Source organism: Dasypus novemcinctus, chromosome 12, assembly GCF_030445035.2.
Source record: "Dasypus novemcinctus isolate mDasNov1 chromosome 12, mDasNov1.1.hap2, whole genome shotgun sequence".
In the NCBI taxonomy this organism is placed as follows: Eukaryota; Metazoa; Chordata; class Mammalia; order Cingulata; family Dasypodidae; genus Dasypus; species Dasypus novemcinctus.
In genome coordinates this window covers 19,761,653-19,833,741 of record NC_080684.1, presented here as the reverse complement: position 1 = coordinate 19,833,741, position 72,089 = coordinate 19,761,653, and the positions used below count along the sequence as shown (strand labels likewise).

The window sequence follows — 72,089 nt, the reverse complement described above, 5'->3', positions numbered from 1 at the left end:
ATATTCATCAGCTGGAGAAAAATAATTTTTAATATAGTCATAAAATTTCATGTTATGCAACCAAAAATATTATGGACAAAACATAAATGACTCTTAGAGATATTATAGGATTGAAGCCAGACTACATAGTACTTGATTTTATTTATATAAATTTCAAACAAGATAAGTGATAATTGATGAGCCAAGTAGGGATATAAATTACCTATGTAGAATGGATTAACTGGGGAACAGTGAGAGGAAGATTTATAAGCTTGTGAAATTTTTATACTCTTGACTTGTGTTGCAGTTACACAGGTGTACAAACATGCATAAATTCATAGAGCTGTACCATTAAGATGAGTGCACTTTCCTCACTTTATTATATATTTTATAAATCAATAAAAAGAAAACAAAGCTAAATGAAAAAGATCCTTTCTCAAGCATATTCTCTCAATTCTTGCTGGTATATATACTCCATGCCTGCAGGTGCTTTGGTAAATAATTGCTTCCTCCCATAGCAGGGCAGTACTTTCCAAGCTTCTGGTCTAGAAGCCATAGGGAGAGATGAGAGAGGGTAGGTAATGTCTTACAAGGTAGATGCCTCAGGTAAAGCTTCTGAAAGTTCTCCAAGCAAAGAAATGAGCCTACTGTCTAGTAAGGGGTTAGTGAGTGTGGCAGTTTAAGTTTATTTTATGAATCCCAAAAAGAGAAAGATTATGTTTATAAATTAATCTGTTCCTCCGGGTGTGATACCTTCTGATTGCATTAAACTCAGGTGAAGGGGCTTGATTAGATTACTTGATAAGATCGATTTAGGGCTTATTATTGGACTACCCAGTGAGGCACAACTCAGATTGAGGCCCCAACTCCTTGGGACTGATATAAAGGGACTCACATAGACAGATAGAAGGAAATAAAGGAAGCTGACGTATTTTTGAGTCTGCACTGTGAGAGAAGGGATTCCTTAAGCACTAAGTCCCCCAGAGGCTGAGCCCACAGAGCATCTCGAGAGGAGACCAGCCCTGCTATATGTCTGATAGCTCACAGCTAGACTTGGGAAGAGAGCAGAAAAAACAACTGATAAAGGAGGCCCAGAAAGAGACAAGCCCTATGCCAGCTTGCACTTGAAATCAGCAACAGTTGAGTCTTGGAGAGAATGCCGGACAGGAAGGCAAGGACCAAGCAGAGATCATCCATCCTTTTGCTTCGACATTGGAAGCTGACTTTGGTAAGAAAGCACCTTTTATGGCCTTGAAACTGTAAGCTTTTATCCCAAATGTATACTCTATAAAAGCCAACACATTTCTCTACTTCGCATCAACAGCCCTTTGGCAAACTGAAATAATAAGGCACTTCTGTACACCCTATGATTCAAGAGATTCATGAACCTCAAGCACATGCATCCCGATGTGGATGTCTCACAGCCCCACTCCTTTCCTCTTAGGACCCTGACTTTAGCAGAGGAATATTCTGATCTGTGAATTCAACCCTCTTTAAACTTCAGCTACTCTCGTAATCAAGTATTGGACCTTATTTTCAGATTTTCAGCACAGCTACCCTTTAGCTACAGGAAACTGTGTTTTTCTAAACTAACATAAAGGCTTTCAGGCTTTCACAACATGTCCTAGGTTGGTAGTGGTAACCCAGGCTTGTCATTTTACAACAAGAAGTAACTGCACAATACTCTTTATTTTTGTCTCCATATCTTGCAAGAGCTAAAGATATCCTATGCTCAATGCATCACTTTCTACCTGTATCCAATCCCAATTCCTTACAGGTAAGAGTTGTGTAGTTTGATTCTGCAGCAACATTAGTTACCATACAGCACAAGGTCCTCAGAAAAAGAAGTTCAGAGACTGACAGAAACTGCATGAGCCTGCATTGAAGTGATAAATATGTGAGCACGTTATAGAGGTAGCAACAGCATCTGCTACATTATGAAAAGAAATGTGAAAATAATAAATGCATAGGAATTCCAGAGACCATTCAGTTCAGTATTTAGCACTAAACAAATATTATGATTAAAAAGTGGATAAACCTGGTGATAAGGCAAAGGCATGAGTTTTCCATGTCAGGAAAAATAAAGACAATTAAAATATAGAGGAAAAAATAATGACATCTATGCACGAAAATGATAGCTAAACATGAAGCATGCTAAAACATAGCAAGATTATGAGAAATTGATGGAGTGTAAAAAATTGTTTTACATGGGATGCTTTAAGTATTTTCCCACAAAATTAGTGATGCTAACAGATTGAATAATACTACTGTTCCACAGTGACTACTGCATCAGTTAATTATTGCTTTTATTAGTTTTCCGTATAAATCCATAAACGTAAAAGATACAATTACAGTTTTAAAAAACTTAGTACATGTATTAAAATCCTGAACAAAACAAAACAATGATAAAGCAGAAAAGTGTTCAGAGATGAGAGAGACAGGAGGAGAAAAATAGTGTAGTGGAAATAATTTCCTCACCTTTCATTGTAAAGAGTAAAAGTACCCCTGTCTAAAATCGACAGAACAAGAAACACAGTTGTGCCTGGAGACTACATTTGCCAAACTCTTTCGTCTACTTCATTTCAGTTTTTTTTAAAATTTACTAAAATATATCACTCATACATAAATATACATAAACAATAACATCATACAGGGGTCCCATACATCAGCCTCCACCAACATCTTGCATTTCAGTTTAGATTTTGCCAACAAGAGGAACTCACAAAAGACCAAGTAGAAATTGATGTCATCTTTGTCTCTCAGACATTGATGAGCAGATACCTGAACAAAAGTAATTGAAGACTAAGAAATATGGGGTTCCAGATTATGGTAAGTACTTTTAAAAATTCCCCCAAAAGTATGGTGCTAGTATTATACACCAGAAATGGCAATATGCATTAAATCAATAAATGTATGTAGGACGCAAACTCCTGAGTTTTCCTTGACCTTAGAATGGCCTGGGAGAACTTCAGATTTCAAAGTTTTATGCTAGTGGCACAAAGATGCTAGCTGGAATGAATTCTGCTGTGTTGGATTGGAATTAGAGGTATGGTATGAACTCATGGTTTTATATCTATCTACACATGTATGTGCATTTGCATGCACAGATACACACACACACACACACACACATTCCCTAGTTCTGTCCTCTGAGAGGACTTAAGACAAGAGACCCTCTGTTAGCAAAGAGCCCATCGAGGTCCCAGATCTTGATTTCTATGTACCATTCTTCACTTAAAAGAATAATGGGTCTCTGAAGAAAAAGCTCTTTCTAAAACTGGGACAGGTAAACTAGAAAATGAGCATAGAACATCTTTTGTACCTCATCTTGCATATATATAGGGGTATGGAGTAAAAATGAATGTACATGGCAAGAGTGTGCATTTGGCAGGAGTTGAGGCTGGGAAATTGATTTGGAAACAGACTGTAATTGTCTTATTAATTGGTTCTTGAGCATTCCAAATGCATTTATTTAATAAGTTATTGTTGTGTACTACTAAGCACTTTTTATTGCTTAGAATTGGATTTACATGAAGGAAATTATCACCGACATCTAAAACAGAGGATCTCAGCCTTTTCATTTAATTCATTTAGGAATTAAATGTGAGAAGGTTATTTTGGGGAGAAGCAGAAGAAAATTTCTTATAGATAAAATAATCCCTGGTGGAGAGAGGGGGAACCATACAGAAATTTTTTAAAAATTTTTATTTATTTTATTTTATTTTTTATTTTTTTAATTGATTTTGTAAAAATATTACATTAAAAAAATATATATGAGGACCCCTTCAACCCCACCACCCCCACCCCACCACTCCCCCCCCAGCAACACTCATTCCCATCATCGTGACACATCCATTGCATTTGGTAAGTACATCTTTGGGCACCTCTGCACCTCATGGTCAATGGTCCACATCATGGCCCATACTCTCCCCCATTCCATCCAGTGGGCCCTGTGAGGATTTACAATGTCCGGTGATTGCCCCTGAAGCACCATCCAGGGCAGCTCCAAGTCCCTAAGACGTCTCCACATCTCGTCTCTTCCTGCCATTCCCCATACCCATTAGCCACCATGTCCACTTTTCCCACTCCAATGCCACCTTTTCTCTGTGGACATTGGATTGGTTGTGTCCATTGCACCTCTATGTCAAGAGGAGGCTCAGATTCCTCATGGATACTGGATGCAATCCTCTCGCTTTCAGTTGTAGGCACTCTAGGCTCCATGTTGTGGTGGTTGTCCTTCTTCAACTCCATTTTAGCTGAGTGAGGTGAGTCCAATAAATCAGATTGTAGGTGCTGGAGTCTGTTGAGGCTCAGGGCCTGGCTATCACATTGTCAGTCCAGAGATTCAGACAGAAATTACAGAGCAGAGGGGGCAGAGATAAACAGAGCTGTCAGGCGGGAGACAGGATCCACTCTGAATTACCATAGAACCCTCAGGCGAAAGGGCAAGATTGCTGGATTGGGGAAGACATAGAAGATCAATGAGCAGTTCATACTCAGGGTTTTCCAGGTGGTACCACAGAAGCTAGCCATGAAGGGCCTTCATGTTGTGGGCCACCTCATATGTGGAGAAGACTTTGACCTCATGGGATGCAAAGAAGCAGTTGAGGAGGGTGAAGATCAAAATGGATTTCATTTCTGCAGCTAGTGGAGTTTATAATTTTTCGAAGCAGTTTCACTGTTTTACATTCCCATCAGGAATGTATGAGATTTCTAATTCCTCCACATTCTTTCCAGTACTTAGTATAGTCAGTCTTTTTTAATTTTAGCCATTCTAAACATTCCAATAGTTGTATGGTGGTATCTCATTTTGGTTTTATTTTGCATTTCTCTAATGACTGATGATGTTGAGCATCTTTCATCTTTCATGGCTTATCTGTCATGATTTACTCTGTCTCATTTTTATGTCAGGGAAATAATCTCAACCCCCTCCCAAGCCCAAGGCAATTCCATAAAGCACAGATACTGCTTACATAAACACTGCAGACGCTATTTGGTGAAGTGTTTGTTCAAATATTTTGTTCATTTTTATTGGAGTGAATGTTTTGTTATTGTTGAGTGTTGAGTGTTGAGAGTTCTTTATATGTTCTGAAAACAAACACTTTATCAGATATGTGCTTTGCAAAAATTTTCTCCCTGTATGTGGTTGGTCTTTTCATTCCCTCAGTGATGTTTTATGAAGAGCTTAAGCTTTTATATTTTGATGAAGTCCAATTTATCAATTTTGTCTTCTGAGGAATGTGATTTTATTGTTCAATCTAATAAATCTTTATCTAATTCAAGGTCACAGAGAGTATTCCTAGAACTTTTATAATTTTAAATTTTATATGAATGATTCCTTATGGATTAATTTTTGCACGTGGGTATCCCATTGTTTTAGCACAATTTGCAATGAAGGCTATTCTTTCTCCACTGCACTCCCTTTGTGTCCCTGTCTGAAGTAAGTTTACATATATATAAACTTATTTTATTACTGGATTCTCTATTGTGTTCCATTGATCTATTTGTCTATCTTTTTACCAATATCACATTGTTTTGATTCCTGTGATTTTATAGTAATTCTTTTTTGCATATGTAAAACCGTTTTTCTTTGAAGCTGAACAAATGAAAGTTAATACTACAAAATGTTAATATCAGACAAAAACTGAAAACATTATACTAAGTGAAGAGACCAGACACAGAGTACTAAATATTGTATGATCCCATTTATATGAAATGTAAATATAAATCAATTTATGAAAAAAGAAATGAGATTAATGGTTATGTAGATCTGAGAAAGGAATGCTAAGGGGTGTAGAGTCTTTCTTTTTGGAGGAATGAAAATGTTCTAAAATATTTGAGATGATGAAAGTGCAACATTGTGATTATACTAAAAACCATTGATTATACACTTTGAATGAATAGCCAGAAATACCAGCTATGGACAGTGGAGTAAGCATACAGAGATTAAGAGGTGAGGAATTTTCTTGTTTGTTTGTCTGGTTTTTGTTTATTATTCAAATAATCAAAATGATCTAATAATGATTGAAGCAATAAATACAAAATTGTGATTATACCAAATACCATTGATTGTACACTTTGGATGAATTGTATGCTTTCTTAATAGGTATTTAATAAAATTGATTTGTTTAAAAAATACACTCAAAATTTTCTTTTTAAGTCTTTTGCCCATTTTTAAATCAGTTTGTCTTTTTATTGTTGAGTTGTATGATCTCTTTGCATAACATGAATATTACAGCCTTTCAAATATGTGACTGCCAAATAATTTCTCCCATTGAGTTGTCTGCCTCTTCACCATTTTTCCAAAATCCTTTGAGGTGCAAAAGTGTTTAATTTTGAGGAGGTCCCATTTATCTATTTTTTTTCTTTTGTTGCTCATACTTTGGGTGTAAGTTTTAAGAAACTATCACCTAGCACAAGATCTTGAATATATTTTCCTATATGTTCCTCTAGGAGTTTTATGGTTGTTGTTTATATATTTAGGTCCTTGATCCATTTTGAGTTAATTTTTGTATAAGGTGAAACCCATGAAAAAAATGTGCAACATCCCCAGAGTTTAGGGAAACACAAATCAAAATTACAATGAAATATCATTTCACAACTCTTAAACTGGCTTCTATTAGAAGTCAGAAAACTAAACGTTGGAGGGGATATGGAAAGATATGAATGCTTATTCACTGTTGGTGGGAATGTGGAATGTTACAGCCACTGTGGAGGACTGTTCCTAAGGAAGTTGAATATAGACTTGCCACATGACCCAGTAATATCATTACTAGGTATATACCCAGAAGAACTGAGAGCAGAGACACGAACAGACATCTGCAGTCCAGTGTTCATAAGGGCATTATCTATGATTGCCAAATTTGGAAACAACCCAGTTGTCCATCAACTGATGAATGGATACACAAATTGTGGTGTATACACATGGTGGAATATTATGTTGTGGTAAGAAGAAATGAAGTCATGAAAGAAAGGACAACATGGATGAACCCAGAGGGCATTACGTTGAGTAAAACAAGGTAAGCACAAAAAGACAAATTAAGGATGAATGTGCTATTATGAACTAAATACATTGTTTCAAATCATGGAGTTAATAATTAGAATAAAGGTCATCAGAACATTGAATGAGGGTAGAGAGTGGAAATTGAGGGTTAATCTGTGCAGAATTGGTAAAAATATTTGTTTGTAAATTTTTGGGGTGAATAGAAATGGTGAAAGAACATCATAGTGTTTGTAACTTAGAAGAGATATTACATGGGTATGACTATGGTTGAAAGGGAAAGTCTCAAGTTATGCATATTCTGAAAATGAAAGCTAATACCTGTAAAATGGGACTGTATAAAATTATAGGACCAATGTATAATATAAGTATGGGTGATAATGCACATGTCTGTTTTTTCAAAATATAAATACAAATATACTAGAGAGAAGGAAAAAGAATAGCAACTATGAATGGCAGGATAAGCATAGAGAGATTGAAAAGTGATGAGTTTTGTTTGTTTATTATTATTATTATTATTGGAAAAATGAAAGTGCTTTGAGAAGGACTGAAGTGATAAATGTACATCTAAGTATTTACACCATTGATTATACACTTTGAATGGATTTACCATTGATTGTACACTTTGAATTGATTTATACTTTATTTATATTTCAATAAAATCAATTTGATTGTACACTTTGAATGGATTTACACTTTATTTTGGTATCAATAAAATCAATTTTTTAAATACAAAAATAAAATGAATTTTATTTTATTGATTGTACACTTTGAATGGATTTAAACTTTATTTATGTTTCAATAATCAATTTTTAAAAAATACAAAAATAAAATGAATTTTTAAAAATGTGAATCCATTTTTTTCAGTTATAGATGTTTGTTAAATATTTACTATTATTTTGCAAAATTCAAGAGGGCTAGTGACCCAGTTCTTTGTATCCTGTCTTTGGCTTCTCCTGGTGGACTCTTGGTAGGAGTCTGTGAATGAAAGTTACACAAGATGGTCTCTTCTCCCCAGATTAAGCCTGAGTTTTCTCCATAGACTTCTTACCCAATAGGATAGTGACCAACTGGAATTGAATAGTTGATATTGTTGGGGTATTTCCTGTTTGTGGTCAGTGGCTTCATGTATTTACTGCACTTTTCTGGGTTTAGTGAGCTGAAGTCCAGTTCTGCTCTAAATCCTCTCCCCCTCCTTTGCAGACCAGTGGTAGTTCTTTGGCAGAAGGTGATGCTCTACTAATTCCCAGGTGTTTACATAATGTCTCTCACCTTTGGTGTCTCTCCCCTCTGGCAAAAGTACTCTTTCCTGAGATATAAGAATACTTGAACATTTTCTCTTTGTAGGTCTAAATGGAGAGTCATCCAAACTCATTCTCCTGGATTCCTGCTGCTTCTCACTGTGTACCTGACTAGGGGTCAGAGATTTTAAGTCACTCTTTTACCCAGGGGAGAACATCAGCTTCTCACTGGGGGACTCCACTCTGGTGTCACTGTTTGAGATCTGGAGGTTACAGGATTTAGGTCTGTAGTTCACAATGGTGGTGGCACCAGTACTAGGTGACGATTTGGAAATGTGAGGAGTTTTGGTTGTCACACTGACTGGAGGGAGCTACTAGTACTTAGAGAATGGGGTTCAGCTATCCTGCAATGTGCAGGACAGTCCTGTTATTCTGAAGACCTTTCCTGGCAGACATTAATGTAGGTATAAAGATTGCTATGAATTAAAGAGTCCAAAACCCGACTGCATTTCATACCAAACACAAAAATTTTATCATGGAGGTAATATACAGTGAAATTTTTAGGAATGCACTATTGTGTAAACCAAGGGGTTTTGTTTGAATCTTTAAGATGATTTTCACCATTTCAGGAAATTCCACCACTGATGGCCATGCTGCTCATGGTGCCTGATCTGTCAGCAGGGCACATCTGTGTCCATATGTGTTTGTATCTGCTGTGCTAAACCAGGTTTTGTGTTAGGGTCCAGCATGTGACTCCTTTATTATGTCTTCTGGTATAAGTGTATCCAGGCATTTCTATTAAAATAATTATGTTATAATGAGTTATTTTCCTTTTATATATCTTTTTATTTTTTTATTTTTTAAGATTTATTTATTTATTTAATTTCCCCCCCTCCCCTGGTTGTCTGTTCTTGGTGTCTATTTGCTGCGTCTTGTTTCTTTGTCTGCTTCTGTTGTCGTCAGCGGCACGGGAAGTGTGGGAAGCGCCATTCCTCGGCAGGCTGCTCCCTCCTTCGCGCTGGGCGGCTCTCCTTATGGGTGCACTCCTTGCGCGTGGGGCTCCCCTACGCGGGGGACACCCTTGCATGGCACGGCACTCCTTGCGCGCATCAGCACTGCGCATGGGCCAGCTCCACACGAGTCAAGGAGGCCCGGGGTTTGAACCGCGGACCTCCCATGTTAGACAGACGCCCTAACCACTGGGCCAAAGTCCGTTTCCCGATTTTCCTTTTATATATCTTTTGTTGACTGTTGATTTGAGTCTTTTATCCAACCCCCCAAAAATTATATTCTTAAATAGAACCTCCTGTGAACCTTTGGTTAGATTAGATCAGTTGGGGGTCATTTGATTAGATTGCTCCAGTAGGGTATAGCTCAGGGCGGTCTTAATCCTCTTATTGGAGTCCTTTATAAATTAAGTAATAAAAGCCTCAGGCAAACAGAAAGAAGGACTCAGAGGTAGAGAGAAACCTCTAGAAGTTGCAATCAATGTAACTGGGAGTGAAAAATCCAACAGACAGAGCAACCTGAAGCTGAAGCAACAAGGCCCAGAGGAGAGGGGAGAGAAAAGCTGACCCTGACACGTGCCTGATCACCCACAGCTGAGCTCGGGAGAAAGTGAGCCTGGAGGAAAAGGCAGAGACCAGGGGAGCCACCACTGTACCTTGCCACGTGGCAGGAGTCCAGGATCACCAGAAGCTGAAGTTCAGTGAGGTGAGATCTCTGATGATGTCTTGATTTGGACATTTTCACAGTCTCAGAACTGTAGCTTTTAACCTAATAAATTCTCTTTATAAAAACCAACCCATTTCTGTTATATTGCTCCCAGCAGCTAGTAGCAAGCTATGATGTTGACATTTAGCATATTATATTGATTTTTGTGAAATTATGTGTGAAGCTTTGTGATATTATCTGTGAATTTCATTTAAAAATAATAAAGGGGACATTACAGCATATTTGAATTTAAAATTGCCTTAGGTCTCATTAGTGAGACTACCTACTCTGGGGGTTTCTATTTCAGTTACTACAGGCTAGAGGACAACCGTGGAGAGCTCAGACACTGGTGCCAGACTGCTGAGTCTAAATCCCAGATCTGCCTCTCACTAACTCTGAGACCTGGAGCAAATTACTCTATCTCTTTATGCCTTGTGTTTTTATTATTATTATTTATAAAATGTGTATTATAATACCTACATCATATGGTTTTTTGAGGATTAAATGGGTTACTATAAAGCACTGGGAACAGTTCAAGTATTCAACTATTACATTAAAAGTTTCACTGTGATCAGATCAGACTGACCTATCTTAATTCTCCCTACTTCATAATTTAGAGTCCAGAAGAAAATAAACTTCTTGCAGTGCTGCAATACAGTATAACTGATGTGATCTTGTTTACATTACATCAAAAGGATGTGAGGTGGATATGAGCATCATAAGGAACAAAACTCAAGCACACATAGATTACACCTGACTGAATTTGACTTAGTCTTCAAGTCTCTCATATACTTCTGGTAATGAACATTTTAATGAGGCCAAATTCAAGGTAAACTCAGTCAAGTGAGACCTAAACTCAATCACTAGAAAAATGCTAAGTTCATTCATGATTCTTCCTTTCCCCTTCCTCTTCTCTTCTCTCTACTGATATTCCAAGTGTGAGAATTGAGGGCTATAGAACACCCAGGCATTGGTAGGGAGGGCCTGTCTAGCTCATGGTCATTGGAATTGGACTATTGCTGCTCCCATGGAGATGGCTGTACTCATTGGTCACTGGCACACATTTCTGAATTTGTATTGCCAGGACCCCAAGCACGTCCTGGCTTCTTGTCAGCATTCAGAACTCTGCAAAGCTTTGCCTCATCTATATACCTCTTCAGATCTGTTTGTTCACTTTGAGCCTCTTCCATATATTCCTTGGGACTCAGGATCTCTCAGAGGTGGGACACATTGAGGCCACAAACATCTTCTTAGACTACCGTACTTGAATATTCTACTCTATCACTCAGGAGGTTGGTGGGACCCAAGCTAATATCGGTGCCTTCCTGAAGCTACCAGTCTCTGAGAAACATCGTTGGGAGCCAGACCAAGTCCTCAGGTGTTGAGAGTTGCAAAACTTGTCTATTTCTATTAATCTTTCCACCATTCTAGTCCCCAGAACTCAGATCCTAGAGCAAGTGTTCTTAGCTTGAATTGAAATAACTTGCACTTGAATCGAAATAAAAGAAATCATTATTGTAGTGGGTATGTGTTGGTACAGGTGTGATATATTTATTAAATAATACACAGTATAGTGTGGACTTAGTAAGGGGTCCATGGTTTTCACCTAACAAAGGGTCCGTGGAACAAAAAATTGTTATTAAGAACCCCTGTCAGAGAGAATCTGTGACATACCTCCCCAAGCCCTTTCTAGCCCCCAGGCTAGCCAGACTATTATCTCCTTTCCTCATTATAAGAACACAAGCTTCCATGCACGTTTCCCATATCCATTAGCAGGGAGCTCAGGCTTTAGGGCCTGAGAATTTTAGGCTCTTGCATTTTAGAATTGAAAAAAAAAATCAAGATTTCTAACAGCAGTTTATTCTGAAGAAATAAATGGGGATTCAGTAATAAAAATCACTTTAAAAAGAACAAAGCACTGTACATACATAGCATACCTATTGTCAGAAAGAAGACACTAAGTAAAGTCTGGAAGCTTGAAGAAATTGGACAAGGTTTGGAAAATGATTCTTGGAAATACTAAAGTCAACTGGAACTGGATAAGAGCTACAGGCACGCAGAGTGGCCTGGGAAGAGAGGTCAATAACCCCAAGGGGAGTGTTCTCCTTTCCCCTTTTGTAGCATCCTGCCTATACCTTGTACTCCACCCAGGCACCTAACATTGCCTCACCCTGACCCTAAATCATCCTTTCCAAAACCAGCCTGTCCAACAGCCAATTTAGATATGTAAAACTATTTCCCTAAAGGGAATTATTCCAATTTCATTATTGATACATTTACCTAAGTTTGAGTTTATAAAATACAATCTTCAAAATAAGGAGAGATAGGTTTTTCATACTTGAAATACATACTTTTTAAATACATACTCTTGAATGTATTTAAAGACTATGTGGAAAGCATATAGTATTACAAAGAAGAAACAAACCATTAACCAAAAACAATTATAGGGAAGCAGATGTAGCTCAAGTGATAGAGCTTCTGCCTACCATATGGGAGGACCTGGGTTTGATCCCTGGGGCCTCCTGGTGAAAAAGAAGAAGAAAGCATGCCCATGCAGCAAGCCAGTGCCTGCACGAGTGCCCACGTGGTGAGTTAGTGCCCCATGCTAGTGAGTCGTGCAGCAAGATGATGCCACATCAAAAGAAAGACAAGGGGAGAGTCAAGGTGAAGCAGAGCAGGAAGCAGGAACTGAGGTGGTGCCATTGACAGGGAACCTCTCTCCCCATCAGAGGTCTCCAGGATCAAATCCCAGTGAATCCTAGAGGAAAGAATATGAGAAAAGAAAACCAACACAAACAGCAAAAACAGCAGGGCAGGAGGAGGGGAAGGGGGAAAATAAATAAACATATCTTTAAAAGAAAAAAAACCAATTATGGCTATCATTTTGGTGAATTGTTTGCATCATTTGTCTACATATTGAGTTTTATATCTAAGTTTAATTTAGATACTTCTTATCAAACTCTATCTGCAATTTAGTAGGCCTTAATTTTTCCTTAGCATATTGTTTTAATTCTTAAAATTTTATTTATCAAACCAACCTTTTCCATAGTTGTAATTTCTAAGATTAAAATTCATCTATTGAGCAAAACAGTAACAGCTAATAGAGGAAAAATTATTACTACAAATGATGAGTGATATCATGCACTGATTTACTGGTATTGGTACTGATGTAAGCATTTGCTGATATACACCAAATTCATCCCTAGACTGCACTGTAATTTTTATCGTATGTCTTGTGAGCCCATGTCACAATCTGTTATGCATTGATACTTATGAAACTGAAGAATGTCTGCCCATGGGCTCCTGGGGTTTGCTGACTAGGGCCAATGCTTTAATATTCTTCATATATTCACATTCCCATTTATAAGCACAGGAGTAATTTAGTCAATACCTGAGGTTTAACAAATTCATGCATAACACTTCATCATATATAAACTTAATAAATATCCAATTTTCTTTTTTCTTCACTTTTCTTTTTATAAAAGGAACTCTTTATATGTAATTTATTTAGGTCTGTGGACATGTCCAATCAAGATATCTGACACTGTCAACTTCTTCTTCTAGGTAAAAATTTCCCACACATTATTCACTGTTCTTCTAAACACACAAGGCAAGTGTTTGAACAGCAATGGCCAATGATCAGAAAGGGCCTATATTATGGGCTACTCAGCAGCCTATGGTGTAGTCTGGTTCAAATTTGTCAAAATATTATTGTCTTGTCCAATTAGGGTCTCTTCATGTAGAATAAACTGGCCTGAAATAATGATTTAATTGGAAACAAGTGAGTCACTGTCATGACAGAATACTTAGAATGAAGAGGATGTGGTCTAGTTCAACTAAAAGTACTGTTCTGTATCAAGAGGGGGCTTAGATTCCACATGGATGCTGGATGCAATAAGGTCCACAGGATGGAGGAATACAGTATGGATTAGAGTGGACTTACTTATATTCTATTCATTAACTATTGTGTTTAGTAATCGAAGAAAATGTGGCATTGGTGTGGAGAAAGTGGCCATGGTGGCTGCTGGGGGTAGGGAGTAGGAGGAAGAGATGTGATGTGGGGGCATTTTTGTGGGTTGGAGTTGTCCTGGGTGGTGCTGCAGGGACAGTTACCAGACATTGTATGTCTTCCTATGGCCCACTGGGTGGGCTGTGGGAGAGTGAGGGCTATGATGTGGACCATTGACCATGAGGTGCAGCGGTGCTCAGAGATGTTTTCACCAAGTGCAATGAATGTCTCATGATGATGGAGGAGGTTGTTGTTATGGGGGAAGGAGTGGGGTAAGGGGGGTGGGGGTTATATGGGGACCTCATATTTTTTAAATGTAACATTAAAAAAAAGACAAAAAATTATAAAAAAATAAAATAAAAGTATACTGTTCTGCCTGTGTCCTGGCTTCATAGTAGCCCCTGCTCTTCCAGGGAATGGGTGTTACTCCTTTCCTTGGACTCCATTCAACAGCACTACTGCGATAAACTTCCCATGACTTGAGCTATGGTTGTCTCTTGCATCCCAAAGAGCCTGGCTAGAATGTTTCCACATTATTTGCTTATGCATTAGAGTGGGAGACCCTCAGGATATGTGTTAATCACTCTTCTTTTGCATTTTGTTTTCTACCCTCATTTTTTCACAATGGCACAAAAAAGTTTTATTTCTGTAGTTACAAGAGAATGTTCTGTAGATATCCTTGACTTCAGATTTTTAGCTTACCATTTTCTATTAGCATGAGCTTAAGGGAGGTGTGCCATTATAGGAGTAGAATTTTAAATCCTGAAAATCCTCAAAAATAGAAAAAAACACCATCTAGCATTGGTTAAGTCCCCAGAGGGACAGAACCACCCCTCTCATATCTGAAATCTAAATTTGGTGCTAGAAATTTTGGGCAAATGCCCATTCATACAAATTGGTTCTTTAGTGATTTGTCTTGAGGAGAAATGGTTTTGGCCAGTTTACCTAGGACAATCTATTCCCATGTCTGATATATTCTCATCCATAAATGTGTAAAACTAGTGTCAGTGTTAGTAGTGGTCAGTGGAAGCCAAATTCAAGGTTGTCAATTAAGTAGGAAGATAGAAAACATTTAATTCAGATCACACTGTGAAGGAGTTTAGCATTAATGAGCATTGAAGAGGAAAGTAACAAGAACTGGTATCAAGGGTGAAGAATTCTTTTTTTTATGTAAGAAAAAATTTTCACCATATTAATAATGCATGGGAAAAGCAGTAGAGAGGGAGAAATTGAAGATAGATTATGAAGAACTTTAAATAGAAAAACTGCCAATGAGGGACATTAGATTAGCCTGATTAAGTCAAATGTCTACTATGGCCAGGAAACCTGGATGGTTTACTTGTCTGTACTTGGGCCATGAGTCCATCAATGAATGGAGAGTGGGCTACTGTGATTAGGATGGAGTTTGGTCCAGGGGTTGTGAGATCATCCCTAGAACATGCCCTCATTCACCATCATGGTTTTATCTACAACTGTCCACTTCTTGTCTCCCATTTGTACTGTACTTTGGATGTCAGCTTACAGTCTTTCTGTCTTCTCATTTTCTGATATCATAATAGGGAGTTTCAGCATTTATTATTCTGAATCATCCAATAACCTGATCTCAAATTTTGTAGTGTCTGACTCCATCCTCTGTTGCTCAAAATGATTTCAGCCTTGTACCTATTTGATGACCCTCAATATCTGATCATCCATCTAATTGAATGGTCCCAAATCTGTAAACTTTAATCTCAGATTGTAAACTTCTATCCTGCAAGATGCTAGATGTCTTACTTACACTATGCCTCTCTGAAACTCAAAAGTCTTCAGTTCTTCCTTGTATCACTCTATAGCGGGTTACTAGTGATCTCCAGAAACATACGCCCAACTCCGAACCCTGGAACCTGTGAATGACATTATTTGGAAAATGGGTTGTTGCAGATGTATTAATAAGATTTCCAAAATGAGATCATCCTGGATTTAGTGTAGACACTAAAGCCAATAGCAGTGTCCTTATAAAAGAGAAACAGAGGGAGAAGAGAGACACAAACAGAGAAGTGATTGGAAGATGGAAGTGGAAATCGAAGTTGTACAAACCTCCCAGACAGATGCCTGGAGCCACAAGAACTGGAAGAGGCAAGGAAGAAATCCCCCCCAGACCCCTCAGAGGAAGTCTAATCCAGCTGACTCCTTGATGTCAGTCTTCTGGTCTCCAGAACTGAGAGAATAAAACGAGCCTCCATTAAAGTAATTAGTTACAGCAGTCTTAAGAAACTAATACACTCTCTATCACTTCAATGAAGATTCAGTTTTCCCTCTTTCTCTCCTGAACCCATGATGCATAATTTTAGAACACTCATGGCCCTGCATTCCTGTCTTTTTCTTTCCTTACATTCACAAGCTCTACTTTCCTTCTCCATATCTATATCTAGGATATTAAACGATGTGTGATTTATTTTATGCTTCAAACCTAGACTGACCCACCAACAAACCTATTATCTTTCTTTCTCCTTAAACTTAACAAGAAACACCCACGACATTATCTTGTTTTACACTTAGCAGGGAATATCTTAATCATTTTCCTTCATACCCCAAATTCTATCTACATCTGCATGTAAATTTACCACCTTTTTTTTCAGTGTCACAGAAAAACTAACTCTAAAGAATAAACTTCCCTAACTGGTGTATGAGGGAGAATTTTTTACGTTTCCTCCTGGGACTTGCTGTATCAGTCTTTCCCATTTGTCCTATGGTTTTGACCTACCTTGCGCTACTATTTCCTTTTCTATAGGTATAAAATGCCCTGTTTTTTCCCATCTTCAAAAATAAAATACAAAACTAATCATCCCTCAACTCGGTAATCCTGTTCCTTATCTCTCTCCTTCCCTTTAAAGTCATGCTTATCCTTTGATAAAATATTTATTCACCACCCAGGCACTGACATGGTAAAAGATGAAAAAGTCAGAGCCTCTACCTCCAAGTAGTCTGTCTAGTGGGAATGACAGATATACTAGCAGGTAACTGTATTACAATGGCCTAACGTAAACGGCATACCACATACCCAGTATTGCAAGAACTCAATGGATGGATAATTAGCATAATCTGCATGGGGAATATCAGAAGAAATTTATCTGAAACAAAGAATTATCTGAAAGAACAATCCTTGAACTGGTATCTTCATTTCCTTTGGACCCTACCTTCTTTGATTACTGCAACATGACTCCATTGATGATTATTTTATGTACATTAAAAATCTGCTTTTTAGGTCTCTTTGATGTTACTCCTGGATCTAAAACAACTCTACTTTGGTCTAAACTACCATTTCCACTTCCTCAACAATCTCTTTAAATGACACTCTTCTCCAGATTTGTGTCCTGAAATCTTCTATTTCTATTGTACATATCTCTCCTGGCATTATTTATTTAACTCCATGACATCAATGACCATCCATATGTTTATGTCTCCCTCATGACCATAGAACCATGCATCCTACGGGATGCTGTAAATACATCTCAAATGCAAAGTATACAACACTGAGCACATTTACTCATGTTTTCATTCAATGAATATTTTTTGAAATACCTACAGTGAACCAAGGACTTCATAAAATCTATTCTCCATTATATCATCCCATGCAATTTTTTTTCAATTTTCAGCCTTTGAGTTCCTTTTCTAAAAATATATATTTGTATTTAAAAAGTTGTAAACTTATAAAGCATTTGTGCACATGTATAGAATTCCCACAGAAAAACCTTTCACAAACACATCACACCATTGTGGATCATTTGTTACAGATTATGACATAATATCATCAAGTGTACATTTGGCATAGTTTTCCATACCTCTTTATTATTAACACAGGACATCTTGGGTATTGATGAAAAAATATTACAGTATTGCTGTTAACTATAGTCCATAGGTTACATAAATTGTATTTTTCTTATGCTTCTCCACATTTCCACCACACTACAATAGTAATGTACATTCATTCTAGATCACAGAAGGACATTCTTGCATTTGGACTAACAACAATTGTCATCACCCTCAGTTCACTATGTTATTCAGTTCCTAAATTATTCTCTAGCTTTCTTTCAAATGACATTTACATCACTAGAATATCCTTTTCAGCTACAATCCCATTTATAAACCAGCTTCTACTTATTATGTCTTACCATCAAATCTATCCATTTCTACACATGTACAATTAGGTCAATTAAAGCTTAAACATCAGTACACTTTCACAACCCTCCACTTATCTACTAATAACCTATACTCCAGGAATTAACTCCATGCATTTATTCTTTGTATTTAGCTCATAAATTTAGTGGGGAGTGGGGTATATGGAAACTTCTTATATTTTTTATTGTAACATTTTGTGTGACCTATATATCTTTAAAAAAAATTGTGGCGATGAATGCACAATATTGTGATTGTACTAAAACATTGATTGTACACTTTGGATATATTGTACCTATCCAAAATCAATAAAACTGCTTTGAAAAAAAGAAACCACCACCTACCATCAGGTCTTGAAGAGGCTTTCCTATATTTTCTTCTAGGAGCTTTTTGGTTCTAGCTCTTATATTTAGGTATTTGATCCATTTTGAGTTAATTTTTGCATAATGTTTGAGATAGGGGTCTCCTGTCTTTCTTTTGGATATGGATATCCAATTCTCCCAGCACCATTTTTTGTTGGACTGTTCTTTCCCAGCTTTGGGGGTTTGATAAGCTCATCAAAAATCATTGACCATAGATGTGACAGTCTGTTTCTGAACCATCATCAATATGGTTCCATTGGTCTATGTGTCTATCTTTATGCCAGCACCATGTGTTTTTACCACTGTAGTTAGGTAACATGATATAAGTCCAGAAGTGACTGTTATTCCTTTTTAAGATGTTTCTGGCTATTCAGAACCTGTTACATTTCCAAATAAATTTGATAATTGTGCTTTCCACTTGCTTAAAAAATGCTGGTGGAATTTTTATCAGGATTGCATTTAATCCCTATATCAATGTGTGGAGAACTGACATCTTAATGATAGTTTTCCAATCCATGAGCATGGAATATTCTTCAAATTGTTTAGGTGTATTTTATTTATCAATGCGACGCATTGTAGTTTTCTGAATACAAATGCTTCACATACTTCGCTAAGTTTATTCCTAAATATTTGAATTTTTATTGGCTAATGTAAATGAAAGTTTTTCCTGACTCCCTCCTCAGATTGCACATTATAAGTGTATAGAAACACCACAGATTTTGTGTATTAATCTTGCATCCTGACACTGTACTAAAATTGTTTATTAGTTCTAGCAGTTTATTAGTTCTAGTAGTTTTCTTGCAGATATTTTGGAACTTTCTAGATACAGGATCATATCATCTGAAAATAGCAAGTTTTACTTCTTCCTTTCCAATGTGGATGCCTTTTTTTTTTTCTTGCCTGATTTCTTGAGCTAGAACCTGTAGCACTACATTGAACAACAGTGTGACAGGGACACCCATGTTTTTTCCTGATCTCAGTGGGAAAGTTTTCAGTCTTTTACTATTGAGTACAATGTTACCTGTGGGGTTTTCACACATGGCCTTTATCTTGTTGAGAAAATTTCCTTCAATTCCTAACTTTTGTATTATTTTGATCAAGAAAGGATGCTGTATTTTGTCAAATGCCTTTCCTACCTCAGTGAATAGGATCATGTGATATTCTTTGATTTATTAGTGTGGTGTATTATGCGATCGATTTTCTTGTGTTGAACCACCCCTGTATGCCTGGTATAAAACCCACTTTATCATGGTGAATAAAATTTTTAAATGGCTATGATGTGGACCACTGACCACGAGGTGCAGCGGTGCTCAGAGATGTGTTCACCAAATGCAGTGAATGTCTCGTAATGATGGAGGAGGTTGTTGCTGTGGGGGGATGAGTGGGGTGAGGGGGGTGGGGGGTTTATGGGGACCTCATTTTTTTAAATATAATGTTGGAAAAATAAATAAAGACAAAAAATGTGCTGTTGTGTCCAATTTGATGTACTTTGTTGAGGATGTTTGCATCTGAATTCATTAGAGAAATGGGTCTGTAATTTTCTGTTTGTGTAATATCTCTGTCTGGCTTTGTTTTTAGGGTGATATTGGCTTCATATAATGAGTTTAATAGTGTTCCTTCTTGTTCAGTTTTTTGGAAGAGTTTGAGTAAGATTTGTATTAAATATTATTTGAATGCTTGGCAAAACTCACCTGTGAAACCAACTAGTCTTGGGCTTTTCTTTTTGAGGAGTTGTTTGATGACAATTTCAGTCAATTTACTTGTGTTTGCTTTTTGAGGTCTTCTATATCTTTTAGGGTCATTGTATGTTGTTCATATGTTCCTAAGAACTTTTCCAAATCATCAACATTGTCTAGTTTGTTGGCTTACAGTTGTTCATAGTAACTTCTTAAGATCTTTATTTCTGTGGAGTCAGTAGTAATGTGTTTGTTTTCATTTTTTATTTCATCTATTTTCATCATCTCTCTTTTTCTTTGTCAGTCTAGCTAAGGGTTTTCAATTTTGTTAATCTCAAAAAACCAACTTTTGGTTTTGTTAATTCTATTTTTTTGTTGGCTAGATTTCATTTATTTCTGCTCTGATCTTTGTTATTTCATTGCTTCTACTTGCTTTGGGAATAATTTGCTCTCCTTTTCTTCCCCCCAGCTGTGTAGTTAAGCCACTGATTTTAGCTCTTCTTTTAATTGTAAGCTTTGAGAGCTATAAATTTACTCCTCAGCACTGCCTTTACTGCATCCCATAGGTTCTGAAATGTTGTGTTCTTGCTTTCATTCATCTTGAGATATTGATTGATTTCTCTTGCAATTTCTTCTTTGATGCACTGATTGTTTAAGAGTGTGTTGCTTATACTCCATATTTTTGTGACTTTTCCATTTTTTTGCATCTTGTTCATTTCCAACTTTATCCCATTATCAGAGAAAGTGTTTTGTTTATTTTCATCTTGCTGGCTTTATTGTGATTGGCTTAGTGACCCAAAATATGGTCTCTCCTGGAGAATGACCCATGAGCATTTGAGAAGAATGCATATCTTGCTGTTTTGGGGTGCAATGTTCTGTATATGTCTATTAGGTTTAGCCCACTTGTCCTATTATTCAATCTTTAATGATCCTCTGCCCAGATGTTCTTTCTGATGCTGAGAGTGGTGTATTGAAATCTCCAACTATTATTGTAGATATATCTATTTCTCCCTTCAGTTTTGCCAGTGTTTGCCTCATGTAATTTGGGTCATCCTGGTTAAGTGCATGTACATTTATGATTGTAATTTCTTCCAGCAAATTGTCTGGCTTACTTATGTATAATGTCCTTTCTTGGCCCTAATAACAGTTTTGCTTTTAAAGTGTATTTAATTTGATATAAGTATAGCTCTCCCAGCTTTCTTTTTTTTTTTTAGTTTTTGTAACTGCATGCATGGAATATCTTTTATTAGCTTTTCACTTTTAATCTATCAGTATCCTTGGATCTAAGGTGTGTCTCTTATATCTGATAGATAGCATATAAATGGCTCATATTCTCTTATCCATTCCATCAGTCTGTGTCTTTTTATTGGGGAGTTTAACCGTTAACATTCAAAGTTATTACTGTAATGGCAATTCTTATATCACCCGTTTAAGCTTCATGCTTTATCTGTCTTATTTTATTTTCACCAATCTTTTGACACTTTTAGTTACTTTTACTGATTTAATCTTCATTTCTAGACTCTCTTCCAAGCCTTTCTCTCCTTTCTTTCCTTTTCAGGCTGCAGTACTCACTTTAGTCTTTCCTGCAAAGTCAGTCTCTTAGTTACAAACTTTCTCAGTTTCTGTTTATCTATAAACATTATAAAATCATCTTCATTTTGGAAAGACAGTCTTGTCAGATATAAGATCCTGACTGACAATTTTTCTTTTGCAGTATCTTAAATAAATCTTATCAATGCTTTCCTGTCTCCATGGTTTCTGAAGATAAATTTGCACTTAATCATATGGGATATTCCTGGTATATTATGTGCTTCTTTTCTCTTGCTGCTATCAGAATTATCTTTGTCTTTGCTACTTGACATTCTAATTAGTATGTGTCTTGGAGTTGGTATTCAGATTTATTGGGATGGGTGTACACTGAGATTCTTGTATGTGGATATGTATGTTCTTCAATATGGTTGGGAAATTTTCTACCATTTTTTCTTCATATATTCCTTCTGATATTTTCCCCTTCTCTTCTGCTTTCTGGAACATCCATGACCTGAATGTTTGCATGTCTCTTGCTGGCTATTAGCTCCCTGAGATCTTGTTCAATTTTTTTCCATTCTTTTGCTCATCTGTTCTTTTGTATGTTGGCTTTCAGAGGCCATGTCTTCAAGCTCACCAATTTTTTCTTCTGCCTCCTCAAATCGGCTAATATGCCTCCAGTATATATATTTTTAGTTAACTTATTGAAGTATATCACTCATACATAAACATACATAAACAATAAGTGTATAATAATAGTTGCGAACTTACAAAACAAACATGTAAAACATCATACAGGACTCTCTTAACTCACCCTACCACCAATAACTTGCACTGTTGTTAAATTTTTTAAATTAATGATTAAATGATTAAAGAGCATGTCACAATATTACTACTAACCAAAGTATTTTTCCCCCAACCAACCCTATTATTATCTTTATATCATTTATATATGAACATACATAAATAATTAAGTGTATAGTAAAAGTTGTGAACTTACAAAGCAAATATGCATAACATCATACAGGGGTCCCATACATCAACCCTCCACCAACAGCTTGCATTGTTGTGAGACGTTTGTTAGAAATTATGAAAGATTATTGTCAAAATCTTACTACTAATCATAGTCTTTATCAAATATTTCATGTGTTTTTCCCCAACCCACCCTATTTTTATTTTTTAAATATATTTTTATGACAGAAGTTGTAAACTTATAAAACAACCATGCACATATGCAGAGTTCCCAAACAACACCCTTCCATCAGCACACCACACTGTGGTGGTAAGTTTGCTACAGATAAGATAATATTATCTGATTATTACTATGACCATAGTGAACATTTGGCTCACATGTCCATAATGCCTTTTTACCAACACAGTTCATCTTTCACATAGATATAAGAATATTATTACTACTAACCACAGTCCATGGGTCACTCCAGCTGTATTTTCCCATGCTTCTCCACATTCCCAACATCCTGCAGTAGTGATATACATTTTCTCTAGCTCACAAAGGACACTCTTGCATTTGTATTATCAACCACAATTCTCATCCACCTCTTGGTTTATTGTGCTATTCAGTTCCTAGGTTATTCTCTAGCATTCTGTCAATTGGCATTTACATACCTAGATAACCATCTTCAGTCACATCCCCATTTATAAACCAGTTGTTATTCACTGCATGTTGCCATCCACTCTATACATTTCCTCACTTTTACAGTAAAGCTAATTGAAAATTCTACATATCTTAAACATCAGTAGTCCACTCAGTCTTTCTCCTATCTCCTTTATGAATCTACCACCTGCAACCAGATCTTGAATGTATTTTCCTACACTTCTAGAAGTTTTATGGTTCTTGATTTTATTTCCAGGTTTTTTTATCTATTTTGGGTTAATTTTTGGATAAGGTGTGAGATAGGGGTCCTCCTTCCTTCTTTTGGCTATGGATATCCAATAATTTCTGCACCATTTTTTGAATGGATTGTTCTGCCTGAGCTGTGTGATTTGACAGGCTAATCAAAAATCACATGACCATACATGTGAGGGTCTGTTTCTGAACCATCAAATTGATTCCATTGGTCTATTGTCTGTCTTTAGGACAGTATCATGCTGTTTTTTTTTTTTTTTACCACTATAGCTAGGTAATAAGATTTAAAGTCTCGAGATGAGAGTTCACTTTTCCTTTTTATGATGTTCCTGGCTTTTCAGGACACTTTACCCTTCCAAATACATTTGATGATCATGCTTTCAGTTTTTTTCTTTAATTCTGGTGGAATTTTTATCTGGATTGCATTGAATCTTTATCAATTTGAGAGGAATTGACATCTTAATGATATTTAGTCTTCCAACCCATGAGAATGGAATGTTCCTCCAGTTATTTAGACCTTTTTTGATTTTCCATTAACACTAAGTTGCAGTTTTTGAATACAAGTGCGTTACATTGTTGGTTAAATTTATTCCTGACTATTGAGTTTTATCTGTCATATTTTAATTTCAGCACTTTTGACACTTTTGGTTACTTTTATTGATATAATCTCCATTTCTAGACTCTCTTGCAGGCATTTCTCTCCTGTCTTTTCTGTTCAAACTCTAGTACACCCTTTTGTATTTCCTGAAATTCTGGTCTCTTGCTTAGAAATTCCCTCAGTTTCTGTTTATCTGTGAATATTTTAATCTCACCCTCATTTTTGAAAGAGTCTTTCTGGATATAAGACTCTTGGCTGGAAGTTTTTCTCCTGTGTATCTTAAATGTATCAAATCACTGTCTTCTTGCCTCCATGGTTTCTGGTGAGAAATCAGCACTTAATCTTATTGGATATCCCTTATATGTTATGCATTGCTTTTCTCTTGCTGTTCTCAGAATTCTCTCTTTGTCTTTGGCATTTGACATTCTGATGAGTATGTGTCTTGGAGTTGGTCTACTCAGATATTTTCAGATGGGAGTACTTTGTGCCTCTTGGACATGGATATCTATGTCCTTAATAGGGTTGGGAAATTTTCTATCATTATTTCTTCAAATATTCCCTCTGCCCCCTTTCCCTTCTCTTCTCTTTCTGGGACACCCATGACATGTATGTTTGCATGCCTTTTGCTGTCATTTAGTTCCCTGAGACCTTGTTGAATTTTTTCGGTTCTTTTCTTCCTCTCTTCTTTTGTATGTTCACTTTCAGAGCCCATTTCTTCAAGTTCACCAATCCTTTCTTCTGCTTTCTCAAATCTACTATTACATGATTCCAATGTTTTTTAAAATTTCATTTATTGCACCTTTAATTCCCATAAGATCTGCTTTTTTTCTATGTATGCTTCAAATTCTTTTTTTGTGCTCATCCAGTATCTTCTTAATATCCTTAATCTCTTTAGCCACTTCATTGAATTTATTAAGGAGATTTGTTTGAACATCTATGATTAGTTATCTCAACTCCTTTATGTCATCTGGAGGCTCATCTTGTTCCTTTAATGGGGCCACAGCTTCCTGTTTTTTGGTATGTATTGTAATTTTTTGTTGTTGTCTTGGCATCTGGTTTACTAGAGATTTATTCTGGGTTCAGTTTTTCTCTTTAGTTTAAGGCTTCTTGCCCTTTCTCCCTTGCTGGTTGTGCAATAGCAGCCATGCATGTAGTTGGTGTTGTAAATTGTGAAAGCTCAAGCTGCCCTCATTGTGCCTGGGAACAATGAAGCTTCTACCAACTTTCTCCTTTTCCAAGGGTAGGGACAGAGTCACAGCTGTGTGGAATAATCCAAGTCATGCAGGCCTAGACTGTAGTTGCCCAGACAGACTGATAAAGTTTCTTTTCTCCCCTGCCTAGGGTGGGGATGGAGCTGCAGGTGTGGGCAACAATCTATGCAGTGTATGTCTAACATGACCACAGTTGTCCTGGTAGACTTCTGATTTTCAATCTCTGCTGGCTAAAGTTAACTGCAGTTACCTGAATAGGCTGGTGCAGGTCCCACCAGCCTCCTCCCTGCCAGAGGTGGAGCAGAAGCCTAGGCTAGGCTGCATGCATGTTGAGCTGGGTGAAAGAAACTGGTTCTTACCTTCATGAGATTTTCGGTCAGCCCGGCTTCCCCTCAGGCTGGGGGCAGTCAAAATGGTGACCACTGGCCTCTTTAGGACTTGGGCTGATTCACACCCCATCTGTTCCTGGGGTTTTATCTTAGACAGCAAAGTCTACCAATCAGTAACTGAAATCAACGACCAACCACCTCTTCCTCTTCTGTTTCTGGGAAATGGAGCTTCCAATTCCATCCACAGAATAGTTTCTGGTGCGGTTTGTGCTGTCAGAGTGGGATAATCACTAGTCTTTGCGGCTTGGCCAGTAATTTCCCAGAGAGGCTGGCACAGGTCCCCACATCTTCTTCCCTGTCAGAGGTGGCATTTGGGCCTAGGTTGGAGCTGCAATCTGACCTGGATGGAAAGAAACCTGTCCCCACACACCAGCACTGGGATTTTCAGTCTCCATTGCTTCCCCTCGTGCCTGGCACAGAATTAAGATGGCAGCTCCCCAGCTTCTTTCTGACTTGGACAGGCTCAAACTTCAGCTGTTCTCAGGATTATACTTTAGCCTGCTGAATTTACTTAACAGTAGCTGAAATTGGTGCCCAATTGCCTCTTCCTCCCCTGTTTTGGGGAAGTGAAGCTTTCAATTCCAGCCATGGAACAGTTCCTAAGGTGGCTTGTGTCTCCAGTGGTGGATGTGCACTGGACTCCATGGCATGGAGAGCTCTACTTACCAGTCTTCTCTGCAGGTGGGCAGTCTCCTCCTTCCATTCCTTCAAGTATGTTGCGGGATGCACTTCTAGTCTCCTGGAGCCTCCAAACAGGTGCTTCAGCTAACTCCAGAGAGCTTTGGGTATTTACTAACTGCCCTGTAGCAGCAGCTGACTCTAGTAGCTCCTTACCCCACCACCGTCTTGCTGGTTCTCCTGCCTCCAGTATATTTTTTATTTCATTTATTGTGCCTTTCATTCTCATAAGACTTGCTATTTTTCTATTTATACTTTCATATTTTTCTCTGTGCTCACCCAGTGTCTTCTTAATATCCTTAATCTTTTAGCCATCTCATTGATTTTTAAGGAGGTTTGTTGAACATCTATGATTAGCTGTCACAAATTCTCTATGTCATCTGGAGACTTATCTTTTTCCTTTAACTGGACCATGTCTTCCTGATGTTTGGTTTGGATTCTAATTTTTTGTTGGTGTCTTGGTATCTGGCTTACTAGATGTATTTTTTATGGATGCAGTTTCTCTCTTTTGGGCTTTCTTGCCCTTTCTCACTTGATGGTTGTGTAGTAGGAACTGAGGATGTCTTTGGTACTGTAATCTACAGAGGCTGAAACTTCTCACATTGCCCCAGGAACCAATGAAGCTTCACCCACCTTTCTCCTCTGCCAGGTTTAGAGACAGAGCTGCAACCATGTGTAATAATCCAAGTCATGTAGGCCACAACCATCTGTAGCTGCACAGAGAGACTGATGGCGTTTCAAGCTCCATTCTCCCTTGTCTGAGTTAGGGATCAAGTTGCAGGTGTGGGCAGCAATCTATGCCATGCAGGTCCCAAATGACCACAGTCGCCCAGGTAGATTGACATATCTCTGACCCCTCTCCTCCCCTGCCAAGGCTGGGGATGGTCGGACCCTCTGTAGTGCCCAAAAATCTAATCCATGTGGGCCAAATATACTTGCAGTTGCTCTGAGAGGCTTGGAAACACTGCCCCCTCTTGTCCTATACAGAAGTGGATGGATCCACAGACACCCAGCAGTTCAGTCCCTGTAAGTCCTGGAGAGGCTGAGGAAACACCAGCCCCCTCCTCTCCTATTTGGAGGTGGGGGTGGATCCACTGGCATCCAACAGTCCAGTCTGTGCAGACCAGGCCAAAAGTGCCTGCCATTGCCCAGAAAGGATGAGGAAATGCATCTCTTCTTGGGGGTAGGGATGGAGCTACAGGTGTCATACTATTCAGTATATGCTGGCTAAAAGCGCCTGTCGTTTCCCCAGAGGTGGGGCTGGTGCCTAGGCTAGGGCTGCAGTCTGATCTCTGTAGAAAGAAGCCACTCCCTACTATCATTGTGGTTTTCATTCAGCCCTACTTTTTAAAATGGCAGATACTGGCCTCTTTCTGATTGGACAGGTTCACACTTGAACTTCTCTTAGGATTACACCATAACCAGCCAAATGTACTAATTAGTAGCTGAACTCTGTTGACTTTCTCCCATATTTTTGGGAAGTGGAGCTTTCATCTCCAGTCACAGAAAAGCTCATTAGGTGTCTTGCACCATGAGTGGAGGATGGGCACTGGCCTCTGTGGTGTGGAGTGCTCTACTTAATTGACTTCACTCCAGAAGGGCAATCTCCTTCTTTCATTCTTTCAAGGATGTTGCGGGATTCTCTACTGGTCTCCTGGGCCCTGACTACTGGAATGCCTTACTCAACTGCCATCTTGCCCCCATTCTTTAACTTATTTTTGAGGATACTGAATCTTTCCTCATCTATGTCCTGCCTACTGATATTTCTACCAAAGGCAGTTTTCATTTTTGTTATGATGTGTGTATTAGTCAGCCAAATGGATGCTGATGCAAAATACCAGAAATTGATTGGTTTTTATAAAGGATATTTGTTTGGGATAAGGAGCTTACAGATACCAGGCCATAAAGCATAAGTTACTTCCCTGACCAAAGTCTATTTGGAGCAAGATGGCTGCCGACAGCTGCAAGGGTTCAGACTTCTTGGGTTTCTATGTTCCTGGGGCTTGCTTTACTCTGGCTTCAAGATTTCATTTCTGGGGCTGGCTTCTCTTTTTCCTCCTTAAGGTCAGCTGTAGACTATTAGGTGAATGGCTCTGTCTCTTTCCCCAGAGCTCTGGTTTAAGACTTCAGTATCAAACTCCAATATCAAAACTCCAACATCAGAGACCCTTGCATCAAAAGCCCCAACTCTGTCCTTAGCCGTGCCTTTTATCTTTGAGTCCCCACTCACCAAGGAGTAGGAACTCAATGCCCTAATGACATGGCCCAATCAAAGCCCTAATCATAACTCAATCATGCCCAGGTATAGATCAGATTACAAGCATAATCCAATATTTTTTTTTTTGGAATTTATCAATTATATCAAACTGCTACAATGTGTTTGATTTCTAGCATTTCTTTTTGTCCTTTCTTAGATTTTTCATCTCTCTGCTTACATTATCCACCTGTTCTTGTATGTTGTGCATATTTTCATCATATCCCTTAAGATAATTATGATAATTATTTTAAAGGTTTTGTCTGATAATTCCAAATTCTGTGTCATATCTGAATGTGGTTCCGATGGTTGTATCTCTGTTCTGACTTTCTGCCTTTAGCATGAGTTGCAATTTTTTTCTTTAAAGTTGGAAGTGATGTATTTGGTAATAGAAACTGAAATAAATAGGCCTTTTGTGTGGATTCTTTAGTAATCTTTCTAGTAGTCAGGTTACACTTAATGTTTGCTGTAGGGAAGGAGACAGAGGCTTCGTATTCCTACACTGTCCTTGCCTTTGTCTCCCTTGTTGTCTTTAAGCTTCCCTAAGAACCTCTCCTCAGATAGACTCTTCATTCTGGTGCCATTTCAGTGGTAAGGTGGTGGAAAAAAAGAAGAATCGTAAAATCTTGTCATTAAGTTTTAGTCTTTATAGAGCCTGTATCCCTGGAATATAGCCTTCAGTATTTAGCTGGCAGCTTAGAAAGATGTCCTAGTCAGTAGGTCAGATAGGATTAGCTTAAATATCTTTTCAGGTCAATTTTGAACATGAATCTGTCCTGGGCCTGTGTGTGACAATCGAGATTATGAAGGAAGTGGGATCTTTACAAAGCCCTTGTTCTTCTGAGTATGTCCATCCCTGCCACTTTTTCCCCCAGCTTCTGATAGGTCTATTGCTTCCTCCAACTGTTACCCATTACACCAGGTGACAGTGGTTAATATCTTTTCTTTTATATTCTTTAAATAGATACCACCATGGAAGTTGCCTCAGTCCTGAAAACACCCACAACACAGGTTAAACAAAGACAAGCTTTGTGTTAAAACTTCAGGAAATTACCGGACTGGTCAAAACACAGTCCCACACTTCTTTCAGAATTAAGTCTACATTGCCCTCTCTTATACCAGAACTTGCATTAGAATTGTGAGATACCATTTTCAAGGTCATCAAGTTTTTAGAATTATTTGTTATGAAGAGAAATATAATTTATACAGATGTTTGCACTTGGAAATTGAGTGCTGCAATAACAAATACCTATACAGGTAACTGGTTTCCGAATTTGGGAGCTGAGAGGTTTTTGTGTACCATGATAGAGAAACGTTAAAATATCTGAATGGACAGTTAGTAGAAACTGGACTTTGAGGATGCTGCTTGGGATTGTTTAAAAGGAATTAAGGAATGAGTTATCAGAAATTGGGAAAATGTGGATCCTTGATACATAATTGCAGAGATTCTATTTACAATGTGGTTTGCAGTTACTTGGAAAGCAGAAAGTGTACTGAATAAATTTGCTTATTAAGAAACCTAAATAAATTAACATATATGACATGCTCATATGTTTGAATCATCAGTTTTGTTATTTCTAAATATTACCCAATTTGATCTATAGATTCGTTATAATTTCCATCAAAATTCCATAAAGCAAATTATAGAAATTATCACAGGTTCTGCCTACAGGCTAGGAGTGGATATTGTATATGAAGTAAGAGAAAGCATTAGAGATCCCTGGGGACATCTTAGAGTCCTGCCTGCCGCATATATGGCAAAGGTCTTCTTCCCAAGTTATAATGAATTCTTACAGATTAGTACTAAGAAGACAAAATTAAATAAACATGGGCAGCATATTCCAAACAATCATTGTATAAAAAAGATACATAATTTGACAATAAATACATAAAAAAAAAAGATCAACATCATTCAAAGTTAGGGAAATGCTAGGTAAACCACAAGCTGTTCCCAAAAACTTGTATTAGTCAGGTTTTCTAGGGAAACAGAACCAACAGGAGATATCTATAAATATTATGATATTTTATAAAATTGTCTGATTGTCTCATGCTACTCTTAGAATACAAAAGTTCACATTCCATAGGAAAGACTGCAAACTGGAAACTCCAATGAAGGTTTATTACAAATTCTTAAGGAGAAGATGACTGGCTGAAGTAGAGATAGGAATTCTCTTTTCTGACTGCTGAAATCATCACTTCCTATTTAAAGGCCTTCAGATGATTGGAGAAGATGTCTCTCCTTGCAGTAGACAATCTCCTCAGTTGACTATAAATATAATTAGGAGTAGATTAATTTACTAATGATTTAAGGCCAAGAAATGTCTTCACAGTAATAATTAGACCCCTGTTTGCTTGACCAAGATGACATAGGAGCCTAACCATCACAGTCCACCCCTTGTCCACTTGGCAATCATTCACATCATCTTAAGCCATACTTAATCTCTAAATAAAAAAACACCTGACATATTTTTTGCCTAATAACACTCTACTGCTCTGCACAAAACTTTAAATATATCAAAACTCTCCAGAATAGGGTGCAAATCCTTGGGTAGTATTCACTCTTAAATTTGTTATTCTATAACTTAAATATTATGACATAAAATTAATATGACTTACGTGATATGAAAAGGGGATAAGATAGGCAATAAAATAAAGATCTTTTATGTATAAAGCATATACTAACCTACCCATAACAAAACAAGGAAGGAATATTTATTACCATTACAGTCCTTGTTTCCCTAACTGGTCACATGGTCGTAGTTTGTACTTCTCACTACCTTCTTCCACTACTCATTCCATGTCCCCACAAGATATTTAACTATTGGTTCTGGCAACTTTATTTATAATAGCCCAAAATAGGAAATGACATATATGTCCACCAGCAGGTAAAAGAATGAAATGTCATCAATGAATCTCAGAACTAGTATGCAGAGTAAACAAAAAGCCATACAGTAAGTACATGTTATATGAGTTCATCTATGAAACTCTAGAAAAATATAAATTTGATTTTAAATTACAAAAAGCAGATCAGTTATTACCTGCACCTGCTATAAACTAGGCCCAAGATCACTGGATATGCTAAACTCCATTGCATTTCCTCATACAACCAAACACATAGGATATTTTAAAGTTATAACATTTGACTAGAACAAAAACACTAAATGCCTTGTAATACATTTCACAGAATGTGCGAAAGAAATCTAAAATTAAAATTCCAAAGTATTTCTTAGGGATATTATATCCAGCTAGCTAAATGGAGATATATAACTTGTTTATGAATTGAAAGACTCAGTTTGTAAAGGCATCAACACTTGTCACCTTGATCTATAGATTCAATCCCAACCAGAATTCTAGACATTTTTTGCTGTCCACAATGTGATTCTACAATTTATGTGATAATACAAATGTTAGAATGGTCCAAATTCTCCAAAAAGAATAAACTTTGGAGGAACCCAATGTTACCAGATGTATAACCTATTAGAATGATATTATTAGTACACTGTGTTTTTGGAATAAAAATAAACAAAATGGTCAATGGAATGAAAGTAATTTTCAAAATAAAAAGACACATTTTACAGTCCTATGTATGTATGTATGTATTATATATCTATCTATCTGTCTATCTATATATTTATACAGTTATCTGGTTTATGATAAAGATGACGTTTCAGTGCAGTGGGGAATAAAATAGTGCTTGGGCGATTGCAGTTCCATATGCAAAAAAGAATGAACTTTGATCCTTATTATACATTATGTACACTAGCCAATTCCGTAAAAACACAGAAGAACATTTTTGTAAGTTTAGAGTAGAGAAAAATTTATTAATTGAACATAAAATTTCAAACTATAATGGAAGAAGGAACACTGGACTGTATAAAAAATAAAATTTTTATTCATCGAAAGACAACATGAAGAGAATGAAAGGCAATCACGGAATGGGAGTAAGAGAGGTGTTCAACTTCATTAGTTACCTGGAAAATGTAATATACAAACAAACGAAAACATATTTCACCCAACAGATACTAAAACGAAAAGAAATTTAAAAATCATAGTGTAATCACAAAATCAATCAACTGGAACTTTAATACACCAAAATGAAAAGTGCTGCAATCTATCTACTAAGTTGAAATATATGCATAGTCTATAATCCAGCAAAGATAGCCTTGGTTATACACTCAAAACAACGAACACCTCCTTCACATAGAGACAAAAAGAATATTCATAGCTACACTTTTCATAATGATTGGATACCAAAAACTGCTCAAATATCCATCAACCACAGAATGGTTCAATAAATTATGTATTCACACAAAAGAAATCTATTCAGCACTGAAGAAGGTCAACAATGTACTAATACACATAACAACATGGGTTGTACAAGTAGATTCTGGAGTGAATGATATCAAGCTATACTGTACAAGAACAAAAGAAAGGCAAAGTAATCTCTGGAGTTAAAAGTTATGATAGTGAACTCTCTGACAAGGATGATGTTTCATATGGGGCACTTGTTTTGGTTGTTGATTCCTTAATGTTGGAGTCTCTGAGAAAATTCACATGGTGTACACTAAGAGCTGTGCATTTTCTCTATTATGTTATACTTCAGTAAAAATAATAACAAAGAATGTTGAAAATCTCCTTGGTAATTGATAGTGCTCATTTTATAGAACTGAGTTCTATTCAATGAGAGAGGAAAAAATGATTCCTGCTTAGAAACATTGAGAGTGATCAACAAACGTGTTCAATTAAAATCTCTATGAATAGAAAGTATGAAAAGATAATATGCCAAAATATGGGAAGTTAAATTATTTTGTAAGGCATCTCACAGCATTTCATATCATGAGCAATCAGGAAATTCTACTTAATGTGAACTCACCAGATATCCAGTTGCATGCAGTTCTAATCTAACGCCTCCTCAACTCTATCAATACTTTGCTATTTGTAACATTGTAAACATTTTCCCAGGTTTTTCCTCAGAGCTGCAATCACCAACTACTTTCCCAGGCTGTAGATTCAGGGATTCACTAGAGAAGTGCCCATATCATATTTTATGGAGAAGAAAACTCCAAAATGATCCTCATGTTCTCATTAGATGACAGAGTAAAACTGTGACATAGAATAATCTCACAGCAATGAAGTGGGAGCTTCAGGTGGAAAAGGCCTTCATTCTGCCTGTGGTGGAGCTGATCCTGAGGATGTGGAGACAATGTGCATGTAGAGAAGACAATCAGAGAATGGAACAAAGCATGCAGACCAGGTGCCATAAGAGCAGGACAAAGGGAAGAGAACAGCTTCGTAGAAGTCCAGGTTCACTGTCAGAGGGAGGATACCTGCTGTGTATAGCACGCACAGGTTATATGAGTCCCACACAAATTGCATATACAGCTTACTATTCATTAATTTTCTTAGAGCACAGGATAGCTGATAGCAGCATTATGGTCATGGGCCACTGATGAGAGAAGGCAAACCACTGTTGCACCAATATGAAACTCAGAGAAAACTTGAGCTAGAAAGTCCTTCTCACACATGGTTTTATTCTGAGATAAGAGGTTTATCCTTCAGGTTGGGCAACAGCAGAAGAGAAGCAGATATTCAAGACAGCACAAAGGAGTGGAAAAGGGAGATTCAGCAGAGTATGGATGCAAAACTCTTTTTCATCCCAATGAGATGAGACACATTAAAAACTGTGTGGACACTATAGACAGGGCAGAAAACCCTAGGAATTCATCATCCAGAGACTTAAATCTTTGCAATGTTCATAAGCCATTTGAGCATGAATCTCAGCCAAGGTGCAGGCAGCATCTATACTCCAGTTCATTATACTAACCCAGGACAACTAACAAAAGGATGGTGGACAACGCCCATCCCAAAAAACAAAGAGCATCTACACCTTCAAGGAAGAAACTTCCACCCATCTGCTTCATGGGACCTAAGACGCCTCTAAATTGGAAGCAAAACAGGCATCACCATCCCCAAATTCTCAAGTTTTAGGAATGAATGAACATAAAGGGGGAATGAAACTATGGACTAAAGTAGACTTATTATTCTAGTAATGGAAGAACTTGTAAGATTGCCATAAAGGCAGTGATCACCATTGGTTCTGAGGGAAGGGACAGGAAAGAAAAGGTGTAACATAGGGTATTTTGGGGACATTGGAGTTGCTCTGCAGGGCATTGAAATAACAGATACAGGCCATTATACTTTATGCCAAAACCTATAAAATTGTGTGGTGCAAAGTGTAAACCATAATGAAAACTGCTTACCACGGTTAGTAGCAATACTTCAATGTGGATTCACCAATTGTTACAAATGTACCACCCTAAAGAAAGACGTTGAGGAAGAGTGGGGAGTGGGGAGTGGGATATGGGGGAATCCCCTATATTTTCAATGTAACATTTATATAACCTAAAGTTTCTATACATTTTTTTAAAAAATTAAAAAAATAAAGAAAATAAAACACTATGTATAGGAAAATAAAGGGTAAGGATATGCAGCCAAATTAATTTTCTTTAGGGTAAGGACATGCAGTAAATTAATTTTCTTTACTCCATGAAATTAATATTTCATTAGTTTCCTATAAAAGTTGTTAGTATTTATAATTTCAAATTCTAATTAATATTTATTTCAAAATATGTGTATTAATATGTTTTACAAGTTCCTCTGTGTTACAATTAGGTTGAAAAATTAGTTGATTTGATTTTTAACTGTCTGGGTATCCATTGTGTTCTTACACTCTGCTCTGGATATGGTAAACCCTGAGTATAAACAATGTACATTGAGTTGGTGCCAGTTTGATTAAAAAATTAAACAAATATGAGAATATTTTTAAAAAGGAAAAAGATTTGAAACATTTTATTAGAGAATATATAAAGCATACCATATAAATAATTGTTGAACTGTGACATCCTAGAGGAAATTACTTTTGGCCCAAAAGGTGAAAAACGTATTTTTTTTTCCTGAAAAGGCTAAATATATCTTCAGACCAAAAATGAACTTGTAGGCATAAATTATTTTTATTCATAAGAAATTTAGAAAAATTTACAGCAGTAGAGTATACATAAACATGCCAATAAGAATGAGCATTAAGGAAAAATTACTTTTTAAAACATTACCTCTTATATTTTGTAATTGGGTAATCAATAAACTTCAGAATATTCAGGGAAGTAGAGGTATAGGCGTTCTACAGAAGGCATTTTGGGGCTAGTGTGTGCCTGGGTGAGAAAGAGGACAACATGAAGTGGGGGGGCAAAGAGAGGGAAGGAGAGGGCCACCAATCCTGCCTGTTAGACACTTAGCTGAGAACTCGCTGAGCTCCCCATATTTTAGGCCCCCTCCCACATCCCTTTCATCTTCAATTCTTAAATCTTTTGCCTTAAAGTGGAGTTTTGGGGGAAATTTGTCATTCACTGCAGCCTGAAGTTAAGTTCCTGGGTTAGTGCCTGGATCAGGCACACCCCTCACTTAAGGCAACCCGATGTTCTGCACTGCTCAGCTGGTCTGAACTTGTAATTCCTGTTTTTCCCTTTCTGACTCTTTTGCTGTTCACTAAAACATGCTCTTTTCCTCCCCAAACTGTGTTTTCTCCTCTTACATCCTAACATCCTGCTCAAAGACCAAAATATTCTTTTGCCAAATTGTCTATGTAATGAAATCATAGCACTGATGTTTCTTTAAATTTACTTTCTAAGGATGGTACAAGCTCAATTCCTGGGAATCCCTTATACATCCCTCATTTCTGGGTTGTCCTACCTCCCTTGGGTGCTGTTCTGGGCACAGGACTCTCTGTTCCACACACTTCACTTACCTAATATTGCAGCTCCCTCACAACCCTCTTTTCTAAACTCAAGACCAACCAGCTAGTTCTATGCTCCCTACTCTGATGTTTTAGACACTTGTTGATTTTATTCCATGTTGCTCATTGAAATTCACAGAAAAATGAATCAAGATGATTATGACACAATAATCCATGGAAAAGGATTGGATTAATATTGTTGTTTGATACTTTGCTTTGTCTATAAACAAAAATGAATCAGAACCATAATTCTTGATATCACCTCCACATAGCACTGCGAATTTTTTAGTTAAGTTTCTGAATCCAGTATCAGGGAATAACAGGAAACTCTCCTATTGTCCACGCATCAGGTAAATTGCTGTAGTAAATTATTTACACATCACTTCCTGTGTGTGGTTAGTTAATTGGAGATATTTTTTCAAGGTCCTTCTCACAGCTGCTTTCACCTCATTATTTTTTAGACTATAGATGAGTGGATTCACTAAGGGAGTAATTACGTTGTATTGTACAGAGAAGATCAACTCCAATGGTGATCCCGAGGTTGGCATAAGATAGCGCAGGAAAGCTGAGCCATAATACAGGAGCACTGCAGTGAGGTGGGAGGAGCATGTGGAGAAGGCTTTGCCTCTACCTGAGGAGGAGGTGATGCTCAGGATGGTAGAGACAATGCAAGCATAAGAGACAATGATCAGTAAGCAGGTTCCAAGTGCATGTAGGACACTGGAGCAGAGCAGGACAATAAAATTAGTGGTGATACTTGAACAGGACAGAGGGAAGAGTGAGGGCAGCTCACAGCTGAAGTGGGGGATGGAATCGTCTTCACAGAAGTCCAAGTTCATAGCAAGAAGGGCATTGATAAATGCATCCAGAAATCCCAGGCCCCATGACCCCCACACCAGCCCCTTACAGAGCTGGTTGCTCATCATCTGTCCATAGTGTAGAGGGTGGCAGATGGCAACATAGCGGTCATAGGCCATCGCTGAGAGCAGGCAGGCTTCTGTGCCCCCAAACTCAAACACAAAGAAGACCTGTGCCAGGCAGCCTCCAACAGAGATGGTTTTCCTCTGAGAGAGGAGATTCTCCAGAAGCTTTGGCACTGTGGCAGAAGAGAAGCAAAAATCCAGGAAGGAGAGGTGACTCAGGAAGAAGTACATGGGTGTGTGGAGCTGAGGATCTGTCCTGATGACCAGCAGCATCCACAGGTTCCCCATCAGGGTCAGGATGTAAATTCCCAGGAACAGCACAAATAGCAGAGCCTGGATCTGAGGGTCAGCAGACAGTCCAAGGAGGACGAAATTGCCGATGGTACTGTGGTTCCCCAAGGCCATTTAGAAATGCCGCTCTCTAGAAATAAAATAAGTACAGCCCTGCAACCGCTATTGTCCACATTCATTGCATAGGCTGTCATCCCATTAACTTTATATATGCTTTCACTGATTCTTTTGAATTCTTTCTTCATGTGCAATTTGCTGCTTCAGTTCTGAAATTTGAGACATCATACTATGGGCTATAATCTATATCAAAGATTGCTGAGGAAATTCACAAAATTTCCCAATCTGGACCATAACTCAGTTTCTTACCTGCCATTGAAACTGTCGTCAACAATATTCCTAAAACTTTGTAGATTCTAGTGGACTTTCTAGCAGGATCTTCCAAAACTGTTTTTTTCTGCAGTCACTCCGTCTTTTACTCCAGCTAAAATCTACCCAGCGTGCATAACTGTGTGATGGTATTAGTGATCTTCCTTAGGTTTTTCACAGGGCACTTTCACAAACATTTTCTATTTCATAGTTTAGACATGCCTGAAATATAAAGGCCTTAGCATTTTTGTTTGCAAGTATGCATATGTTTCTTCGTGTGTGTGTGGTTTTTTTAAATGTATTTGGAGGATGGATAAGAAGGAATAAAGGAGGAATTTGCATAATCTATTTTGGTGGGTAGAAAATTGAGTATCAGTAACTTGACCAAATTGAAAATTTGGACAGTCAAAATTTGATTCCACTGTGAATGTTTCTGGGACAAGAGGTCATAATACTGTAAAGAATCTTCTGACCATGGTTTTTTCCTCGAAATCTTTTACTATCTGTTATCTATGATTTTCATGGTAGTCTACCTACTACCCTACAGAGAGACTAATGCTGAAGGCAGACTAGAGTACTTGCCTCTGATCACCCCATGGGCATCTCTCACTCTCTCTGCCTTTTCTCAAGCATCTGCATAGCTTGGAATGCCCTCTCTTTCAACACAGGTCTCATTTACATTTTGACTCACACTGAAATTACAATTTCTTTCTGAGATCTTACTTGAACACTTCTCTCTGTGAACTCACTATGATATGCAGCAATAGGAAAGCTATTGTTTACTGAATGCCTGATAAGTGTTAAGCACACCTAAACCATAGTGTTTAATCCTCAGAAAAAACGGGGGCAAATCATCATCTTGAGACTTTTCAAATAATGAAACAAAATGTTTGCATATATTTCTAAGTAATTAACACCATCATTCCAACTCTCATGTCTCTGATGGCAAAGACCATGCTTTCTCTATAATGGCTTTCTATCTCACTACTTAAATACTTCATAGAAATTGCTATTTTTTCTCCACATTATGATCTAATTCACAAGAAGCAACTTTCATCCTGGTATGCCATCACATGAGTCACATGACCCACTCTTGCTACCATAGTTGGTGTAGTATGTGTGTTTCTTTTTTTCTTGTGATCAGTAGTTGTATTGTGCAGTATTTTGTATCCAGGACACTTTATCCATTCAAGGGAATTGCATATAATAGAATTCCAATGAGTAAATCTTAACTGCAAAAAATAGTGAAATGAAAAGTACAGACTCTACAGCTAATATTTTTTGGTGAAAGAATCCAGATCCTTAAGCTCAGTAAAGACTCACACTATGAAGTGGAAAGTAAAGGAAAAGATATCTTGTGTGTGTGTTTTATGTGTGTGTGTGTAGGGAGCATCAGATTGTTGTAGCAATGGAAGGTTAGACAGTGGACTTCCCTGATGTATCGTCATCTACCAGATCCTTGCACCTGAGTCTTCCCATACTCCCTGTTCAATTTTTGAGTTTACTAGAAAAGACACAACTTAAATCTACAACCATGCCCATCAATCTGTCCTTCTATTCAATCATCCATTCATTCATTTTGTAATTCATTCATCCCATTCATAATCCTCCTTTGTATTTGGTAATTGTCATATTATCTCTCCAAAAGCCCATTTTTACAGAAAACAGATATTTGGAGATTGTCTGCTGTTTGTCAGACTATGTTATGCATTTGAGAGGAAGACATCTTTGTATACAAAGAAATTTGACTGTTATATAAATATTTTTTGTCTTTTAGAGTTTCTCACCCCTCCTTAGAATCCAGGGTTAAATTCTCTTCTTATGCTTTTTACTCATGCCTTGCTTGAACCCTGAATTGGGGCTCTACACTCAGATTGTACCTTTTCAAGAACTCTCATGCCTAGCTTGGTAATTTCAAACACCGTCTGACCAGTCCTTTGGATTTTTAGCCTCCCCTGTAATATCGACCTTTTTCCTGAGACCACAGATTCTGATATGAGTGTTGTTCAAAATCTCACCAACAATTTTTAATCTGGAGATGCAGTCACCTGCCATTGTCTTTTCTATACATTTCTCAATGTTAATATTAAATATTTATACAACTTTGTTTCCGTCAAGAGCTTCTTAGTTTCATTTTACATCTCACTTCTACTTAGTGGGTTAATACATAGCATAGATGGCTCAAATTAACTCTGCTTTAGTTCTGAAGGTGAACAACGAGCTGAAAAATATCAATATTAAAGATCACCTCTATCACTACATTGTTCAAGTCCATTTGGGAAAAAAAATGTCTGTTGTATCTATCTACACTAGCAAACCCTAAGACAAAAACAAGAATTAAAAAAACAAAAAAAGAAATTAAGGCCACTCTTCAAGAATTTGAACATATTTGTTTTAGAAAAATCTCTGTGAATTAAGCAGGTAATTGCTTCAATTCTTGTGAATTTACTCTTTGTCCACGTTATTTTCACCTACCCTTCCAGGAGGATCACAGTGCCTTCAATGACAATGAAGTTTGAGTGACTCGGCCCAGATTCCTGGTAGTTAGAGAAGTGATGATCTGTATTCTTAAAGGGAGAATAGGGATCAATGCAATAGTTAGTATTAGTTCCAGTGACTCTATGATAGGGAAACTGGCTTTACCAATTTGCACTGGAATACACATTAGAACACTTCTGTATAATATCACTTTACAGATCAGCAGATGTTGAATTTCTGGGTTATATTAAATGTAATACCATTTTAATATCTATTCCACTGTTTAAACTAATACAACAGCAATTCAAAACAATCACAATATTAAAACTTTTAGGTTTAATGATTAATGATGGTGATGATAGTGATGCTGATGACATTGAAGAAAATAATACTAGACAGATGTTACGTGTGTTAACAGGGAAGTGGATTTGGCTCAACTGATAGAGCATCTGCCTATCACATAGGAGGTCCAGGGTTCATGAGCTGGCCCATGCACAGTGCTGATGCACTCAAGGAGTGCTGTGTCTCACAGGGGTGTTCTCTGCATAGAGGAGCCCCATGTTCAAGGAGTGCACCCAGTAAGGAGAGCCGCCCCACTCGAAAAAAGCACAGCCTGCCCAGGAGTGGCACCGCACACATGGAGAGCTGAAACAGCAAGCTGATGCAACAAAAAGAGACACAGATTCTTGGTACCACTAACAAGAATAGAAGGGGACACAGAACAACACACAGCAAATGGACACAGAGAGCAGACAATGGGGGGCTCGGAAGAGGAGAGAAATAAAAAAAATAAATCTTTACATGTGTTAACATACTTATTTCTCACACCAGTCTTATGAGATAGTGGCCATTTGTAACCTTTAACCTTCTTCTTTTAAACATACGCATGACTGAAGCAGAAAGCAGTAAAGTAATTTGCCCAAAGACAAAGTATCAAAGGGTAGAGTTTGAATTTGAGCCCAGTGTTTGGCGAGTAATTTATCACATCCTTTCCATGGGGACAGGTAGCTGGGAAAGACTCCTTGAGTACGCCACATAAAACATCAGATTCTTAACACCTTGTCAGCCTCAAATGTAATTAATTTTAAAGTGTTAGTTCACTTCAGCAATGCTAATGCTGGGATTGATGAGTTAATTGGAAGAGAAAAGAAAGAGATCCCAGAATTCCTGTGTTCTTTGAATTGGAAATTTTTCTACATGACCAAAAATGGGAAGATATGGATCATCAAAGACAGTATAAATAGTAGGGTTTCAGGGAGGTCCTTGGACTGGGGAGTAGTGGATGGAGTAAAAACATCACTGAATATAGTTGTTTCCTTTAGTATTTGTTATCTTTAAATCCTCTATTTGCTACAACATTTACATTAGTTTCATCAGTTTTGAAGATTGAAGGAATTAGTAATAAATGAAATGCAACTTTCTATGGCATATACAAATTGTCCCTAGAAAATGACCTACAATCTACCACATACTCTGATGTATTCTCCCCACTCCTCTCCCAAAGACTATGCTCCTGCTGCTGGACCATGCTTTCATTGTACTTCTAGAACTTGGAGTAATTCTGAGTTTGAACACAGATTGCATGAAATCTTTAATCCCAATGCCCAAGGTAGTCACTGAGGCCAGAGCAATTTCCCCAGGTAGCTGTTCACAGTAAGTGAACTCACAGACCCCACTGTTCAGAAAATGTAAAAGTCTGTCCAGATTTTTGGGGTTCAGTCTTCAGCACATAGAAAATGTACAAAAAGACTCCTGGGGAAAAAGATGCATTTCAGGGAGCCAGAAGGAGCCCTCACTTAAGGAAAGGAATGAAGTGATCAGAAGAGATGCAGGGAAGGGGGCTGAAGGGGAACATCAGTCAATAATAGAGGACATTACCCAGCTCAGGGATTTTCTGGCTCATAAGATTTGCTGCAGTGCTGATCTTCTCCTGCGGCCACTCGTCTCTGTGTTCATGAGGACTAAGTACAGGAACTTCAAATGAAGTTTTTTTTTTCTATTGGAAAATCCCAGTACTTCAGAAGCTTCGGGGCTCATATTCTTTGAGTTCTGGCTGGGTCCTGTCTTTCCTTCCCACTTGCCTAAAGGTCTAAAATTCTCAACAAAGGTGAGAGGGACATCTTTTTGATAGTTTAGTGCCAACTACAGGGGAATCTCTTTACACAGTTTTGTCTTTCTAAATACTGTGCTAGGAGAAACTGTGAAGTAAATGATTCACACTTTAAACTCTTAAAAAGGGCAGGTATAGATAAGGCAGTCAGTAATTGGCTGGCTGAGCTGACAGTCCAGGAATCAGAGGAGCCAGTGTCCTTTATTCTCTGGAGTAACAGCCTGAATTCCAACTTTAGATCATTTATTAGAAAAGCTGAAATTTGTATAACCCCCTGGAGATTCTATTTAGTAGAGTATTTTAGCTGCTAGGAATACCATACAGTGATTTAGCTTAAACAATGGGAGTTTATCAGCTTATGGTTTTGACACCAGGAGAAGTCCACATTTGAGGTATCATAAAGGTGATGCTTTCTCCTTAGAGACTGCAATTCTGGGCTGACAGTTTGCTGTCCTGGCTCCTTAGCTTCCCCATCACATGGTCATGCACATTGTGGCATCTTTCCTTTTTCTTCTCTGGGTTCCTTTGACTTCCAACTTTTGTCTGTTTCCATCTTCTCCATCTGTAGTTTTCTCTATAAAGCCAGTAATGGGATTAAGACCCATCCTGAACAAGTTGGGCTGCACCTTAGCTAAAGTCCCCTCATCAAAATGTCCTAGTTACAATGGATTTCCATCCATAAGAAGGGTTTCAGAACATGTTTTCCTGGGTACAGAAGGCCAAGCCACCACAGTCCACCCTTTGGACCACCAAAAGACATACTCTTCCCAAATGCAAAAACATTCATTTCATCACAACATCCCAAATCCTTAAGCAATGTTAGAACAAAGTCTCATCAAAATCATATCTATAATAGAGAAGATTGGGGGAAAAACACAGCAAATGTAAGATAAGGCCTCTGATTAGTAGTAAGATTTTCACAGTATTCTTTCACAGTTTGTAACAGACGTCTCATGACAATGCAGGGTATTGACAGAAGGTTGATGAATGGACCCCTGTATGATGTTATGTGTGTTCGCTTTGTAAGTTCACAACTTTTACTATACATTTAATTATTTATTATGTTCATATGTAAATAATATAAAGATAATAATCAGATTGGTTAGGGGAAAAATATTTTGTTTAGTAGTAATATTTTGACAATGCTCTTTAATCATTAGTTAAAAAGGCTTGAAAACAATGCAAGTTATTGGTGGTAGGGTGAGATGTTATATATGTTTGTTTGATGTTATATATGTTTGTTTTGTAAGTTCACAACTATTACACACTTATTGTTTATTTTGGTTTATGTATGAGTGATATATTTCAATAAATTTAAAAAAAATTTTTTAAATTATGTATATACATCTGGCCCATCCTTGGGAAAGGTTTCTCTCCAATGGACCTGTTAAAACTAGTAAAGAAATCATCTGCTTCCAATATACTAATGTAGGGCAGGTATAGAATAAATAAACAGTATCATTCCAGAAGGAAGAAACTGAAATAAATTAAGTAAGCAGGAAAAAATGAAAAATAATAGATAGAATCAATGTAACCAAAAATTTGTTCTTTGGCAATGAATGAATTCCCAAATTCATGAATGGTCTGAAATTGGAATCAGTTCGGGGGTTTGGTTAAATAATGCATGTTGTGTGCATACAATAGAAAACCACCAGGCAGACAATATAAAAATTCATTGTTTTTATGCTTATTTTAAGAATATGACTCATTGGATATTTAAAGTGCAAACAACATTTTTATTTCATATTTATTGCTGTTAAAAATAACAATTCTGTAAACATGACTTTTTGTGCATGCTTTTGAGTATATTCCAGGATTATATTGCATTTTCCCATGATTCCTTCTTTCTTCTACCACTTGCTCCTCTTTTTCAAGGTATAGCATAAAAAGGGATAAATTTTACTGTTAAAATTATATGTTTTGATGTGTTTGGAGTAGCAGTACCTATGGGGAAAATAAACATTTTTTCAGATACTTCTTCCAGTCAAGTCGCAGAGTAAGAACATTTTACTTCCTTCCAGAAGAAAGTCTGGACAAATATTCAGCATACTTTTGATTTTGTGGTACTTTTCATGAATTAACTGCTCCACCTCTGAATCACATTATTACTGTGGATGATAAAACTAGAGATGGAGAAAAGAAGATTGTTTTCAAAGTAAACTTTGCATTATAGAGTAGTTGTAAGACTTACAGAGAAGTTTAAAAGGTAGCACGAAGAGATCTCAAACCCACCACAGTCCGTCTCTCCTATTGTTGAAATCTTAGGCTACTATGGCACATTTGTCATAAATAATGAGCCAATATTGAAGCATTATTATTTCAGAGTCCCATCCAGGATACCATACTACATTTAGTCCTTAATCTTAGGCATATTTTGGTTTTGACAGTTTTTCATATTTTCCTTGTTTTTAATGTCCTTGAAAACTTTGAGGAATACTGGTCAGGATTTTTTCAGAATTTCCATCAGTTCGGTTTGTCTTATGTTCTTCTGATGGGTAGATTTTGTTGGTGGGTTTTGCGGAAAAGATCACAGTAACAAGGTGCCGTTCTTATCACATCACAAAACCAAGGTACACAGTTTCAACATGACTTACCACCATTGATGTTGACCTTGACCACCTGGCTGAGCGTGTTTGTTAAGTTTCTCCATTCTAACACTATTCTTTTATCTCCCGTTCATCCTTTACCCTTTGAAATGAAATCACTACTTGCCATCCATATTTAAGGTGTACAACATTATGCTTCTGCTTCTTGAGGGAAGAATCTATACCTAAATTAGTAAGAATTCTTCTAAAGAGAAATTTGTCTTTTTCTCTAATTTATTTATTATTTATATATAATATATTATTATTGATATTTGGATGAGTACATGAGTATTTATTTTATATTTTTGCTTCTGATCCAATGCTATTTAATTTTATTGCTCAAATTTTCTAGCTTTGCCCAGGGGGAGCTTTTCATTTGGCTCCTCTGTCCCATTGACATTGCAGAGATCACTGTTGTTTTTTGAGCACTTCATTACACACAAGATACTTCAGACTTACCTTGAATATTCCCTGCCCCATCCCTAGAATTTTCCATTTCTCAAAGATTCTTGACTTCAATTATTGGAGAACGGTATTATGAAATCAAGATTTTGGTGCATATATTTCATGAAATATATGAATAAGAACATATGAATTATAAAGCCTATCATCTCTTTGCTCTACCTTAGTTGAGGAAAGAGAGCATACACATGTTTCTAATGACCGTAGCTCTCTATACATTCTTTTTTTCCTTCACTTGATCCCCACTGATCTTAGAAGTTGTTTAAATATATTGTGAATCACTGATGAGCACAATTAATAATTTCAAAGAAAATAAACACATAAATATGAAGAGAAAATGGACACGATAATATTGAAAAAAAAGTTTGCAACCAATACAGATGTAACGGTCAATGTTCTTATGACATAAAGTACTCTAAAAAATTTGTAAGAAAACTACTAAACCATTATTAATAAAACACATTAGGAATGTATCAAATTATTTCCATAAAGTGTATAATTTGCACATAAGAAATGATTATAATTGGTAATAAAGCAGAAAAAAATAGACCTCACAAGTAAATGAATGAAAATTAAATCCACAATTATATAAGTTCTTGACTGTCAGAGTATTGTGTATTTTAAAAGCAACTAAAATGTAATTTAGGGAATTTGGGGAGTCACAGAAAATTCCATATACTGTCATTTCAGTGTAATTTGATATCAACATTGCTGGAAATTACTTTGGATTTGATATCTGAAGAGTTCTCTTGCACTTTGATATAAAGTAATGCCTCTTTGAAAATTTACAAAATAGAAAGGGCTATGAAATTTAAAATGTTTTATGTAAGTGAAATTCAGATTTTTATTTTTTATGATCAAGATGATAAGTAAAGGAACAAGTAAAGGATTGTAGGAGGTACTTGCTATCAAGGATGAAGAAAAAGTGTTTTAGCAAGCAGGGAGAAACAAAAGATGTCTCTATAAGATGGTCAGAATGACAGCAGAATTCTCAGCATCATCAGTGAAAGTCAGACTACCAAGAAATAATAAATTATTCAAACAGAGGAAGTGTCCACTAAAATTGTGTATCTATCAATAATATCAATGAAGGGACAAATAAAGATATTCACAAATTAACAAAAACTGAAAAATTTTACAACCTAGAGTTGTGCCCTAAAAGAACTTTTAAACAATATACTCAAGATTTGCTCAAATGTGGCCAGTCTCGAAGCCAAACTCAGCATGTAAATGCATTGCCTTTTCCCCCAGCATGGGACATCACTCCCAGGGATGAGCCTCCCTTGTGCAGAGGGATTACTACCAAGTACTAGCTGATTATGTAACTAGAAAATGACCTTGAAGAAAAGGGTCAACTCAGACCAGCAGAATATCTCAGTCTACATATAATACCAGGAGTTAAAAATGTTTTTTGACTGAATAAAAGGGGGAAATGGAAAGGACAAATGAGTTTATATGGCTATGAGTCTTCAAAAAGAGTTGGGAGGTTATCAGAGGGGTCGCCCTTATGCACACCTGAGCAGAGTCCCAGAGACAGATAAAGTAGATACAACCCCAGGTATTGGTTCTTCTGAGGGCTACAGAGACCCACAGGTTCTATGGCCATGGCAGAGGGAGTTCAGTGCCATCTCAGTTGGCCCTACTTTGGAGTTTGTGTTTCTGTGTGATGGAGCTGGACTCAGATGTGATCTTTGTCCACAAGCCTCGCTGGTTACTTTTACTGGAACTGTAGTTGGTGCTGAGGTTTAATATATACCCAGGGGACCTGAAACTCTGGACTGACCATGTGATAGCCAGTCCCTGAGCCTCAACAGACTTGCAACTCCTACACTCTGGTTTTTTGGACTTACCTCACTCATCTAACATGGAGGTAAAGAAGGTCAACCACCACACCAGGGAGCCAAGAGTGCCTACGACTGAAAGCAGGAGGATTGTATCCAGCATCCATGTGGAATTTAAGCCCCCTCTTGATATAGGTGTGGAGTGGACACAACCATTGTAAGGTCCACAGGATGGAGGAATAGGGTATGGATTAGAGTGGACTTACTGATATTCTATTCATGAACTATTGTGATTAGTAATCGCAGAAAATGTGGCATTGGTGTGGAGAAAGTGGCCATGGTGGCTGCTGGGGGTAGGGAGTGGGAGGAAGAGATGTGATTTGGGGGCGTTTTTGGAAGTTGGAGTTGTCCTGGGTGGTGCTGCAGGGACAGTTACTGGTCATTGTATGTCTTTCCATGGCCCACTGGGTGGACTGTGGGAGAGTGTGGGCTATGGTGTGGACCATTGACCATGAGGTGCAGTGGTGCTCAGAGATTTATTCACCAAGTGCAATGAATGTCTCATGATGATGGAGAAGGTTGCTGTTATGGGGGAGGAGTGGGGTGAGGGGGTGGGAGGTATATGGGGACATCATATTTTTTTAATGTAACATTAAAAAAATAAATAAAGACAAAAAAATAGAATATACTCAAGGATAAAGTAAAATAATACCAAAAGTATATTTGAGTTATAAGAAGAAATGGCTGATATTTAAAATGGTTAAAAATAGTTAAATCTAAATCAACACTAATAATAATATTAGTGTTTATTTTGTGGGGTTAAGAAATAGACAAGTGAAATATCTGGCAACCATAGGTATATGCTATTAGCAGTATTTAATCTTTTAGGTTAACTGGTGGGGTCCCACATGGTGTTGCAACAAATAAGCAAACAAAAATTAAAATAAAATAATATAAAATATGTACAGGTATGGAAAAATGATAATACATTTTGAACAAGGGATTTAGGTTAATTTAATTTTGTGACATGATGTCCTAATGAGGACAAGAAAAGAAAACAGAAAGGATGGACTAGAAAGAAAAGAAGAAAGGAAGGAAGTCAGAATCTCTGACCTTAAATATTTAGGAAGAACTACATGATGAATAATATAAATGACTATTAGAAAAACTTAATGCTTGGGGCATTATTAAATATAAAATGGCCTACATAATTAATGGCATGTTATTAAACTTGAAATTGCTTTGAAAAATGGAAAATAAAATTATTCATAAGTTAAAATGTTAGATACACTATTGCATGTAAATATGGTTAAAATTCGATACAAGAATGCATATAAGAAATCTTTTCAATAGAAAAAAATGGAAGAAAATGGAGTAAATGTTAGCAAAAATTTCATTGAGTGGTGGAATAACTTGTTTGTATTTTGAAATTTCTGGGTTGAAAACCATTTATAGATTATGCAAAAGATGTATGACAGTGCTATAGAAGAATCAATTATTATTTTTAAATTTAAAGTAGTGAGAAAACACACAATGGAACTGAATATTCCTGAAGTATCCATTATGGTTTTTCATTTTCATGGTGAGAAACAGAAATAAAAACTGAGCAGAGACTATCTTGCTTCATATGTCTGTATGCTGTAAAAATGGATGCAAGTAAGTAATAACAAACATAAAACAAGAGTCCTCAAAACGGGTAATTTGGGTGAATCATGTATAAAGAGTCAAATATTTATTGGGCACATCTTAAAATAACGCTATTAAAGGAAATAGAAAATTAGTTGAAAATCAGTTCTCAGTGTAGGCAAATATGGAAATAGACAACCAATAAGGCAATACAGTGGGAATGGTCTGAAACAAGTCTGTCTTATATGAAATTCTGGAATTTGGTAATGCAAATTATCAGGGAATATTGTGGGGATTAGTTCTACCACCTCAGCAAGGGCATGGTTAAATGCTTTATGAAAGCTCATCTGTTCTTGCTTCAGAGCAAAAATAGCTTGGTCCTTGCTTATCTCTGCACAAGCTATCTCTTTTCACTTGAAGTTTGAAAACGGCTTCCTCTTGTCCTTTCTGTCGCTAGCTAGAATGTGAGCCTAGAGACAAGGTTTCTTGTTCCAAGACAAAACATCCTTGAGAAATTTAACTTTAACCACAGCCCTCGGCTGAATCCAAAAATACATGCCATATAAGCAAGAGAAATAAACCAGACAGAACCCTCCCTGCATATGAGTTTTGGTGTGCGAGTCTTTCATTCCTGCAGCAAATATTTCACAAGATTACTAGATAAAATTTTATTTGGGCAAATCTTTGGGTAAATAATTTAGGTGAAATTGGAGGCTCCAAACATTCAGTAGCTTGGTGCAGAGACACCAGGTGGGGCAAAAAAAAAGGAAAGTGGAGGACACCAATGTTGATCTGGGTCTCTAGGTTTCTTGCATATTTTTTCCAAAGGCGTAACAGTTTGGAAAGTAAGCATGGACCATTAAGCTTATTATTTTGCCTCATCGTAGAGTTACTGCAATTATATCTTCCCTTAAACTACTTTTGTCTCTGTTCATTGATTCAGTGAATCACTCAGACACCTGTGGAAGCCAGTGCATTTGTTGACCTGGGTTTCCCATTGCTGTCCTTCCGAGGGTGTCCCTCCTTCTCACTTTTATGATTTTATTCAATTCTCCTTCTTTAATATTCCTCACATTCTCCTCCCATTATTCCTCCCGTTTTCCTTTCTATCTCTTCTTCTTATACCTGCTCTAATCCTTTCTAATTTCTCTTTTTTGCTTAAGAGAAGTCATATTTGATGATTATCTTTTAGGCCAGTTATTTTTCTGCTGGCCCTCATTCTCATACTCATATGTTCAGCCTTGTATTACTTGGACTAGATTTCTTCAGAGTCCATTTCCTAGATTCCCTTGCTGACTGGCTTTTATTTAGATTTGGCTAATGGGAAGCATGGCTGAAAAAAAGAAAGACGCTGCTAATTTGTTTCTGGCACAGGCATGGACTATGTCTTCAGTAACCTCAGCATCAGCTGCACTATTTTCCCTCTTGGCTACATTCCAGCTGGCCTCAGCACCTCCTCATCAATCCCGCAGTGCTAACCCGTGGGCCCCATCATGCTGCTGGCTGCACTAGGTAGGCATAGTGGAATTCTCTCCTCTTTGCCATATTTCAGCTGAAGGTACCTGGGACATGATGACAGAGTGTTTAGAAAGTGTCTTCAAGTTTTGTTTCTGCCATTCCAAAATGACTCCCTTTTCTAAGTATTCTTAGCTCCTTCTGCCTTTTTTTAGGCTTCCTCCAGTCCATGCTCATTTCCCCATCCACTTCCAACCTTTCAGGTTCAAATTTATGTTACTTTATTATCAGTGGCCCTGACCCTTAGTTCTAACAAAACTTGCCCCATAGGGATCCAAATAAGAATTCAGGTCACAGACAATTTTCTCAGTACCAAGCCTAAAGGGATAGCTTCACAAATAAAAGCAAAGCAAATTCTATAACACATTCTCTTGGGTTTAAATAATTATATGATCTATTGCTCTATCCCAAAACAAATTAAGTATGAGCCAGAGATTGCAAGTTGCTTTTGTATTATTTAAGAGTTTTTTAAGGTGTTACAAGATATTTCTCATAGTTGACATGAGAAAAAAGTAATTTCCTCGATTTCTATTATTCAACTGTTTTGATATAATTCTTCCCTATTTCCAAATCACTTTCTGCATATTCTCTGTTATCTATAACATTAGAAACCTTTCTGTAGCATTGTTTTCAGACCTTTTTTTACATCCTTGTCTTCAGTGTACACAAGTGATTTACTAAGGGAGTGACCACATTGCACTACATGAAAAAAACTAAATTCCAGTGGAGAACTTAAGTTTGACATGAAATAGCAAAGAAAAGCAGAACAAGCTCTCTCCAATGAGTTGAGAGGAGGAGATGGAGAAGGCTTTGTTTTAACCTGTAGTAGAGCTTATGCTCAGGATGGTGGAAAGAATATGGGCATGAAAAAAAAAAAAGAAAAGAAAAGAAAACCAGTACTAATGTTCCAAGGGTATGTGAGAGAGCAGAGAAGTTCATTAGTGCAAAGTTGGTAGTCATCAGAGCAGGACCAAGGGAGCAGAGAGTGCTGCTCACAGCTCAAGTGAGGCAGGACATGAGTCTCACAGAATTCCAAATTCCAAGCCAGAGGGGTGTTGATGAGGGCATCCAGAAAACCCAGTCTCTTTGAGTTTCCCCAAAGACCCTTCCAGACTCCTACAGAACTGTTTACTCAGGATCTCTCCATAGAGCAGTGGGTGGAAGATGGCAACACGGCAGTCATAGGCCATTGCCAAGAGAAGAAATACTTCAATTCCTAAAGTGGCAAGCACAAAGATGACCTAAGTCAGGCCTCCCTGTGAGACATGAGTTCTCCAGAGGAAAGATCAACAAATATCCCTGAAGGAGTGGTGTCTACAGAAGAACTACATGAGGGTGTGGAGGTGGGAATCACTCCTTATTACCATCTGTATCATTAGGTTCCCCATCAGTATCAGGAAGTATATCTCCAGGAAAAGCATAAAAAACAAAGCCTGGATTTGGGGGTCAGCAACAGCCCAAGAAGAATGAACTCACTGATGGTGCTGTGGTTTTCTAAGGCCATTAAAAAAGATATTCATCTGGAATAAATACAGAATCAGGGGTGAAGTATTCTCCAAGGTCTTGTGTCACTTCAGAGTCCCTTTATCATTGTATGCACACATCTTTTCCTCTTCAGCCCTCTCATCTTCTTCATGATTTCTTACTCTGTCCCTTGCTCCCTAAAACCTTTGCATCACTCACATATCCTACACAACTTCTGAACTCTGAATCAACCAATCCTTGCATTTTTCCCATTCCACAAATGACTTTGGAGAAATTCATATAATTTTTTAGAATAGCATATCTAATTGATTTCCTATCCTTGAACTCACTACTCCTTCTATGCTGTAGCACTTCTTAACTTTATACCAGCATATTTCTTATAGAAGTAGTTCTAATCATCTTTTTCCATAATCACACAGTGTTTGACGCTCCCATTAAAAAATCCACAATAGTCCAAAACCACTTAATGATAATACACAGTATTTATTTTATTTGTATTCTTCAAATAAGAATATTTGATATAATTGGCTATTTAATTCAATGTGAAATTTTGATATGCATGCATGTGTGTATTTGGTGGGGAAAACTATGAAAGTTTAGTGTGTTTTTTTTTTAAAGCTTTATTTTTTATTTATTTCTCTCCCTTCCCTCCTCTCCCCCCCTCCCCCATTGTTTGCTCTCTGTGTTCATTCACTGTGTGTTCTTCTGTGACCACTTCTATCCTTATCAGTGGCACCGGGAATTTGTGTTTCTTTTTGTTGTGTCATCTTGCTGTGTCAGCTCTCCATGTGTGCGGCGCCATTCTTGGGCAGGCTGCACTTTCTTTCGTGCTGGGTGGCTCTCCTTACGGGGTGCACTCCTTGTGCATGGGGCTTCCCTACACAGGGGACACCCCTGCATGGCAGGGCACTCCTTGCGCGCATCAGCACTGTGCATGGGCCAGCTCCACATGGGTCACATCAGCACTGCGCATGGGCCAGGTCCGCATGGGTCAAGGAGACCCGGGGTTTGAACTACGGACTTCCCATGTGGTAGGCAGACGTCATATCCTTTGGGCCAAGTCTGCTTCCCTGAAAGTTTAGTTTTAAATATTATTCCCCAAAGAGTTAGCACTGTTTAACTTTGTTTTGATAGAGAGAATTGTCATAACATAATATATGATGGCACATGTTTATTAAAAAAAAAAGTGGGAGTTGGTGAAATTATTTACTAAATAGAGACTATGGAGAACTCATTCAAATATAAAAAAATATTTATTTACTGCCTATAATGTCATAGGTATTTATTGGAGCTACAAGATGAATAAGAGACTAAATTTGCTTTTGAGCAACTCACAATCAAGTCAAGAAACTGATTTATGAAATATATCAGGAAAGTATATTCAGTTATTGCAACAAAAGCCCTATGAGGGCAAGTTCTTATATATTATTTCTCCAGTGACATGAATAGTTCCTGGTATGTAGAGCGGTTCAGAAAATACTTGTTTTATTGACTTACATTCTAGCTAGCTATTTCTCTTTTTCACTGAGTTACATATTTTACATTCAGTAAATGCATAGATCATAAATAAGTGGACACTTCAATAAGTTTTTAAAAATGTATACACCCAAGTTACCATCATCCAAAACAAGGTATAGACATTTTCATCACCCAGAAGTTTTCCTTGAGCCAATTTTCAGTCAATTAAAATACTGCTGAATTCACTAAAAGAGGCAACTGCTATTCTGATTTCCTGATCTTAACATGAATAGATTTATAAAATATATATTCTTTTGTATTGTGGCCTTTTTAGCATACCAAAATATTTTTGAGACTTCCCTGTAGTATTGCAAGTATCAGTAGTTTCTTTCTTCTTATTTCTAAGCAGTATTCTTTTTGTATGAATATACTTTGCTTATCAATTCTCCAGTGTTGGACATTTGAGTTTCCATTTTTATGTTTCTTTTGAATAAAGCTGCTATGAACATTTCTATACAATTGTTTTTTGTGGACATATTCTTTCATTCCTCTTTGGTATATACTTAAAAATGTATTTGTTGATTATAGAGTACTGGCATGCTGAAATTTGTTAGAAACTGCCTGTTTCCCAAAGTCATTGTGTGCTGTGATACTTTCAAAAACAAGGTATGAACTTTCCATTTGTTTCACATCTTTGCCGTCACTTAACATTTTTATTATTTTTGATGCTAGAGAGTTATGTAGATGTGAAGTAGTAACTCAATGTGGTTTTAATTTGAATTTCACAGCTGATTATTTCTATTGACCACATTTTTATATGCTTATTGGCCCTTTGCATATCTTCTCTTTTGAAGTGCACAAGTGTTCTGCCAATTTTCTATTGGGTTATCTGCCTTTCTTGATGTATATGAGTTCTTCCTATAAAGTAAATACAGAGTGAATTCTTTTTCAGTTATATATATTAGGAATATTTTATCCTACTTTGGGGTTTGCATTTTCATTTTCTTCAAAGTACCTTTTCATGAGAAGTAGTGTGTTATTTTGATAAGTCTAGTTTACTAATATTTTCTTTTATGGCTAGAAATAGTTGGTGAGAGTGAATATTCTAGACTTATTTCTGGTATTAGTGGGGAACATTCAATATTTTACCACTAATATGATCTTAGCTGTAGGTTTTGCACATAAACTTCATTATGTACATACACCATTTCAGAATAAATGTGTTTCCTTTTTTCTCTAGGTTTGCTGACACTTTCTACGTTGACAAGTGTTGAATTAGTCAAAATGTTTTCTCTGCATCCATTGAAATAATCATGTAATTTTCTAATTTATATTGTTAATGTGTAGAATTATATAACTTACTTTTAAAATAGTTTTATTGAGGTATAATTGATGTACAGTAAACTACGTGCATTTAAGTGTATAAGTCTTGACCTAAGTTTGCACTTGAGACACCATCATCACAAGATGAGAAACAGATCCATCAGCCCCGAAAGGTTCCTTATGCTCCGTTTTTAAAAAAAAAATTTATTGAGATACAGTCACATTTCATACAATCCATCAAAAATGTACATCCTGGGGCTTTTGGTATAATCACAGAGTTGTGCTCGCATCACTGCAATCAATATTAGAGTATTTCCATCACTCTAAAAAGAAAAAATATTCCTGCGTCCCAGCAGTCACCTCTCAATCTCTCCATCCTTTTCTGCCGTGCATATTTGTCAATCCAATTCCATCTCAACAAATCTATGCATATTTAAACTTTATATAAATGAAGTCAACAATATGTAGTACTTTTTGTCTTGTTTCTGACATTTAGCATAATTCTCTTTTTTACAAATGATGAAAAAAATTGATATATTACTATTCACTACAGTCCACAGCCTGCTTTTGGTGTAATTTTGCTAAAAACTACCCCATTATTAACATCCTGTAAGATCAAAACACATTTGTTCTGACTCATGGAAAAACATTCTTAAATATTCATACTATAAACCACACGTGTTGTCTTAAAAGGTTTCACTAGCTACACAGTCCCATGTTTCATACTTTAGTTTCCTTCTAGTAATATAAACTTTCCCTTTTAGCAACAATCATATCCCCATAATGGCGCTCCTAATTACATTCATTCTAATTTGCTATCATCGCCTCTATTCAATTCCAGGCAATTATAATCAACCTTATTACAAATCAAGCCTCAGCTCCTCATTCTCTATCCTCATTCTATCTTCTGGTGAGCAGTCTTCTGGCTATTAACTTCATGACTTTGCTTATTATATCTAGTCCATATTGCTTAGTTCATACAGTATTTGTCCTTCTGTGCCTGGCTTGTTTCACTCAATGTAATGTCCTCAAGGTTCATCCATGTTGTCATATGGATCACAAGTTCATTTATTCTTACAACTGAATAATATTCCATCATATGCATGCACCATATTTTATCCATTCATTCATTTATGGACAACTGGGTTCTTTCCAAATTTTGGCAATTGTGAAGAATGCCATTATGAAAATCAATGTGCAAATATCTGCTCATGTCCTTGCTTTCAGCTCTTCTGAGTATATATGTAGGAGAAGGATTGCTGGATCAGATGCAGATATATATTTAACTTCCTGGGGAACCACCAAACAGACTTACACAGTAGCTGCACCACTCTATATTCCCACCAACAATGAATAAGTGTTCTTATTTCGCCACAGCCTCTCAAACATATAGTTTTCTGATTTTTTTAATTGTGGCTATTCTAGTAGGTATGAAATAATACCTCTTTGTAATTTTAATTTTCATTTCCCTAGTATCTAGTGATATTGAACATATTTTCATGTGCTTTTTATCTATTTGTATTTCTTCTTTGGAAAATGTATTCAAGTCTTTAGCCCATTGTTTAATTGGGTTGTATGTCTTTTCATACTTGAATTGTAGGATCTCTTTATATATAATAGACCTTAAATCCATGTCGGATATGTGGTTTCCAAATACTTTCTCACTTTGAGTAGGCTGCCTTTTCATCTTCTTGAAAATGTTCTTTGAAGCACAAAAGTAACTTTGAGAAGGTTTCATTTATTTTTTTCTTTCATTGCTTTTGCTTTAGGTGTAAAATCTAATAAACCAATATCAAAAGATCTTGAAAATGCTTTTCTACATTTTATTCTAGAAATGGTTCTGGTTTTATATTTAAGTCTTTGATCCATGTTGGATTAATTTTTGTTTAAGGTATGAGATAAGAATCTGCTTAAATTCTTTTGGATATGGCTATCCAGTTTTCCCAGCACCAGTTATGGAAAAGACTTTTTTCCCTGTTGAGTGAGCTTGATAGCCTTGTCAAAAATCAGTAGACCATAGATGTGAGAGCCTATTTCTAGACTCTTAATTAATGTCCATTGATCAATACGTCTATCTTTATGCCATTAGCATGCTATTTGGACCACTGTAGCTTTGTAATATGTTTTAAAGCCAAGAAGTATGAGTTCACTGACTTCATTCTTCTTTTTTATTTTTTTAAGTTATTGTGGTTATTCAAGGTGCCTTTCCCTTCTAAATAAATTTGGTAATTGACTTTTCCATTTCTATAAATAGGTTGTTGGAATTTGAATTTTGATTGGTATTGCATTGAATGTGTAAGTCAATATGGGTAGAATCAACATCTTAACAATATTTTGTCTCCCAATCTATGAACACAGACTGTCCTTCAGTTTGTCTAGGCTTTTTTTTTCCTTTTCTCTTTTTATTTTATTTTTTAAAGATACATACATCACACAAAATGTTACATTAAAAAATATGAGGTTCCCATATATCCCACTCCCCACACCCCCACTGCTCCCACATCAACAACTTCTTTTATTAGTGTTGTACATTCATTACATTTGATGAATACATTTTGGAGCACTGCTACACAGTATGAATTAGAGTTTACATATCCATTCCATTCAGTGGGTTATGGCAGGATATATAATGTTCTGCATCTGTCCCTGCAATATCATTCAAGACAAATCCAAGTCCTGAAATTGCCCCCTTAACACACCTCTTTTTCTCTCTCTCTGCCTTCAGCATCTCCTGTGGCCACTGTCTCTTTTTCAATGATATAATTTCTTCCATTGCTTGAGTGAGAATAATTCTATAGCGGAATACCAGTAAGTCCACTCTAACCAAGAATTTATTCCTCCATCCTGAGAACCCTGGGATGGTGGTGCCCAGTCCACCTCTAAATCGAGAGGGGGCTGATGGATGGGATTATCCTGCTTGCAGTTGTAGACCCCCTCATTTCCTTGCTGTGGTGGTTGACTGTACTCACCTCCTTGTAAGTTGACCTGGGTACGTCCAACAAACTGAAGAATAGGTGCTGCAAGTCTGCTGAGGCTCAGGGCCCAGCTGGCAGATGGACAGTCCAGAGAGTCAAGGCTACTGGCCATACACCAACCCCAGCACCAACCACAGGTTCAGTAAAAGTGACAGAAGAGGCATTTGTAGAGAAGTCACATCTGAGTCCAGTTCCATCACACTCAGTAGCACAAATGCCAAAGTAGAGCCCATTGGCAAGGGTCTGAACTCCAGAGCCATCTGCCATGACTGTACAAATTAGGTGTCTCCATAGCCCTCAGGAGCACCACTACGCGGGGTTGTAACTATTTCAGCTGTCTCTAAAATTCTGCTGACATGTGCATAAGTCCGACCCCTCTGATGACATCCCAAGTCATTTTGAAGTCTCTTAGCCATATAAACTCATTTATCTTTACCATTTCTCCCACTTATTCAACATCTTTTTATAGTTGAATCACAAGCTGGTGCTTGGTATTAACCCTCAGTACCAGGGAGTCTCATCCCTGGGTGTCATATTCCACACTGGGGGGAAGGTAATAGATACATATGCTAAATTTGGCTGAGAGAGTGGCCACATTTCTTCTAGCAAGGGTTTGTAGTTTTCCAAGTACAGGTTCCTTACATCCCTGGTTACATATATTCCTAGATATTCGATTCTTTACATTGTAAATGGAATTTGTTCCCTGATTTCTCTCTCAGATTGCTCACTATATGTTTATTGAAACAGTACTGGCTTTTGCATGTTTATCTTGTATCCTGCTACTTTGAAGAACTCATTTATTAATAGCTCTAGTAGCTTCATTGTAGATTTTTCAAGTTTTTTCTAGATATTGGATCATATCATCTGCAAATAGTGAAAATTTTACTTCTTCTTTTCCAATTTGGATTACTTTTATTTATTTTTCTTTCTAATTGCTCTAGATAGAACTTCTAATACAATGCTGAAAAACAGTGGTCACAGTGGGCATCCTTGTCTTGTTTCTGATCTTAAAAGGAAAGCTTTCAGCCTTTCTTTATTGAATATAATGCTGGCTGAGGGTTTTCCGTACATGCTTTGCATCATGTTGACAAAGTTGTCTTACATTCCAATTTTTGAAGTGTTTTACCAAGAAAAGTTGCTGGATTTTGTCCAATGCCTTTTCTGCATCAATAGATATTAGCGCATCATTTTTCTCCTTCAGTTTGTTAATGTGATATATTTCAGTAGTGTCTTTTCTTGTGTTGAACTACCCTTGCATAACTGGGATAAAACACAATTGATCAGGGTATCATTTTTTTAATATAATGGTGGATTCTACTTACACATCTTTTGTTGGAGGATTTTGCATCTATATTCATTAGATAATGGTCAGCAGTTTTCTTTTTTTACCTGGCTTCAGTGTTAAGGTGACGTTGGCTTCATAGAACAAGTTAGGTAATGTTCCCTCTTCAATTTTTTGGAAGAGTTTGACCAGTAATGGTATTAATTCTTCTTGAAATCATTGGTAGAATTCACCTGTGAAGACATCTGGTCCTAGGATTTTCTTTCATGGGAAGTTTTAAATTTATTTTTATTATTTTATTTTAAAGAAATTTTAGATTACATAAAAGTTACATGTAATAATTAGGGGCTTTCCATATGTCCCACTCCCTCCCCCTCCCACACTCTCCCACATCAGCAACATCCTTCATCTGTGTGGTATATTTGCTAAAATTAGTGAACATGCATTGAAACATTGCCACTAACCATGGCTTATAGTTTATGTTTTATTTTACACTCTTCCCAGTGCAATTTTGTAAGTTATGACAACATATATAAAGGCCTGTATCTGCCATTGAATCATCATGGAGGAGAATTCCAGGGTCCCAGAAATGGCCCTGTATTACACCTACTTTTCACTCAAGGCCCCTCAGAGCTTTGGTGGCCACTGCCTTTATATCAGTGATACCAGTTTTGGCATTGTTAGAATAAAAATAAGTCTATAGTAGAAAAATAGTAAGTCTACTTCAGTCCATTGTTCACGCCCCAATCCTGAGGATTCTGGGATGGTGATGACCACTCAGTTTCTAATTGAGAGGGTGATTAGGTCTCATGGGACAGATGGATGAGATTATCTTGCTTGCAGTTGCAGACACTCTGTATTCTTTGGAACAGGTGCTGTTCATCATGATCTCCTTGTTTGTTGTCCTGGGTGAGTCCAATGTACTGGAGAGTAAGTGTTCCAACACTGTTGGGATTCAGGGCCCAATTGGTACATGCACAGCCCAAAGATTTAAGTCTCTTGGGCATACTTCTATCACATATAGTACCAATAATAGGTTCAAATAGAAGGGGCAGAAGAGCTATGTGTAGGGAATGCACAAATGAGTGCAACTCTGTCACGCTGGGAAGCATAAATTCCAAGGCAATTACCACTGGCAGGGTACCAAACTTCTGAGCTGCCTGTCCTGTCTATAGTTCTGGATGTCTCTACAGCTCTCAGGAGCCCTGCTATTTGAGGCACTAGTTACTGTGGCAGTCAATGAGATCCTGCTGAAATAAGCATAAATGTAACCTCTGCAATGACCTCCTGACTCACTTTGAAATCTCTTAGTCACATAAACTCATGGGTATTTACCTTTTCCCCTTTATGGTGAAGGTTATTTTCCAGTTGCATTGTTATTTTGCACTTGGAGATAATCCCTTGGTGCCACGTTGGCTCATCTCCAGGTGTCATGTCCCATACCATGGGGAAAGATAGTGCATTTATCTGCAGAATTTGGCTTACAATGAGGCCACATCTGAGCAACCAGGAGGCCCTCAGGAGGTAACTCTTAGGCAACCTGTAACACTAGGTTACAATTGCAAAAGAAATGTTAATAAGTACAATCATCAATATCAAGGACCAGGCACAATGGACCATCCTTCTCTAGGCACCATCCCTGTATTTTGGGGAGTCATGCTGTTCCATTAGAGAATTTAGAAGAACCCAAGGATGGGAATTTGATCTACTTTCAGTTATTGTGTGCATCTCTACCCACTGAGACAATGCCTCACGAGCACTTGAGCACATTCATATGCCTTGGAGTCATGCACCAGATGTATCCCCTTCCATGTATTGCCCTCATCACCAACACCCCATACCAATGATCCTTCCCTGCCATAGCTGTGACCCTCTGTGATCCCAAACCTCTCTAAAGATGAAGCAAAGAAAATATCCAAATAAAATAAGAAAATGAAATAATAATAATAGTTTTTAAAACAAAAAATTCAGAAATATTTTAGAAATGTAAATAATAAGTTTTTTAGGTATTATGTTGTTCAGCACTGTAAGATCTGTTTTCTTTTATTTAGAGTGACATTTTCCCCTCATATGTTTCCCCAGTGTCTTTCTTTTTTCATTTTATCTTTCATAAATCTTTAGGATACTAAAAAGTCATGTAGAGAATGTGGGGGATTCCCATATACCCAACAAACTCCCTCTTTTCCTCTCACCCCTATTACATTTTACATGCAGATGCTAAATTTTTCTCCCTTTTTGAAGAATAAGAATCATAATTACTTGCAATAATATTGAAGGCTTGACATATTAGTCTTTCTTTTATTAGGCACTGCCTATGTTTTTGAGAGACTCTTGTTCCTCTATTTGAGAACATAACTTGACTCCCCAGGATGGGAGTCCAATATTTTCTTCTTTATTATGTGGTTCTCCACCCACTGATATGTTTCACTATGACAATATGAATATTTACATATTCCATAGAAGCCTGCCTCAGGTGAACACTTTCCTGTATTCCCCCCTCCCATCAAACATCCTATACCAGTAATCCTCCCCAGCCATATCTGCCAAAAGATCATTCCTGACATTGTAGTTTTAACCACAGATCTTTAAATCCCCAGAGATCACCTACTTCTCCCCCAGTTCTCCCCCAGTTCCATGGATAGACCAACCGAACCCCCCTCCCTATCCCGCTTACAGGCCAGCACTGCGGGATGCAATAACAACCCAAATGTCCATCAACAGATAAATGGAAGAGCAAATTGTGGTATATGCAACAATGGAATAGTACTCAACTATAAGAGGTAATGCAGTATTAACACAGAAGACAACATGGATGAATCTTGAGGACCTTATGTTGACTGAAGTAAGCCAGGCACTGAAGGACAAACATTACATGACTTCACTCATACGAATTAAGCAAATTGAACAGATCCTCAGAGCTAAAATCTGGAAGATTCATTTACAGGAGACAGAAAAGGAGTAAGGGGTTGCGAGCCAATGCCCATATGGACAAAATCTTCAATAATGTGGAAGAACGTAGTTGTGCAATGGATGGGCATGGCAGTGGAAAAGCGATGCTATTTAGGAGGTTTTTGACAACTGATTCAATCTCGTGATTCGTTTGTTGTGGTCTTCTATTTTTTCTGAAGTCAGTGTTCTCTCGGAAGTTGTCCATTTCATATAAGTTGTCTAATTTGTTGGCATAGAGTTTCCATAGTAACTTCTTATGATCTTTCTTATGTTTGTGGGATCATTTGTAATCTTATTTCTAATTTAGCTTATTAGCACATTCTCTTTTTTTCTTTATCAGTCTAGCTAAGGCTTTGTCCATTTTGGTGATCTTCTTGTAGAACAAACTTTTGGTTTTGTTGATTCTTTTGTTTTTTGTTCTCAGTTTCATTTATTTCTGCTCAAATTTTTGTTCTTTCTTTCTCCTTGCTTTGGGATTACTTTGCTATTGTTATTCTTGTTCCTTAGGCAGGCAGTTAGGTCTTTGACTTTAGCTCTTTCTTCTTTTTCAATCTAAGGATTTAGGACAATAAATTCTCTCTCATCATTGTCTTCACTGCATTCCATAGGATTTGCTATGTTTTATTCTCCTTTACATTTGTCTCAAGATATTTACAGATTTCTCCATTTTTGAATTTTAAGGCATTTGGATTGTTTCATCCTTTTCTGTATAATGAATGTTCATAACATACTATGAACATTCACAATAGTATGTTATGAACATTCATTTACAAGTTTTTGTTTAAACATCTGTTTTCAATTCCTTTGCATACATACCTAGTAGAGGAATTTCTGGGTCATCTGGTAATTGTATATTTATCTTTAAAAAATTTTTTATTATTTATTCATTTATTTATTTTTATTTATTTCTCTCCCCTTCCACCCCAACTCCCCAACTTCACCTCCCTGTTAGCTGACATGTTTAAGTCCAACAAACCAGAGAATAGGAATTGCAACTCTGCTAAGGCTTGGGGCCCAGCTGGCTCATGGCCAGTCACAGTGATTAAAGAGGGTGTTGATGTGGGAGGAATGGGGGGAGTTGGGGGTGAGAAATGTGGGAACCTCTTATATTTTTTAATGTAACAATTTTTGTGATATATGTATCTTTAAAAAAAGACAATTTAATAAAAAAATTTAAAAAATACATTAGAGGCACATAAGAGCAGATTTGAATTGCTCAAAGATAAAAGTCGTGATTTTGAAAATAATGCATGTAACTGGAAAAGACAGGAGAACAGAAAGAGAAGAGAAAGGAAAAAACAGAACAGAGTTTGAGGTAATTGAATGACAATGTGAACCCCACAACATTATTGGTTTCCCAGAAAGAAAAGAAGTAGGAAAAGGGGCAGAAGGAATATTTGCAGAAATAATGACTGGAAACTTACCAACCCATATAATAGAGAGAAATACCAATGTTCAGGAAAGAAATCCTAACAAATGGAAGAAATCTTAATAGGGCTATGCTGAGGCACTTACTATTCAGAATGACAAATATCAGAGTAAAGAGAGGATTCTGAAAGCAGAAAGAGAAAAACAAAACATTGCATAAAAGGGAACCTCAATAAGATTAAGTGCTGACCTCTCATCAGAAACCATGGAGGTGAGAAGAAAGTGGTATGATGTACTTAAGGTACAGAAAGAGAAAAACTGCCAGCCAAGAATTCTGTATCTGGCAAAACTTTCCTTCAAAAATGAGGTTGAGTTCAAAATCTTCACAGACAAACAAAAACTATTTGCATATATTACCAAAAGACCAGAATTACAAGAGATACTAAAAGGAGTACTGCATCCTGAAAGGAAAAAAAAAGGTGAGAAATTTAGAGATGAGTTTAGAAATGAGTATTATTAGGAAGGGTAAACTAATGGGTAAGAAGACAGAGAATAGAATGATATGACAACAGAGAGCAGAAGGCCAAAATGTATGAAGAAAATAATACCTTTACAGTAATAATATTGACTGTTAATGGTTTCAATTCTCCAATCAAAAGAAATAGACAGATAGAATGGATAAAAAAGATAAGCCCTTCATTTGCCAGCTAGGCCCTGAATCTCAACAAAGTTCCAATATCTTCTCTTCAGTTCCTTGAACTCACTCATAATTAACTAAAAAGAAGATGATTATGGACAATGACCATCTCAAGGAACAGAGAGAGTCTGCAACTGCAAGTAAGACAGGCCCATCCATCTGCCCCATGGGATCTAAGCCCCTTTGCAATTAGAGGTGGAGCAGGCATCCCCATCCAAGAATCCTCAGGGTTGGAAAATGAAAAATAGACTATAGTAGACTTACATTTATTCTACTATAAACTTATTGTGATTCTAGCAATGGAAGAACTTTTATCACTGGAGTGGAGGCAATGGCCACTGGATGTTCTGAGGGGAGGAGGGAAACAGATGTATTATGGGGGCATTTTCAGGACCTGGGAATTGTCTTAAATGACATTCCAATGACAGATACAAATCATTATCTATCTTGTCATAACGTACAAAATTGTGTGTAAGTGAGTATACTACACACTCAGAGGCAATGCTGCAAAATGTATTCACCAATAATAATGGATGTACCACAGTAATGAAGGATATTACTAATGTGGAAAAATGTGGGTAGGGTAAGGAGTGGAGCATATGGGTAACCTCTATATTTTTTATGTGACAATTATGCAATGTAAGTATCTTTAAAAAAATAATAAATATATATATATATATATTTTTTTTTTTTTTAAATTAGCCATTTATATGTTGTCTACAAGAGGTCCACTTCAGCTGTAAGGACAGAACCAGGTTAAAAGGTACAAATTGTTTCCATAAAAGAGTCAAAATAGTGATACTATTATTAGATAAAATAGATTTCAAATGCAAAACTACTATAAGGAATGTAGAAAGTCACTATATATTAATAAAAAGGGCTTTTCACCAAGAAGAAATAACTATATTAAATATTTATGCACCTAACCCAAGTAGCCCAAGATATAAGAGGTACACTTTGGCAAGATTGAAGGGAGAAATACATGTCTCTGCAATATTAGTTGGAGAATTCAATATGCCACTCTCAGTATTGTGTAAACATCTGGACAGGGAATAAAGAAAGAGAGAACTTTAATAATGTGATAAATGAACTAGAGCTAACAACATCTACAGAGCATTGCACACCGAAACAGCAGAACACACTATCTTTTCTTTTTTAAGATTTACGTAATTTATTTATTTATTCCCCGCTTCCCACCACCCCCCCCCCCTTTGCAGCTTGCTTGCTCTCTGCTCTCTGCTCTCTGTGTCCATTCGCTGCACGTTCTTCTGTGTCTGCTCATCTCCCTTTGTTACATCATCTTCATGGGCCAGCTTTCCATGGGCACAGGCCATCAGTTCTCTGCGGGCACAGGCCAGCTTGCCTTCTCAAGAAGGCCTTGGGACATGAACCCAGGGCCTCAAATATGGTAAATGGGAGCTCAATCGATTGAGCCATAGCCACTTCCCAGAACACACTATCTTTTCAAATGCTCTAGTATCCTTTTCCAAGATAGAAATATGTAGGGTTACAAGAAAAATCTCAATAAATTTAAAATGTTTGAAATTATACAAAACACTTTCTCTGATCATAAAGGAATGAAGCTAGAAATAAATAATGGGCAGAAAAAAGGAAAGGTCATAAATATATGGAGATTAAACAACACACTCTTAAATAATCAGAGAGTCAAAGAAGAAACTGCAAGAGAATCCAGCAAATATCTTGAAATGAATGAAAATGAGAGCATGACATATCAAAACCTACGGGACTGATTTAGTCTCTAGGAAAAATATTTATCTATCATAGTCCTGATTATAGGTTCAAGTAAAAGGGCCTGAAGAGCCAGGTGTAGAGGTCTATAAATGAGTCAAACTCTATTACACAAGGGAGCATAAATTTCAAAGTAAGGTCCACTGACAAGGTGCCAAATTCCTGAACTTATCTGCTCTCCATATAGTTTCTGGATGTCTCTAGAGCTCTCAGGAGTTCCATTATTTGAGGCATGGTTTCCTGAGGCAATCAAGGAGATCCTGCTGAGACTTCCATAAGCATAACTTCTAGAATGACCTCCTGACACATTTTCAAACCTTTTAGCCATAACAACTCATTTGTACTTACCATTACCCCCTTTTGGTAAAAGTATTTTTCCAGATGCATTAGTAGCTGTCACTTGGTAATAATTCTTCAGTGTCAGGGAGGCTCAATCCCAGGAGTCATGTCCCACACTGGGGGGAAGGTAATATGTTTACATGCTGAGTTTATCTTAAAGAGACCCCACATTTGAGCAAAAAGAGGCTTTCAGGAGGTAACTCTTAGGCAGTATATAATACTAGGCTAAGTTTCAATTTGACAAGAAAATGTCCATAAGCACAATCATCGATATCAAGGACCTGGTGTAATGATCTGTCTTCCTTCACTAGGCACTGCTCTTGCACTTGGGGGATTCTTGTTGTCCTATTAGGAAATGTAGCAGAATTCCTCAGGATAGGAATTCAATATTCTTTCAGTTATTGTGTGAATCTCCACCTGCTGAGACAAGGACCCATTAACTCTTGCATATATCCATATGCCTTAGAGGCATGGTTCAAGCAATGTGCCAGTTGAGCCTTGAATTTTAGCAGAGTTGCAACACTTACTCTCCAGTTCCTTGGACTCACACAGGACAACTAACAAGGAGAAGATGATGAACAGCACCCATCCCAAGGAACAGAGAGCGTCGGCCACTATAAGCAAGGCACTTCTATCCATCTGCCCCATGGGATCTAAACCCCTCTCAGTTAAAAAAAGAGTGGGCAACACCATCCCAAAATCGTCAAGACTGAGAAATCAACAATGGTCTAGAGTAGACTTGTTATTATTATTCTAGTATAGATTTATTATTCTAGCAATGAAAGAACTCTTATCATTGATATTAAGGCAGTAGCTACCATAGATTCTTAGGAATGTGAGAGGAAAGAAAAGGTATAATATGGGGACATTTTGGGGCCATTGGAATTGTCCTGCATGGCATTGCAGTCATGGACACAGACCATTGTATATTTTGTCATAACCTACAAATTTGTGCTGCACAGAGTGAAAGCTTTAATGTAAACTGTAATCCCTAATTAGTAGCAATGCTTCAGTATGTGTTCATCAATTGTAACAAATGTACTACAATGATATGGGATGTTGTTGATCTGGGAAAGTGTGGGTGGTAGAGGGAGTGGGCAGATGGGAATCCCTTATATTTTTTGTGTAACATTTATATAATCTAAAGTCTCTTTAAAATAAAAAATAATTTTAAAAATAAATAAAGACCTATGGACGCCTGCAATGCTGAGAAGGAAATTTATAGCCCTCAAGACTTACATTAAAAAAGAAGAAAGAGCTAAAATTGGAGATCTAACTGCACACCTGGAGAAAAAAGAAAAAGGAGAGCAAAAAAATCACAAACTAAGCCAAAGGAAAGAAAGAGAAGAGATATGAGCAGAAATTAATGAAATTGAGAACAACAACAACAAAAAACAACAGAATCAACAAAGCCAAAAGTTGGTTTTTTGAGAAGATCAACAAAAACAACAAATCCTTAGCTAGATGGACAGAAAAAAAGTGATATCCAAATAAATAAAATCAGATATGAGAGAGAGGACTTTATCACTGACTCTATAGAAACAAGAGAAATCATAAAAAGATACTATGAACAAATATATGCCAAAAAGCTAGACAATGTAGAGAAGATGGACAAATACCTAGAAATACATGAACCAACTACAATGAACCTAGAACTAGAAAACCTCAACAAAACTAGCACAAGTGAAGAGATTGACACAGTCATCAAAAACTTCCCAAAGGTGAAAAACCAGGACCAGATGGCCTCACAGGTGAATTTTACCATCATTTAAAGACGATCTCACACCAATCTTACTGAAGCGCTAACAAAAAATTGAACAGGAAAGAAAGCTACAAAACTCATTCTATGAAACCAACATAGCTGTAACACCCAGAACAGATAAAGATACTACAAAAATAAAGAAATCACGGACCAATATCTCTAATGAATATTGAGTAAAAATCCCAAACAAAAAACTTGCAAATAGAATAAAAAAGCACATAAAATACATTATACACTATGATCAAGTGGCTTTTAGCCCAGGTGTGCAAGTGTGGTTCAACACAAAAAAATCAATTAGTGTAATAAAGCACATTGCTAAATTGAAGAAGAAAAATCACATGATCCTCTTGATTAATGCAGAAAAGGCATTTGACAAAATATAGCACACTTCCTTGATAAAAAAAAAACACTCCAAAAATAAGCATAGAAGAAAGCTTTTTTAATATGGTAAAGTCCATATAAGAAAAACCTACAGTGAGCATTGCATTCAATGGTGAAAGACTTAAAGCTTTCCCAATGAGATCAGGAACAAAACAAGGATACCCACTGTCACCATTGTTATTTAATATTGTGCTAGAATTTCTAGCTAGAGCAATTAGGATAGATAAAGAAATAGAAGGCACCCAAATAGGAAAGGAAGAAATAAAACTTTCACTATTCACTGAGGATATGATCCTATATGTAGAATGTCCTGAAAAATCGACAACAAAGCTACTACAACTAATAGATGAGTCCAACGAATTGGGATACAAGATTAATGTGCAAAAATCAGTAGAGTTCCTATACACTACTGATGTGTAATCTGAGGAGGAAATCAGGAAAAAAATCAATTTTTAATAGCAACTAATGCAATCAAATGTTTAGGATTTAATGTAACCAAGGACATAAAGGACCTGTTTTCAGGAAACTACAAAACATTGCTAGAGAAATTGAAGAAGACTTAAATGGAAGGACATTCCATGTTCATCGATCAGAAGTCTGAATATTGTTTAGATGTCAATTCTGCCCAAAATGATTTACAGATTCAAAGCAATATCAATAAAAGTCCCAACGAACTTTTCTGTAGAAATTGAAAAACCAATTATTAAATTTATTTAGAAGGGTAAGAGGCCCTGAAAAGTGAAAATGGTTTTTAAAAAGAATGATTTCGAGATCACTCACTTCCAGACTTTAAAGCATTACTTAGCTACAGTTGTAAAAACAACATGATACCGGCATAAAGACAGACATATTAACCAATGGCCCAAATCAAGAATTCAGAAATAGACCCTTACATCTACAGTCAAGTGATTTTTGACAAAGCAGTCAAGCCCTTCCCACTGGGCCAGGACAGTCTATTCCACAAATAGTGCTGGGAGAATTGGATAGCTATATACAAAAGAAAGAAGACCCCTATCTCACACCTTTTATAAGTTAACTCAAAATGGATCAAGGACCTAAGTATAAAAGAAACAACTATAAAAATCCTATAAGCAAATGCAGGAAAATATCTTCAAATCTTGCAGTAGGCAGTAGTTTCATAAACCTTACACCCAAAGCATGAGCAACAAAAGAAAAAAATAGACAAATGGTGGACCTCCGCAAAATTAAACCCTTTTCACCTCAATGGATTTTGCCAACAGGGTGATGAGGCTGCTGACTCAATGGGAGAAAATATTTGCAGTCATATATCCAATAACTTTTTAATATCCATGATATAAAAAGAGATCATAAAACTCAACAATAAAAAGACAAACTACCTGCTTAAAAATTAGGCAAGACTTGAAAAGACCAATGTCCAAAGAGGAAATACAAATGGTGAAGAAACACATGAAAAAATGATCAACATCACTGGTGATTAGGCAAATGCAAATCAAAACTACAATGAGATATTATTTCATACCTATTAGACTGGCCTACTATTAAAAAGTCAGAAAACTGTAAGTTTTGCAGAGGATGTGGAAAGATAGAAATGCTTATTCACTGTTGGTGGGAATGTTGAACGGTACAGCCACTGTGGAGGACTGTTTAGCAATTCCTAAGGAATTGACTTGTGATATGACCCAGGAATACCATTACTAGGTATATACACAGAGTAACTGAGGAGGGACGTGAACATACATCTGCACACCAATGTTCATAGTAGCATTATTCATGATTGCTGAAAGTTGAAAACAGTGCAGGTGCCCATCAACTGATGAATAGATTAAAAAATTGGGGTGTACATACGTGATAGAATATTAAGTAGCGTTAAGAAGAAATGAATTCATGAAGCATATGGCAACATGAGTGAACCTGGAGGACATTACATTGAGGGAAGCAAGCGAGACACAAAAGGACAAATACTGCATGATTGCATTATTATGAACTAAATATATTGTATAAACTCATGGAGTTAATAATTAGAAGGTAGGTCAGGAGAAAAATAGTAGGAGGGTAGTGAATGGAAAGCTGATGATTAATCTGTACAAATTGGTTTAAGAGGTTCTAAGTCTTTGGAAATGATGAGAGCACATCATGGGGTTTGTGACTAGCATAGCTATTATATGGGTATGAGTGGCTAAAAGAGAAATTCTAAGGACAGTTTAAAACTGGAAGGAAGCTAAAAACTGACCTGGGACTGTATAACATAGCGAAACCTCATGTAAAATATGAATATGTGTGATATTTCCTATATAAGTCTGAGTTTACAAAATATAAATACAAACAAACTAGAGAGAAGGAAACAGAACAACAGCTATGTATGGCAAGAGAAGCATAGAGAGATTCAGAGGTGATGAGTTTTATCTGATTGGTTGGGTTTTGTTTATTATTATTATAATTGGAATAATGAAAGTGCTCTAAGAATTACTGAAGTGCTGAATGCTCAAATATGTGATTACACCAAATACCACTGACTTTATACTTTGGATGGATTTATGCTTTATTAATATGTACTGAATAAAATTGATTTGTTCTTTAAAAAAAACAGCTGTCTCTAGGTTTGGAAAGATTGACCAAATTAAAGAGATGATTTTTAAGTAATGAATATTGAAAACATCACTGAATATATATGCTCTTGGAGGATGACTCTATATAAATGTACTTGAGTTCCTTCACTGAAAGGCAAGATTTGTGTCTTATTCAACTTGTATCTTCAAAATACTATAGAGAGTAAATTAATATTTTTAACTTTTGAATGAATTTTCCACAGACTCTTTTTAAGTAATTGAATGCACTGACTCAAGGTCTATTGTATGCATTAATAAATGTGCCGTCCTATAAAATATGTTATGGGGGAGCAGTTGTAGCTCAAGTGGGTGAGTGCCTGTTTCCTACGTATGAGGTACCAGTTCAATCCCTGGCCAGCACCTCCAAAACAATTAAGTTAGGTTTTTACAATTCTTCCTATCATAACCAAGTTAATAGTGGTGACTGTTTCAGAATAAACTTTAAAACAAAAATTTCATACTGGAACAATTCTTTCTTAAGAGTTGATGCTGCCTCTTATGAGGTTCTTTAACCTAAAGTAGGAACCTGTGATTGTGCAGTTTTTGCAACACAGCTTTATAGGAGGAGGGCTCAAGACACATCAGATGTAAATTATACATTACAAATAACTGTTTCTGATCTTTTAAAACTCTTAATAAAAAAAATCATCCCAGATCTGTTTAGAGATACAGGACATGCGAATTTTGAAAAATAAGCTGTGTTGTCACTACCCTTGCTGGAATATTTCCAAATGAGATATCCCACCACTCTGTGTCCAAGAGCCACGTACTTCCCAGCGTCTAATTTCAAAGCCCCACCAGACTCCAGGGTAAACAGTTTGAATTTCAAACCTAAATTTCTAAGTCCTGTGTCTGTGAAAATCCCCTACAGCTCATACATCAACTCTTCTACTTAATGAATTTAAAATTTGTAATCAGGCTATGACCTGAGGGAATAGTCTCTTGTATTGCTCAGCTCTGCCAGCTTCACCTGCTCCACCAGGTAATCTAGCTTCTCTTCTGCTAGAATATAGCTGAAAATCACTTCATGATATTCTTTGCCCAGTATGTTGAATCACAAAGGCAGCATTAATGAAGAGAATCCTTTGTGACTGCGTCTCGATTTTAAGAAAGAAATCTCTCACTTGCCTCTTTTCAGAATTTGAATG

General features: G+C 36.9%; 1 protein-coding gene across 1 annotated transcript; it reads right to left on the bottom strand.

Annotated features, from left to right (window-relative positions):
* Positions 1–36,816: 36,816 nt before the first annotated feature.
* On the bottom strand, positions 36,817–37,776 carry LOC101423228 (olfactory receptor 8S1-like). The gene has a single exon (XM_004484431.2). The coding sequence runs from the start codon at positions 37,774–37,776 to the stop codon at positions 36,817–36,819; it is 960 nt and encodes a 319-aa protein (XP_004484488.2).
* Between the last annotated feature and the right edge of the window lie 34,313 nt (positions 37,777–72,089).

Bases quoted from the DNA above. Each gene is read 5' to 3' on its own strand.
- LOC101423228 (XM_004484431.2), bottom strand. From the start codon at position 37,776: ATGGCCTTGGGGAACCACAGTACCATCGGCAATTTCGTCCTCCTTGGA.